Source organism: Henckelia pumila, chromosome 1, assembly GCF_033568475.1.
Source record: "Henckelia pumila isolate YLH828 chromosome 1, ASM3356847v2, whole genome shotgun sequence".
Classification (NCBI taxonomy): Eukaryota; Viridiplantae; Streptophyta; class Magnoliopsida; order Lamiales; family Gesneriaceae; genus Henckelia; species Henckelia pumila.
In genome coordinates, this window is record NC_133120.1 from 106,029,173 (window position 1) to 106,101,261 (window position 72,089).

General features: G+C 36.6%; 4 protein-coding genes and 2 non-coding genes across 12 annotated transcripts; 3 read left to right on the plus strand and 3 right to left on the minus strand.

The window, feature by feature from the left end:
• Positions 1–20,311: 20,311 nt before the first annotated feature.
• LOC140876799 (small nucleolar RNA R71) lies at positions 20,312–20,417 on the plus strand. Its single transcript, XR_012149031.1, has one exon. It is a non-coding gene; the product is annotated as a small nucleolar RNA R71 (small nucleolar RNA).
• A 15,628-nt stretch (positions 20,418–36,045) lies between these two features.
• On the plus strand, positions 36,046–37,991 carry LOC140871541 (uncharacterized). Its single transcript, XM_073274089.1, has 2 exons — positions 36,046–37,320; positions 37,656–37,991. Exons 1-2 carry the CDS (start codon positions 36,046–36,048, stop codon positions 37,989–37,991), a joined length of 1,611 nt encoding a protein of 536 aa, XP_073130190.1.
• LOC140874572 (uncharacterized) lies at positions 37,213–43,904 on the minus strand. Of its 6 annotated transcripts, XR_012148147.1 has the most exons (11): positions 43,745–43,904; positions 41,434–42,701; positions 41,178–41,296; positions 40,593–40,717; positions 40,087–40,186; positions 39,869–39,949; positions 39,706–39,789; positions 39,534–39,619; positions 38,639–38,918; positions 37,675–37,800; positions 37,213–37,343 (listed from the first exon to the last, which is right to left on the minus strand). XR_012148147.1 is itself a non-coding variant. In XM_073277873.1 (9 exons), the coding sequence occupies exons 2-9, from the start codon at positions 42,647–42,649 to the stop codon at positions 38,735–38,737; spliced, it is 1,995 nt and encodes a 664-aa protein (XP_073133974.1). In that variant the 5' UTR covers positions 42,650–42,701; positions 43,745–43,904; the 3' UTR covers positions 38,577–38,734. The 6 variants fall into 6 exon arrangements, 4 of the variants coding, with proteins under 4 accessions (XP_073133974.1, XP_073133977.1, XP_073133976.1 ...); XR_012148148.1 differs by lacking the exons at positions 37,213–37,343; positions 37,675–37,800 and adding an exon at positions 37,874–37,892; XM_073277873.1 differs by lacking the exons at positions 37,213–37,343; positions 37,675–37,800 and having other exon boundaries at positions 38,577–38,918.
• A 3,108-nt stretch (positions 43,905–47,012) lies between these two features.
• TRNAV-CAC (transfer RNA valine (anticodon CAC)) lies at positions 47,013–47,086 on the minus strand. Its single transcript has one exon. It is a non-coding gene; the product is annotated as a tRNA-Val (tRNA).
• Positions 47,087–47,288: 202 nt separating this feature from the next.
• LOC140874888 (uncharacterized) lies at positions 47,289–51,482 on the minus strand. 2 transcript variants are annotated; one of them, XM_073278357.1, is made up of 7 exons: positions 51,383–51,482; positions 50,841–51,027; positions 50,526–50,584; positions 48,704–50,252; positions 48,484–48,626; positions 48,050–48,224; positions 47,289–47,970 (listed from the first exon to the last, which is right to left on the minus strand). In XM_073278357.1, the coding sequence occupies exons 2-7, from the start codon at positions 50,959–50,961 to the stop codon at positions 47,387–47,389; spliced, it is 2,631 nt and encodes an 876-aa protein (XP_073134458.1). In that variant the 5' UTR covers positions 50,962–51,027; positions 51,383–51,482; the 3' UTR covers positions 47,289–47,386. The 2 variants fall into 2 exon arrangements, with proteins under 2 accessions (XP_073134458.1, XP_073134457.1); XM_073278356.1 differs by lacking the exon at positions 51,383–51,482 and adding an exon at positions 51,219–51,373.
• A 15,899-nt stretch (positions 51,483–67,381) lies between these two features.
• Positions 67,382–69,857, plus strand: LOC140875740 (aquaporin PIP1-3). Its single transcript, XM_073279525.1, has 4 exons — positions 67,382–67,867; positions 68,231–68,526; positions 69,292–69,432; positions 69,551–69,857. The coding sequence occupies exons 1-4, from the start codon at positions 67,537–67,539 to the stop codon at positions 69,650–69,652; spliced, it is 870 nt and encodes a 289-aa protein (XP_073135626.1). The 5' UTR covers positions 67,382–67,536; the 3' UTR covers positions 69,653–69,857.
• The last annotated feature ends 2,232 nt before the right edge of the window (positions 69,858–72,089 follow it).

Sequence of the window (72,089 nt, forward strand, 5' to 3'; positions counted from 1 at the left end):
ATTTTCAAAAGGTAGAGCCCAATTGCTTCCAAAGCAACCCCCATGGTTTTTACCTCATGTCCAATAAGGGCCCAATAATATGACGCCGTTTATTGTGACATGTCAAGATGACCCATCAATATTAAGTTGTGATGGACGGTCGCCATGTGGATCCCCAATAATATGAGCCAATCCCATGGGACTTCCACCCAACTTACAACATGTGTCGATCCAATGTACAGCTTTCCGACGAACGAGCCCCCCAATAATATGAGCCAGACCGTGCCCGCGGGTATCATCTCATACATTGATCGTTGATGGAAGGTAGAAATATTTAAACAATATTTAAATTTCCTTTTGTTTATCTTGATATCAATTTTAAATCATATTTAAAATGAGGGATTTTTAATTTTGAAAAATTGTCTCATCATATCATATTTGTATGCTTGCGGAATTCATGCAATTTAGTCTAAACATGCATACAACAATAATATTATATATTATATTTAGGATGATCGACCCCAAAACTAATCGACCCGTGGTTTCCAATCACGATTCTAAGTCCAATCCTAGGTGATATGCAAGTATGCAATGCAATCCTATTACATTGAGTTTCCAATTTACATTTCTTTGGTCTTTATTGTCTGTTGGGACCACCTTTGTCTTCAAATCTTTATCTCCCACTAAGTCTAATAAATTTACAATAAATTTCGATGACAAGTAGGGGATACATATTTAAGGGTGGGAACGGGCCATAAACCAGGCCCACTTTTTATTACAAATGACAAATCAAATTGGGCCATAAACTAAGCCCATTAATAAAACCCAACAACAATAACAAAAACCAAATGTAAATTTCCTAACATACACCTACAAAATTGGTCATGGCAATCGATCATCATTTATCCAATATTTAATTCAATAATTAAATCATTGGATAACATGCAATGACAATTTAATTAAAAAGATAAAATCAAATTTTATCTAATATATTCATAAAATCATATTTTATTATCAATTGTACCAAAATAATTAATTTTATAAAATCTAATTTAACGGATAAAATTTATAAATTTTTCAAAAATTCAAATTTAGCCAAAAATCAATTTTAAAAATTTCGGACTCAAACAATTTGATCCGATGCCTCGTGAACCAATCAAAAACAATTTTCGATCGGACCAAAAACTAAAATTTCAAAAATCTAAAATTCCTTTTTTAAAAAATCAACTTTTTATTTTCCGGGCTGCCCAGGACGTTCCCGGGCAGCCCCGCCTCCACGTGGGACAGGGCTGCCCACGTGGGCAGCGTCGTGCGCTGCCCTGGGCAGCGAATGTCGTTGCCCTTTGGGCAGCGATCACATCGCTGCCCCCGGCAGCGACGATCGCTGCCCGTGTTGCCCTTCAAAAAAAAAATTTTATTTAAAATTTTGTTTTGTTTCAAAAAACCGAGGCTAAAAATTTTGTACAATCTATTAATTTTAATCGTTTGATCTGAGAACAACCTGGCTCTGATACCACTGTTGGAACATGGTTTTCAGATCATAGATCTGATACCCGGTGCAGCAAAAATTTAAAATTTTTATATGGAACGATTCCATATCATGGGTATCAAATCCTAACGATTAAATTATGCAAGTAAAATAATAATCACAATTAAATATTTTACCTCTTCAAGCTAAGGCTTGATTATGGACTCCAACAAAATTTTTTGCTCTTGTTGTAAATCCCAGGAACTGATGACTACTCGATCAATCTCCGGAATTAGGTCCACGAACAGAAAATTGAAACCCTCTGATTGATTGCACTAGAAATCAATCAGATGTTTATCGTAGAGATTAAACAGATTTGATCTGTCAATTCAGAATGTAATTTTTCATAAAAATCACAGACTGAATTCTCTCAAAAAGGAGTGGAGGAATTCGAAAATTCCCCTTGAAATATTATGAGTGATTTTTGAAAAACACAAGGTTGGAATGAATCATATTTTCGAAAATCACATGCATATATATATATATATATATATATATATATAATATATATATATATATATATATATATATATATATAAAATTTCTAGACTGGATTAAGTTATAAGTGTATTAGGACACTAACTCCTTAAGGCCCATAATCCATAACTTAAGCCCAACAAGCCAAGCCTGTTATTATAGAAATTAATATAAAATTCATCATGACTCCGATTGATAAACTGATTTCACCAATGTGCACAGAAACCATTTCTGCACCTTTTAAAGTCAAGATAATTTTTCTGAATCCGAATTCAGTTATTTCCAAAAATGCCCATCCCTATGTCATTTTAGGAAATTCCACTCCCTTTAGTTAAAAAGTCCAACTTCTCTTTCATTAAATTTAACTCTTTAAATTTAACTATCTCAATGGAGATTAGTAATCCATTACTTGTGTGACCCTCAATGGTTCAGGGATACATCTAGCTGTGGGCTCACAACTCCTTGTGACTCGGAACAACAATTTCTGACTTACCCATCGAATCATGGTAAAAGCGCCTAGAAACATCGCCCCATGATTCCCTAGGTATCACTGATAGTGCCTGCAAGAACCAGTAGGTTTTGGTTAGCGTACATACGGTCCCTTCATCCATATATCCCGATCGAATCAACAACCATTGGTACATTGAGAGTCGTTCGAGATTCGATAACTATGCAATGCATCTTGAAGATCAAATAGTGACATCGCATGTGCTACTAGGAAACCAAGTAACCTAAATCACATCGAGTACTCTGGCCAGAGATTTGTCACACTAATATCTCCTCAGATCGCATAGGATATCCACACTCGCAAGCGTGTGGTGAATCCTTGACAACAAAGCATCGACTCCTATATGTGTCTTAACTATACCCAATCCCGACACCTGATGACCCTCATAGAGTCGATAAACGAGTCAAAGTACAGTACTAGCATATAGAGTCTCCATGATGTTTCAAGTAATAAGGACTAATGGTGTACAACCAAAACCGCGGACTTATCCACTCAATTAATAATAACCACTTGGAAAGTCCGAATAGGGTAGTTCGATCATTCATCATATGAATATCCATTTGCATGCTTTGAACATCTCTATGTTCCATACCAATAAAACGTGGTACTCAACATCGCAAATGCTAGTCTCAATCTCGAGCGATCCTTATCCTTATTTGCGGACGGCTCAATTGACTAGGAACTGTTTAGAATATACAGTGACTATAAGATGTGTTTCATAATAGTGATCTCTCTTTATTCACTATCTCATCTTACTTACACTATAGTATATTCAAGGTCTTTATCAAAACAACAATAGTATATCACAATATAATATTATGAAGAAAGATAAAGAAAATGCCATTAATGAATGTAAATTATATTAAACAAAGATTGTTTACAATAAGAGACTCTCAAAGCCCTTAGCCACAACTTGGCTAGCGGGGCATCAACTCTTTCAAGCTCTTCAAGGGAAGCATAATAAACACAAAATAATATCCACCCGAAGGTGAGCTGAGCTCCTCAAGGAAGCATAATAAACACAAAATAATATCAACACCCGAAGGTGATCTGAGCTCCTAAAGGGAAGCATAATTGTTGCGTGTTTTTCGCTCGCAAGCGCACGATGTCAAGTTATAATATAGGAATTAAGTCCAAATCAATCCCACGAAGAATGAATAAATGATAATATATCAAATATTTGCAACTAATAAAATCCTAATCCTATGTAGAGCTACGAAAATGGTTTGATTTTTATAAAACTAAAATTTGCAAGAAACAAAACTAAATAACCACGAGTCACGAGAGAAAAATTCAATAAGCGAAGAATGCTAGAGGTTCGACTTCACTTGACTGTTCACCATAATTTATTTCTAATGATTGTTCAATTCTCAATTCTTCTAGTTTATTAGCCAAGAATCCCTATTATTTTTTACCACCTCTCTCGAGTGTCAAGCAGAAATTCGTATTCAATAACAAACTCAATATCTCTATCAAAGTTCAATTATTAAATCCGATAAATAGCACAAGAATTCTTCTAATGACTTCTATGGAGTTATATGCCTCTCGAACAATATAAACACCAAAGATGTATTTTCCTATGTCGTATTCAAAATCCCCTCTCTCGAGTGATAGATTCTAAATAAATTATCATTAAATATATGACCAGTAAATTGAAAGCATTAAGATCAGGAAAACACAAATAAACTGTGCGAAAAAATTTAAATATATAAATCAAAATACCTCAATCATGGTTTCCAGTCAAGATCCGTCTACCTCTAGACTAAGAAATTAGTTCATAACGCAATTCAAAATCAAATAAGACATGTTTTTCCAAAAATCCATAAACTAAGAAAAATAGAGTTTAAAGAGAAACTAGAACGAATTAGAATGAAACTTCTCCGCCGCCGGATGCCGCCGTCTTCCGTCTTTGTACCGAATTCTCGAGCTCTTGTGCAATCCTAAACTCTCAATCGCCGTCCTTATGCTCTGAATCCTCTCTAAACCCTCGTATCCTCCAAAATAAGTCATAAAATCCTTTTAAAAACTCGATCAAGACTTTCCAAAATTCTGAACACTGCCTAGCGCTGGAGCGCCCGACAATATTCCTCAACAGCGCTGGAGCGCTGGTATGATAGCGCTGGAGCGCTATTTCCTCGACTTTTCACCTTTCGGAAGACTCCGTATAGCGCTGGAGCGCTTAAATGATAGCGCTGGGCCACTATACTGATTAACTCTCAAAATCCATTTTTCAACTCTTTTCTCCAATTCTTTTTGTCCCTTTTTTCTCAAATAAAATAATTAACACTCAAATTCCTGCAAACAACACAAACAACAAAAGAAATGCATAATATCGCTCAAAACACAACAAAAGCCAACCTAATTCATATAAAATATAAGTGCAAAAATTGCACTTATCAAATCCCCCAAACTTAGACTTTTTCTAGTTCCGAGCAAAACAAAACAAACAAAAAACTAAGACGCACAAGGAATTAAAAACACACAAGAAAGCAATAAAACTAGAATAATCCAACTGGCCTCAGTTGTTCAACAATTAATCCATGAGTAGCTAATTTTCTCAAGAGTCCTCGTGTGTGTGTGATTAGCCAATCTCATCTACCCACCTAACTTTCGATCAAATCATGCAACCAGCAAGTCTCAAAAAGTCATTAACCCCGCCCTCTAGATTCAGAATACTCTCAACCAAGTTCAACTTCGACTCGCATAAATCAAAAGGACTTCTTCTTTTTTTTTTTTTTAGCCCCATAAATTACCCGCAGACTTAGCTATAACTAAAGATAGGATTTGAATTTCAATCCCCTCGTCTATAGCCCGGATGGAGCATCAACCCCATTATTTTTTTCCGCAAACTTAGCATGGAACAGTGAATAGGATTTCAAACACTATCCAAGCCCGGATGGAGTTGTAAGAAAATTTAGATTTTTACTTTTGCACCCCATTTAATCCGCATACTTAGTCAAGCATAAGGCGACTAGGATTTCAGTCCCTTATTCCTAACCCGGATGGAGTCATCACTTAAATTTTTGCCTAAACCATTTCTATTCTTGTATCGGTCTACCTCGGTTTTGAGCATAAATCGCTAGAGTTAGAAATCAAATTATCCAATCCACTTACAAAATCCACATGACTTTTTCTACTTATCAGGAGTATCGACAGTCAAGGCTATAGTGCATAAAAAGTGAGAACTCAAGATACAATGTCGCCAACACTAGATTATAAACTATTTTTCTTTTCCAACTTCATCATCATAGGCCATTTTTCTTTTGTTTTTATAATTTCTACTTTTTTTTTTCAAAAACATAAACACACAAACAAACACAAAAACGAACAAACGAACAATAAAACAGACAGAAAACAAAACATGCAGAAACACAATACGAATGCGAAAACTAAAAACATAGATGCAGGAACTAGTGACTAATTTAGCATGCAACAACCCATCAAACTCGCAACTCAAACTTCACTTCAATGTCAACAACAATCAATTCATCCAAAACAACAACACCCCCAAACTTAGATATGTGCATTGTCCTCAATGTGCAATATATCGAGAATAACAAGGAACATACACATACCTACGACAATGACCGTCAGTGGTCATCGTCCATGTCATCACCCTGAGGGGGCCAAATAGGAGGCTGGGGAAACGGCTGATACTCGCTGGATCCAGGAAAATGTTGGGCAAGGCTCGTCGTGAAATCCATCATATAATCCATGAACTGATCAGTCCGACGGCAATGAATGTCTAGCCTCTGCTCCAAACGTGTCAACCGCTCATCATAAAGCGTATCAGCTCCCTGAAGTGGTAGTGGTGGTGGCTGGCTGCTACTAGCAGGGCGATCCTGAGATGCTGCTGCTCTCGAAGGTGGCGGTACATTCTCCCGTGTAGTCCCAGTAATAGGTTCTTGGACCTTAAAAAGCTCTTCATATGCACCCCATGTAACTCCAGCATGTGCACAAAGTGCTGTGATCAGAGTAGGGTGTGGCAATCCACCAGTCGTGGTGCCCTTAACTGCCGCAATAATGGAGTCCTGAATGATGTTCCCCAAGTTCACCGTCTTTCCTGTGACAATACTGTAAGTCAGGACAGCCCATTTCGTTGTCACATCAAAAGTGTGGCTGGTGGGCAGCACACGAGCAGCTATCAGAAAAAACCAAGACCTCGCGTTTTGGTTCATTTTCCCGGAAGGAAAATGCACCACTGATCCATTCTTCATCTTCCACTGTGCCCCTTCTTCACAAAGAGTGACAATAATCTCATCATAGTCCACATCACTTGCCTTGAATGCCGAATACTCATCCTCATCTATAGATGGCATACCATAGAGGGTGTTAATGGTATGCCCATCAAAAGCCACCCGCTGACCTCGCACTAATACATGGTATTGTTCATGCTTGCACTTCAGATTGGCATAAAATTCTTGGACTAAGGAAACCACGGCATCACTGGTAGGTTGGACAAAACCCGTCCATCTTCACTCATGAGCTGCATGTCGTACATCCCACAATGGTAGAGGAGAATTAGGATCAAAACCTTTTTCTCTAACCATGCTCTTGCTCACCATGAGAAGATAATTCTTGGCGGCCTCTTCATCCCAAAATCGATGGGCATCGAAAGTACCTGACGAAGATGCCCCCTGCTTTTGTTTCTTTCTCGGTGCCATTACAATACTCTAATCACAATTCAACCAGCAATAATTCAACACATCAACACAATAGTTCACCACCGCTCACTATTCCACTCAATCTCCAACCACTCTATAAGATTCACGACGCCTCACAACCAACAATAAAAATTCGGCCAACCCGATAAGAATGCACAAAGCACAAATCTTCAACAGAACACAATGTTACTGAAAATAGGAACCGCCAACAACCGAGTAATCACAATTCAAGCAATCAAATCTAATCACTGTTAAACTCCAAAATATGAACTTCAGAAAATCAGTGATTGAACAACATCAATGCGCATAATTCCCACTGACACTTATCACTATCCAACAAATCCTCTAAGCCAAAAATTTCGGACATAAAATTTAACAAGTCCTCAAGTTACCTCGAACCCGGAAAATCGCCGAGTAATATTGCAAGCGAACTAGCAATGCGATTTGGGGAGATGATGAACAACAAAGAGTCCTTTTTTCGCGTTTAATTCAAACCAGATCTGCTACAGCCGAAGATGGGAAGGAATCCCCTTTCTCGTTGAACCCGAGCTGCAGAAATATTGGAACCTGGATGACTAATCGTGGAACTCACGATGCTAGAAACATATGAAAAGGTGCAATTGACGGTGAGGCTGAGATTTTCAGGAGAAAGTTTGTGATCTTTTAGGTCTCGAGTCGTTTGGAGGCGGCGAATTACAAGGCTGGGAATGAAGAAGGGTTTGACTGAATGAAAACTGAGATCCCCTTTTATTTTTCAGATTTTTCTCGATAGCGCTGGAGCGCCCGATGCTTGTCCGAGAGAGCGCTGGAGCGCTTGGAAAACGGCGCTGGAGCGCAAAACCTTCGACTTTTTAATTCACCGAATAGCGCTGGAGCGCTGGATGATCAGCGCTGGAGCGCTTAACCTTCGACTTTTGGCACTTAAAGAATAGCGCTGGAGCGCTGTAAGACTAGCACTGGAGCACTTAACCTTCGAATTTTGTCACTTAAAGAATAGCTCTGGAGCGCTGTAAGACTAGCGCTGGAGTGCTTAACCTTCGACTTTTGTCTCTTAAAGAATAGCGCTGGAGCGCTGTAAGGCTAGCACTGGAGCGCCTGAGCTTCGAATTTTTGCACTCCTAAGAATGATTTTGTGCATAAAAATACCTGCAATAAAACTTCTAATTAGGACCAAAATTAGTAAAATAAATAAAAAGACTGATATTCAATAAAATTAACTAAGAAAATAAAATAAAGTAAAACCAAATTAAAATTTGGGTTGCCTCCCAAAGAGCGCTTGGTTTAACGTCGTCAGCCCGAATTTTCTGGAGTGTTTATGCAGGGTCTATCAAAGCAACTTTCTCCATGTTCCGCACTTCATTGCCAAAGTAATGTTTCAACCTCTGCCCATTGACTTGAAAGGTTTGACCATCTTGACAGCTCAGTTCAATGGCTCCATAGGAATGCACTTTCACCACGGTGAACGGACCAGACCAATGAGATTTCAACTTACCTGGAAATAATCTGAGACGAGAATTAAACAATAATACATGCTGCCCAGGCTTGAACTCTCTCTTCAGTAATATTTTGTCATGCCACTTTTTGGTCTGTTCTTTGTAGAGCTTGGCATTTTCGTATGAATGATTACGAAACTCCTCGATCTCGTGTAACTGCAACAATCGCTCTTCACCGGCAGCTTTCGGATCAAAATTCAGCTTTTTCACTGCCCAATACGCTCGATGCTCCAACTCCACTGGCAGATGACATGCTTTACCAAAGACCAACCTGTATGGCGACATGCCAATAGGAGTTTTGAACGCGGTCCGGTATGTCCATAGTGCATCATCCAACTTGATTGCCCAATCCTTCCGGTTCGTGTTGACATTCTTTTCCAGAATTTGCTTAATTTCCCGGTTGGATATTTCAGCTTGCCCATTTGTTTGCGGATGGTATGCACATGCCACTTTATGCCGAACACCATATTTTGTCAGTAATGAATTAAAGATTTTATTGCAAAAATGCGTACCTTCATCACTGATAATGGCCCTTGGAGTTCCAAACCTCGTGAAAATATGTTTCTACACAAACTGCACCACTACACGAGCATCATTAGTGGAGGTGGTGATTGCTTCCACCCATTTTGAGACATAATCAACAGCCAATAAAATGTAAGATTGCCCAAAAGATATAGGAAATGGTCCCATAAAATCAATTCCCCACACATCAAATAATTCAACTTTTAAAATATTGGTAAGAGGTAATTCATGACGCCTAGATATATTTCCCATCCTTTGACATCTATCACATGATTTTACCAAGGTATAACTGTCTTTGAATAAATTTGGCCAGTAAAAACCAGACTGAAGTACCTTGGCGGCTGTCCGTGTGGCTCCAAAGTGACCACCATACGGTGCAGAATGACATTGTTCCAAAATTTCTTTTGCTTCATCTTCCTCTACACATCTTGTTATCACTTGGTCCGAACACTTCTTGTACACAAACGGATCATCCCACAGATAGAATTTGACATCATGAAAAAATTTCTTCATTTGGTGATGATTAAGATCTGGAGGCAAAACACCACAAGAAATAAAATTAGCAAAATCAGCAAACCAAGAAAGTTTAGAAGTTACCTCAAAAAGATGTTCATCAGGAAATTGCTCCTTGATGAGGCCATGTTCAACTCTTTCTTCCAACTCCAAGCGAGACAGATGATCCACCACTAAATTCTCACTCCCTTTCTTGTCTCTAATTTCAAAGTCAAACTCTTGTAGTAAGAGTATCCACCGAATCAATCTCGGCTTGGCATCCTTCTTGGCAAAGAGATAACGAATAGTTGCATGGTCAGTGTAAAAAATTACTTTAGAGACAATGAGATAGGACCTGAATTTGTCAAAAGAAAACACCACAGCCAACATCTCTTTTTCAGTAGTAGTGTAATTTTGTTGGGCTCCGTCAAGAGTGCGGCTAGCATAGTAAATTGCCCGAAAAATTTTATCTCTTCTTTGTCCCAAAACTGCTCCCACAGCATAATCGCTGGCATCACACATCACTTCAAACGGCTCTTTCCAGTCAGGCACAATCATAATAGGCGCATAAATTAATGCCTCCTTGATCTTTGTGAATGCCTGCAAACACGCATCATCAAAAATAAAAGATGTATCTTTTTCTAATAAATTACACAAAGGCTTAGTAATTTTAGAAAAATCTATGATAAAACGACGATAGAACCAGGCGTGTCCCAAGAAACTTTTAATGGCTTTCACATTATTTGGCGGTGGAAGCTTTTCAATCGCAACCACTTTTGCTCGATCCACCTCAAGCCCATTAGATGAGACTTTATGCCCAAGTACGATGCCTTCTTGCACCATGAAATGACATTTTTCCTAGTTAAGCACTAGATTTTTCTCTTGGTAACGCTGCAAAACAAGGGTCAGATTGTGCAAACAATGATAAAAAAAGACCCAAACACAGAAAAATCATTCATAAAAATTTCCATCACTTCTTCCACCATGTCAGAAAAAATTGCCATCATGCACCGCTGAAAAGTAGCCGGTGCATTACACAAACCAAATAGCATTCTTCTAAAAGCATAAGTACCATAGGGACATGTGAAAGTTGTTTTCTCTTGATCCTCTGGCGCTATAGCAAAAAATAGTAATGTTTATAACCTGCCAACCTGTCAAGCATCTGATCAATAAAAGGAAGAGAAAAATGATCTTTTCTAGTAGCCTTATTCAACCTTCTATAATCAATGCAAACTCTCCAACCAGTAACAGTACGAGTCGAAATCAACTCGTTTTTCTCATTTTTTACCACAGTCATACCTCCTTTTTTTGGCACAACCTGTACTGGCGACACCCAAGAACTGTCAGATATAGCATAAATAATACCAGCATTCAATAATTTCAACACCTCAGCTTTTACTACTTCTTTCATCACAGGATTTAACCTCCTTTGATGATCAACATAAGGACTATACGACTCCTCCATTAAAATCTTATGCATGCAAATATTGGGACTAATTCCCTTGATATCAAAAATAGACCAACCCAAAGCAGATTTAAATTTTCTCAAGACTCTTAATAATTTATCCTTTTCATCATGAGTAAGAGAAGATGAAATAATTACCGGGTTAGTCGAATTTTCTCTCAAAAATGCATAACATAAATGACCAGGCAGTTCTTTCAATTCAAAAGTAGAAACTGGTACCTCTTTTTCGGCTTCCTCAAGCAATGCTTTAATTTTGTCTTGGCCATCTTTTTCCTTTGGCAAACTTTCAAGAGCAAGAAATTGCTCTCTAAGTTCCCAATCATCATCATCCACTTGATTTATGGAATTAATCAAGCACCTAGCCAATGCGTCCTCCAATTCCAATCCTGCACAAAAATTATTCTCATAAGAATTTGATAAATCAATGCGATTACAAGAATGTACCTCATCTTGGTATTTCATGGTTTTATAGATATTAAAAGTGACAGCTTCACCACCAACTCGTAGAGTTAGTTCACCCTCCTGCACATCTATTAACGCTCTGCCAGTCGCCAAGAATGGTCTCCCCAAAATTAGAGGGACATCTTGATCTTCTTCCATATCAAGCACTACAAAGTCAGCAGGAAAAATAAACTTATCTACTTTTACCAAGACATCTTCCACAACTCCTCGAGGATATGTCAAAGAACGATCAGCCAACTGCAGAGTAATCGTGGTTGGTTTCACCTCGCCAAGCTCCAAAGACCTGAAAATAGATAAAGGCATTAAATTAATACTTGCACCTAAATCACATAATGCCCTATTAACAGTCACACCACCAATAATACAAGGAATAGTGAAACTCCTTGGATCTTTCAATTTCTGTGGCAATTTCTTTTGCAGGATGGTGTTGCACTCCTCTGTCAACTTCACTGTTTCGAACTCTTCAAGATTTCTCTTCCTCGCCATCACATCCTTCATGAATTTAGCATAATGCGGCATCTGCTCCAAAGCATCAGCTAATGGAATATTTATATGAATTTTCTTGAAGATGTCAAGAAACTTAGAAAATTTTTGTAGTGACCCTTACCCGGATCACCTACTAAACAGAACTTAGGCATGCAATTAACTTAATAAAACAGATATCAGAATAAAACTGCGGAATCCATAAACATTATAAAATCCCAAGTAAAGGAATCTGTAATTTATTCAATAATATACAACCAAATCGAATAGCTGTATAAAACCCAAACAACAATAATAAAACCTAAGCGAAGCTCCAGCTGGCCAACCACTGACTAGCTCATCCTGGATCCACCCTCCTCGTCCAATCGCAAACCTGCCCCATGGAATAGGGTGTCCAGAAAATACAGAGTACGAGACGTGAGCATAAAACGCTCAGTGCGAGAGTATGAGTATACATGCATGCAAAGTGAACTCCCTATAGACTCGAGGTCAAGGATCAGATAACAGAGACAGACCGGGCCCTGGTATGTAGCACGATGTGCCGTCGCTTCAGGAGGTGGCTCCCATACCGAGATAACCGTGGATACGCCGGACCCAAATCGATGGAAGTCCATCCACTAACAGGATAGGGTACAACCCTACTAACAGACATCTCGAAAGAGATACAGCAAGATGCAAATGAATGCAGCATAATATCATGGCATATAAATCATGCAGTCTCATAATACATGCATACTCAGTCAGGATATCTCGAACAGTACTTTCGTACCTCAAAACAGTGCAAGCTCTACCAACTCTAGGTCCACGCCTATAGTCTGCTCTACACTGCCAAATGATACTACTATCATTAAAGTGCTCTAAAAGCCTTAACTAAGTTATTGCATACTCCTAAATATTTATAGGAAACAAAAGATATACCTTCGTCCGTCGTTAGCCCTTTGATGTCGATGCCTCCAGAACTTGGGCACAACTCCGCTACGACTACTGAACACCTCGCCGACCTCCGGACCAAGCCTAAGAAGACTAGAACAGCTCCAAAAGGACTAGAAAGGAGAGGAGAACTCGGATTTGGCATTTGAAAGTGAAGCCTCGGCCTTCTATTTATAGACAACGATCGGAACTTCCGATCCCTGATCGGAACGTCCGAACCTCGATCGGAATGTCCGATCCTGCCATCGGAGCTTCCGGTCCTGATCGGAGCTTCCGATCCAACCACACGTCATGCCTGACGTAATAACATCGGTGCCTCCGATCGCTCATCGAAGCTTCCGATCCTGTTCGGAGCTTCCGATCGTGCCTTCGAAGCTTTCGATCCGTCCAATACCCAATTCAATTAATTAACATTAATCCTTTAATTACTCAATTAGGGTACGGGCTACTACATTCTCCCCCACTTAAGATATTTCGTCCTCGAAAACAGATCTTAAGTACCGAATGCAAATACAGAAATCAGAAACATTCTTTATTCAAATCAAACGTTACAAAGTTTGCAACTGAATACAACTTAAAGAATGAAATCAAAACAACTCAGGATGGTCTTTACGCATCCTGTCCTCAAGCTCCCAAGTAGCTTCCTCAGTGCCTCGGCGCTGCCACTGAACTAAAACCAAAGGAATGACTTTGTTCCGTAAAACCTTATCCTTATAATCCAGGATACGAAGAGGTTTCTCAACATAAGTCAAATCCTTGTCTACCTGAACCTCAGACCGCTGCAGAATATGAGATTCATCCGCTACATACCGTCGCAACAGAGATACGTGGAAAACGTCGTGAATACTGGATAGATGCGGTGGCAAAGCTAGTCGATAAGCCAAATCGCCAATGCTCTTCAAGATCTCAAACGGACCGATAAATCTGGGAGACAACTTGCCCTTAAGGCCAAATCTGAGAATCTTGCGGAAAGGTGACACTCTCAGAAACACTTTCTTCCCGACCTCGAACTGCAAGGGCCTACGCTTGATATTAGCATAGCTGGCCTGACGATCCTGTGCAGTCTTAATCCGTTTCTTGATTTGATCAACAATATCTATCGTCTGCTGGATAAACTCCGGTCCTTCAGCCTGTCTCTCCCCCACTTCTTCCCAGAAGAGTGAAGTACGACAACGTCGCCCATACAACGCCTCAAAAGGTGCCATCCCAATACTAGTGTGATAGCTGTTGTTGTAAGCGAACTCGATCAACGGCAAATGATCTTGCCAGGCTGAACCAAAATCCAAGACGCACACTCTAAGCATATCCTCTAACGTACGGATAGTGCGTTCTGACTGACCATCAGTCTCCGGATGATAGGCTGTACTCAAATTGAGAGTAGTACCCATCGCACGCTGAACACTCCCCCAGAATCTAGAAGTAAACCTGGGGTCCCGATCACTGACAATGCTCACAGGCACTCCATGAAGTCGGACGATCTCCTGAATGTACATCCGTGCCATGCGATCCACAGAGTACTCTCGGCTATAGGCAATAAAATGCGCTGACTTGGTGAGTCGGTCCACCACAACCCAGATAGCATCACAGTTCCTTGGGGATACCGGCAAATGGGTCACAAAGTCCATAGTGATAAACTCCCATTTCCATTCAGGAATAGGCAGACTGTGAAGCAAACCTCCAGGTCGTCGGTGCTCTGCCTTGACCTGTTGACACACCAAACATCTCGAAACAAACTGATAAACACTGCGTTTCATTCCCTTCCACCAGAAACGAGTACGTAGATCCTTGTACATCTTGTTGCTTCCAGGATGAATACTCAACTTAGTGCGATGTGCCTGAGATAAAATCTCCTCTCGCAACTCTTCATCCTGTGGAATCACAAGCCTACCAGACAAACACAGAAATCCATCTGACTGATAATGAAATCCAGACGAGCTACCCTCGTTAGCTAGACGAGCTAAACGCTGGGTCTTCGAATCAGACATCTGAGCATCTCGGATCCGTGAATACAAGGCTGGCTCAGATAATATCGCAAACATCTGGATACTCTGCATACCTTTCTTATGCTTGAAGGTATAACCTGAAGTACAACAGTCACTGATCGCACTAGACATCGAACAAGCCTGAAGTGTGGATAGTCGCACCTTGCGACTCAAAGCATCAGCGGTGAGATTAGCAGCTCCCGGATGGTACTTAATCTCGCAATCATAGTCTTTAAGCAAGTCCATCCAACGTCTCTGCCTCATGTTCAACTCCGCCTGAGTGAACAAATACTTGAGACTCTTATGGTCGGTGAAGATCTCAAATTTCTCGCCATACAGATAATGACGCCAGATCTTCAAAGCGAACACAATGGCTGCTAACTCCAAATCATGGACTGGGTAGTTGTCCTCGTGAAGCTTCAGCTGTCTAGAAGCATATGCGATCACATGCCCATTCTGAGTAAGGACACAACCTAACCCCTGAAGAGAAGCATCCGTGTATACCACATACCCTCCAGATCCGGACGGTAATGCCAACACCGGCGCAGAAGTCAACCGCCGTCGAAGCTCACGGAAATTCTCCTCACACTCGGAGGACCACTCAAAATCCACACCCTTGCGAGTAAGCTGCGTCAACGGTCGAGCTAACTGAGAGAAGTTCAGAATGAAGCGACGATAATACCCTGCTAGACCCAGAAAACTACGGATCTCAGCAACTGTCGTCGGACGCGACCAATTAAGTACCGCTTCAATCTTGCTTGGATCAACAGAAATCCCCTCCCTGGATATGATATGGCCAAGAAAGACCACTCTATCCATCCAGAACTCACACTTGCTCAGCTTGGCGTACAACTGCTCATCTCGAAGAGTCTGTAGTACCAACCGTAAGTGAGAAACATGATCTTCCGTATTACGCGAATACACCAAGATGTCGTCAATGAAGACCACGACAAACTTGTCCAAATACTCCCTGAAGACACGGTTCATCAAATCCATGAATATAGCCGGCGCATTAGTCAAAACAAATGGCATTACTAGGAACTCGTAATGCCCATAGCGAGTACGGAATGCAGTCTTGGCTACATCCTGATCACGGACTCTCAACTGATGATACCCAGATCTAAAGTCAATCTTGGAGTAAACTGACGTGCCCTGCAGCTGGTCAAACAAGTCATCAATACGAGGCAACAGATACTTGTTCTTCACAGTGACTCGATTCAGCTGCCGATAGTCAATACACAGCCGCATCGACCCATCCTTCTTCTTTACGAAGAGAACAGGAGCTCCCCAAGAAGACACACTAGGACGAATGTACCCCTTGTCTAAAAGATCCTGTAGCTGATTCTTCAACTCACGCATCTCTGACGGAGCCAGACGATACGGTGCTCTAGAAATAGGCGAAGTACCCGGCACCAACTCTATGCCAAACTCGACTTCCCTAGCAGGAGGAAAACCCGGAATCTCATCAGGAAACACATCTGGAAATTCATCTAAAACAGGAATGCTCTCTATCCCAATACTCTCAGCGGACAAATCAACTGCATAGATAAGGTAGCCTTCCCCGCCAGACTCTAGAGCTCGACAGGCTCTCAAAGCTGATACCAAAGGCATTGGGGGTCGCGCTCCCTCACCATAGAAAAACCAACTCTCACTCCCTTCCGGATGAAAGCGTACTAATCTCTGATAGCAGTCCACTAAAGCTCGATAGGTAGTCAACACATCTATTCCCAGAATGCAATCAAAGTCGTCCATCGCCAGGACCATGAGATTCGCTAACAGAATGTTCCCTTCGAACTCTAAAGGGCAACCCATCACTAGACGCTTAGCCAAAGCAGATTGGCCCGTCGGAGTAGAAACAGACATCACTACATCTAGTGCAATGCATGGTAACTTATGCCTCTTAACAAAACGTGCAGAAATGAAGGAATGAGATGCACCAGTGTCAATAAGTACAAGAGCAGGTATACCATAAAGCAGAAATGTACCTGCGATGACTTTCTCATTCTCATCCACAGCCTGATCATGCCTCAGGGCAAACACCTGGCCAGAAGCTCGTGGCCTCAAATGAGAACTCCCAGCAGACTGTCCCTGCGACCTCTGCTGAACGGTGGCCTGAGAACCAGATCCTGAACCAGAACCAGAACCACCTCCCCCAGACAGTGGACAATCCCTCCGGATGTGACCAGTCTCTCCACAACGGAAACAAGCTCCAGAAGCTCTACGGCACTTGTCGGATGGATGGTTCTTTCCACAGTGATCACACTTGTCCTTCTTACCGAAACAGACAACACCTCCAGAACCAGAGGAAGAAGAAGATCCAGACTTCTTGAAAGTTTGGGCACGGGGACCCAAAGAACTAGCAGGCCTCGACTGAGGGAAAGACCTGTTCCGCCGAATGCTGTCCTCCGCCTGGTGACAACGGCTCACCAAACCCTCGTAGGACATGTCGTCGCCAACCGCCACACGGTCATGGATCTCAGGGTTAAGGCCCTGAAGGAACAGATTATACTTCATCTCTGAGCTATCAGCAATCTCGGGGCAATAGGATAGCAGATCAAAGAACCTCTGCTGATACTCATCGATAGACATGACTCCCTGTCGCAGACTCAGTAGCTCGCCTGCCTTCGACTGACGGAGTGCAGGAGGAAAATACCGCTTTTGGAAAGCTGTGCAAAACTCGGCCCAGGTAGCCACTCCTCTCGCCGCAACAAAAGGTGTAGAAGTAAACCTCCACCACCGGCGCGCACGCCCATCCAGAAGATAGCCAAGGGTCTCCACCTTCTGCGGTCTAACCAGTTCTCCGCATCCTCCGGAGACTCACCTCCAACTAAGGGCTTAGGACCCATAGCTAAGAATCGACGCACAGTGAAACGCTCGTCGTCATGGTGACGATGACGCCGTTCTCGACGAGGCTCCCGGTCGGCATCTCCCCAACGCCCACCAACACTGCCATGAGAACTCTGGTCGTCACGATTTGACATCTACAAAAATACCTCAAGATAAGACTAAATCCCAAGAAATCTTTTGCATGCTCTGATACCATAAATGTAGTGACCCTTACCCGGATCACCTACTAAACAGAACTTAGGCATGCAATTAACTTAATAAAACAGATATCAGAATAAAACTGTGGAATCCATAAACATTATACAATCCCAAGTAAAGGAATCTGTAATTTATTCAATAATATACAACCAAATCGAATAGCTGTATAAAACCCAAACAACAGTAATAAAACCTAAGCGAAGCTCCAGCTGGCCAACCACTGACTAGCCCCTCTTGGATCCACCCTCCTCGTCCAATCGCAAACCTGCCCCATGGAATAGGGTGTCCAGAAAATACAGAGTACGAGACGTGAGCATAAAACGCTCAGTGCGAGAGTATGAGTATACATGCATGCAAAGTGAACTCCCTATAGACTCGAGGTCAAGGATCAGATAACAGAGACAGACCGGGCCCTGGTATGTAGCACGTTGTGCCGTCGCTTCAGGAGGTGGCTCCCATACCGAGATAACCGTGGATACGCCGGACCCAAATCGATGGAAGTCCATCCACTAACAGGATAGGGTACAACCCTACTAACAGACATCTCGAAAGAGATACAGCAAGATACAAATGAATGCAGCATAATATCATGGCATATAAATCATGCAGTCACATAATACATGCATACTCAGTCAGGATATCTCGAACAGTACTTTCGTACCTCAAAACAGTGCAAGCTCTACCAACTCTAGGTCCACGCCTATAGTCTGCTCTACACTGCCAAATGATACTACTATCATTAAAGTGCTCTAAAAGCCTTAACTAAGCTATTGCATACTCCTAAATATTTATAGGAAGCAAAAGCTATACCTTCGTCCGTCGTTAGCCCTTTGATGTCGATGCCTCCAGAACTTGGGCACAACTCCGCTACGACTACTGAACACCTCGCCGACCTCCGGACCAAGCCTAAGAAGACTAGAACAGCTCCAAAAGGACTAGAAAGGAGAGGAGAACTCGGATTTGGCATTTGAAAGTGAAGCCTCGGCCTTCTATTTATAGACAACGATCGGAACTTCCGATCCCTGATCGAAACGTCCGAACCTCGATCGGAACGTCCGATCCTGCCATCGGAGCTTGCGAAGATCCTGATCTGCCACGTGTCAAAATATCACTTGTTGACTCCGGATAGGGGTGATCGGAGCTTCCGGTCCTGATCGGAGCTTCCGATCCAACCACACGTCATGCCTGACGTAATAACATCGGTGCCTCCGATCGCTCATCGGAGCTTCCGATCCTGTTCGGAGCTTCCGATCGTGCCTTCGGAGCTTCCGATCCGTCCAATACCCAATTCAATTAATTAGCATTAATCCTTTAATTACTCAATTAGGGTACGGGCTACTACAATTTTTCATCCAACGCTTTCTTCTTGAACTGCTGAGGATATGGCAGAACAGATTTTTGCACATGCGGTTTCTCAGGCACAACTGCAGACTTGCTGGAATTTTTGCTATCAGAATTTTTGGACTCCACCACAATCTCTTCAACTTCCTCATCATCCACTGCCTTCGGCTTATCTGTTCCAAGTTCCTTGCCACTTCTAAGAATAACAGTCTTGCATTGCTCTCTAGGATTAACCTTGGTATTGCTAGGAAACACACCTCTCTGCTGATTATTCAATGCATTCGCCAATTGACCAATTTGTGTTTCAAGATTTTTTATAGAAGCGCTCACATTGGTCAAGTGCGTCTCCATACTATCCAGCTTATTCTCATTCCTCTTAAATCTTGTGGAAGACTCAGAAATAAAATTATGCACCAAATCTTCCAAAGATGTCTTACCCTCACCATTCTGAGTATTGAACCCCGGTGAAGGATTCAACACATTCTTATTGTTTGCATAGGAAAAATTCTCATGATTACGCAAACTAGGATGATACTGATTGGGTATAGGATTACCTCGATAATTGTTGTAATTCCTGTTGTTCACATATTGCGCTTGCTCCACACTCTCAAATCCATCAGCAGAATTTACTGTAGTCGCCAGTGATGTTGTCTCAGTAGAACTTTGATTCCCTTTGGTCAGTGCAGCCAACTGTATAGAAATAGTAGCCATCTGAGCAGTCAAAACAGTGAATGCATCAACCTCATGAATTCCAGCAGGCTTTCTTATTGCAGATCTCTCACTTGGCCACTGATAACTGTTAACAGTCATTTGCTCAAGCATCTCATAAGCATGTTCAAGAAATTTAGAAAATATTGAACCTCCAGCTGCAGCATCCACAGAAATACGAGTTGGCCCATTCAAACCATTGTAGAATAATTCGATCTGTTCCCAATCTGGAAAATTATGGTTTGGACACTTCCTAAGAAACTCCTTGTACCGCTACCAGGCTTCATACAATTGCTCAAAATCTTGCTGTTTGAATGTAGTGATCTCTATTTTCAACTGAGCCGACTTAGCAGGTGGGAAATACTTAGCCAGAAATTTGGAAGCCATATCCTCCCATGTAGTGATACTCCCAAGAGGTAGTTATTGCAACCAACTACGAGCATTGTCCATAAGAGAGAATGGGAACAATCGTAGTTTGATGGTGTCCTCAGTAACACCATGAATTTTTACTGTGTCAGCAATCTCCAAAAAAGTACGCAGGTGCAAATTTGGATCTTCAGTAGCTGCACCCCTGAACTGATTTTGCTGCACCATATTAATCAGAGCTGGCTTCAACTCAAAATTATTTGCTGTGATATTCTGCCTAGCTATCCCAGAATAATGAGTATTGATCACCGGTCGAAAGCGATCTCTGATCGGCACCGGGGCATTATTGACAACTCTTTCTCTTTCTCTTTCTTCAGCCATTTGTTGCAACTCTTCTCTTCTAGCTTTTCTCAAAGCTTTAGCAGTTTCCTCAATTTTCGGATCAAAGAGCAGTGAGTCGTAACTTTGGATTTTTCGCATAAACTGCATAGACAGGAAAGATTTAAAATTAGAACCAACAAAATAAAATAAAATGCTTTAAATCAAAATTAAGACTAATTAGCACAATTTAATATAAATCAAATAAAATTCAATTCCCCGGCAACGGCGCCAAAAACTTGTTGCGTGTTTTTCGCTTGCAAGCGCACGATGTCAAGTTATAATATTGGAATTAAGTCCAAGTCGATCCCACGGAGAATGAATAAATGATATTATATCAAATATTTGCAACTAATAAAATCCTAATCCTATGTAGAGCTACGAAAATGGTTTGATTTTTATAAAACTAAAATTTGCAAGAAACAAAACTAAATAACCACGAGTTCACGAGAGAAAAATTCAATAAGCGAAGAATGCTAGAGGTTCGACTTCACTTGACTGTTTACCACAATTTATTTCTAATGATTGTTTAATTATCAATTCTTCTAGTTTATTAGCCAAGAATCCCTATTATTTTCTACCACCTCTCTCGAGTGTCAAGCAGAAATTCGTATTCAATAACAAACTCAATATCTCTATCAAAGTTCAATTATTAAATCCGGTAAATAACACAAGAATTCTTCTAATGACTTCTATGGAGTTATATGCCTCTCGAACAATATAAACACCAAAGATGTATTTTCCTATGTCGTATTCAAAATCCCCTCTCTCGAGTGATAGATTCTAAATAAATTATCATTAAATATATGGCCAGTAAATTGAAAGCATTAAGATCAGGAAAACACAAATAAACTGTGCGAAGAAATTTAAATATATAAATCAAAATATCTCAATCATGGTTTTCAGTCAAGATCCGTCTACCTCTAGACTAAGAAATTAGTTCATAATGCAATTCAAAATCAAATAAGACATGTTTTTCCAACAACATAAACTAAGAAAAATAGAGTTTAAAGAGAAACTAGAACGAATTAGAATGAAGCTTCTCCGTCGCCGGATGCCGCCGTCTTCCGTCTTTGTACCGAATTCTCGAGCTCTTGTGCAATCCTAAACTCTCAATCGCCGTCTTTATGCTCTGAATCCTCTCTAAACCCTCGTATCCTCCAAAATAAGTCATAAAATCCTTTTAAAAACTCGATCAAGACTTTCCAAAATTCTGAACACTGCCTAGCGCTGGAGCGCTAGAACTCGGCGCTGGAGCGCCCGACAATATTCCTTAACAGCGCTGGAGCGCTGGTATGATAGCGCTGGAGCGCTATTTCCTCGACTTTTCACCTTTCGGAAGACTCCGTATAGCGCTGGAGCGCTTAAATGATAGCGCTGGGGCGCTATACTGATTAACTCTCAAAATCCATTTTTCAACTCTTTTCTCCAATTCTTTTTGCCCCTTTTTCCTCAAATAAAATAATTAACACTCAAATTTCTGCAAAACACAAACAACAAAAGAAATGCATAATATCGCTCAAAACACAACAAAAGCCAACCTAATTCATATAAAATATAAGTGCAAAAATTGGACTTATCAATAATAAAACACAAAATAATATCAACACCCTAAGGTGAGCTGAGCTCCTCAAGGGAAGCATAATAAACACAAAATAATATCCACCCGAAGGTGAGCTGAGCTCCTCAAGGGAAGCATAATAAACACAAAATAATATCAACACTCGAAGGTGATCTGAGCTCCTCAAGGGAAGCACGATAAACATCTGCAAGGTCGGATATGTTCTTAGAACGCCACATGGTCAGAATGGCCGAGCTGAGCTTAAGTGGCCGAGCTGAGCTCCCAAGTTTCCGAGCTGAGCTCTCATGCTGAGCTGGCAAATTCTTCTAGGAACTTAGCCGAGCTCCCGAGCTAGCACAGCCGAGCTCCCGACCCGACCTGCCTTATAAGACCCGAAAGCTTAAATGGGCTCCCGATCTCCCGACCTGACCTGCCTTATAAGCCCCGAGAGCTTAAATGGACTCCCGAGCTCCCGACCTGACCTGCACTTGTTCCAAACTTACCTTGATGAGCCTTGTTTAAGTATGAGCTGTGTTGATATACCAGTACTAGATGTGTTCCAGTTAAAATGAATGTGTTTGGTTGAGATAAGACCCAAGGTCAAAGCAATGTTGCCAAGTAGTGAGCTGAACCAAAGTTAGGGGCTTAGGAGGCATGACCAAGGTGATGAACTGCACCAAAGTCAGGGGCCTAAGAGGCGTCACCAAGGTGATGAGTTGAACCAAATTCAGGGGCCTAAGAAGCGTGACCAAGGTGATGATCTGAACCAAAATCAGAGGCCTAAGAGGCGTGACCAAGGTGATGAGCTGAACCAAAGTCAGGGGCCTAAGAGGCATGACAAGGTGATGAACTGAACCAAAGTCAGAGGCCTAAGAGGCGTGACCAAGGTGATGAATTGAACCAAAGTCAGGGGCCTAAGAAGCGTGACCAACGTGAAGAAATGAACCAAAGTCAGAGGCTTAAGAGGCGTGACCAAGGTGATGAGCTGAACCAAAGTCAGGGGCCTAAGAGGCATGACCAAGGTGATGAACTGCACCAAAGTCAGAGGCCTAAGAGGCGTGACCAAGGTGATGAGCTGAACCAAAGTAAGAGGCCTAAGAGGCGTGACCAAGGTGACGAAATGCACCAAATTTAGGGGCCTAAGAGGCGTGACCAAGGTGATGAGATGAACCAAAGTCAAAGGCCTAAGAGGCGTGACCAAGGTGATGAGCTGAACCAAAGTCAGAGGCCTAAAAGGCGTGACCAAGGTGATGAGCTGCACCAAAGTCAGAGGCCTAAGAGGCGTGACCAAGGTGATGAACTGCACCAAAGTCAGGGGCCTAAGAGGCGTGACCAAGGTGATGAGCTGAACCAAAGTCAGAGGCCTAAGAGGCGTGACCAAGGTAATGAGCTGAAGCCTGTTTACATCAATATTTCTAAAAAAGTAACTGCTTATAGATAGAAATAGAATGTAGCTTGCATGAATTACAACTTAAAGGAAAATTTTTCTTGCAACATCTTAAGAATAATATTTGCGTAAATTATAAGCACTCCAAGGTCTCTTCAGCATCTTCCCTTTTGAATCCTCCAGGTAGTAAGCATCTGAATTGAGCCTCATCACCACTTTTATGGTCCTTCCCATTTAGGATTGAGCTTTCCCACATTCACATCCTGAACTCTTCTGAGCACCAAGTCTCCTATCTGAAATCCCTTCCTGCGCATCCGACGATTATAAGACCGAGCTATCCTGTTCTTGTACGCCTCCATTCAAATGGCAGCAACTTCTCTCTTCTCCTCCATAAAGTCTAAGTCCTCCATTCTCCTTTCTCCATTTTTCTCATCATAGAAAATGATCCGAGCTGACTCCTCCCCTATCTCTGCTGGTAAAACTGCCTCATTTCCATATACCAGACTAAATGGAGTCTCTCCCGTCCCAATTATAGGCGTGGTACGATATGACCATAACACACTACGGAGTTTTTCCACCCAATTTCCTTGGGCTCTTCCCAATCGGGTCTTCAGGCTTTGCACCAAAGACCTGTTAGTTACCTCCACCTGACCATTGCTTTGAGGATAATGGACAGATGTGAAGTGTTGTTGAATTTTCATTTTTTTACACCAAGATTGCACCCGGGCTCCCTGAAATTGCCTCTCATTGTCGGAGATAAGCTTCCGTGGTACTCCAAACCTACACACAATATTCTTCCATAGAAATTTCAGAATTTCTCCTTCGGTGATCCGAGCTAAGGCCTCCGCCTCAACCCATTTAGAAAAGTAATCGACGGCCACCAACAAGAACTTCTTCTGAGCTAGGGCTGGAGGGAAAGGACCCACAATATCAATCCCCCACTGATCAAAGGGACATGCTGCCATGATCCCTTTCATTAAGGCCACCGGCTGGTACTGGAGCTTGCTATGTCGCTGACAACTGTCACAAGAAGTTACCAAGGATAAAGCATCTTTCAGAATAGTAGGCCAGAAATATCCTGCTAAGAGAACCTTGCGGGCTAAAGAATAAGAGCCCAAATGATTGTGACAACACCCCTCATGTATCTCCCTCAGAACATAGCTAGACTCCTTAGGACCCAAGCATTTGAGTAGAGGTCCTGAGAATGACCTCTTGTAAAGAACTCCCTCCATCATCACAAAGCGGAGACTCCTCTGCTTCACCCAATATGCCTTCTTCGGATCCCTAGGTAACTCACTCTTCTCCATGTATTCCAAGAGCTCTTTTTTCCAGTCACTCTTCTCCTGAGCAAATGGTGTGAGCTCAGTAGAAGGTGTCAATTCCACCTGCACAACTACTTCCCTCGTCTTCCAGTTATGAAGCGAGCTAGCCATCTTGGCAAGAGAATCTGCTTTTTCATTGTTTTCCCTTGGAATTTGTTCAAACATTACCTCATCAAAGAGACCCCGAGCTTCCTCTATCGCCCTCATGTATTCCTTAAACTTTTCACTTTTGACTTCATACGATCCATTCACCTGCTGAGCTACCAGCTGTGAATCAGAGTAAAGGTGCACCCGAGCTGCCCCAGCTTGCTTAGCTGCTCGGAGACCGATTATTACAGCCTTATACTTTGACTCATTGTTGGAAGCTCGAAAATCCAACCTAACTGACAATCTGATCTCATCTCCACGGGGGGAAATCAAAAGCACCCCCACTCCACATCCTTCCCTATTAGAAGAACCATTGACATATACTTTCCATAACTCCTCTCCTTCCATATGGTTTGTCTTGGCTAGGAAGTCGGCCAATTCTTGAGCTTTAATAGCTGACCTTGGCTCATATTGGATGTCATACTTGCTGAGCTCCGTAGTACATTTCACCAATCTTCCAGATATATCCATTCGAGTCAATATTCTCCCGATAGGACTGTTGGTTAGCACCACAATAGGATATGATAAAAAGTAAGGCCTGAGCTTCCTTGATGTCATAACCAAAGCCAATGCTAGCTTTTCCACCTCTGAATACCGGAGTTTAGCACCCCTAAGGGCATGTGAGAAGAAATAAACAGGGTACTGAGCTGTTCCTTCTTGTCTTATAAGCACCGAACTGACTGCTCCCTCCAAAGCTGAAAAATAGATGTACAATGGTTCACCCAAAACTGCTTTAGCCAACACAGGGAGTTCAGTTAAGTAATTCTTTAAGTCATCGAAGGCCTTCCCACATTCATCATCCCACTCGAATTTCTTGGCTTTACGAAGCACCTTGAAGAAAGGTAAACTTCTATGAGCTGATCTTGATATGAATCGAGACAAAGCCACTATCCTTTCCGCCAGCCTTTGAACTTCTTGCAAATTGCGAGGAGGAGACATGGATCGGATAGCTTGCACTTTATCTGGGTTAGCCTCAATTCCCCTCTCAGTAACCATGTATCCCAGAAACTTACCTCCCCTGACTCCAAATACACACTTCTCTGGATTGAGTTTTACCCGATAAGTCTGCAAAGTTGAGAAAGTCTCCTCGAGATCAGCCATCAGTCCCACATCATCCTGAGACTTTACAAGGATATCATCTACATAAACTTCTATGTTTCTGCCAATTTGGAGGGCGAACACCCTATCCATGAGCCTCTGATAAGTGGCCCCTGCATTCTTCAAACCAAAAGGCATCACTTTGTAACAAAAAGTTCTATGAGAGGTAGTGACACTTACTTTGTCTTGATCTTCATCCGCCAAAGGAATTTGGTGATACCCTTGATATGCATCCATGAAGCATAAATACTAATGACCTGCTGTAGAGTCAACCAGCTGATCAATTTGAGGCAGTGGATAGCAATCTTTAGGGCATGCTTTATTCAAATCTCTGAAATCAACACACATCCTCCACTTGCATGAGCTCTTAGGGACCAAGACCACATTTGATAACCAAGTAGGGAACTGCACTTCCCTATTGTGTCTTGCCTTAAGGAGCTCATCCACCTCTTTCTTAATGACCTTATCCTTTTTTGGTCCAAAGTATCTTTTCTTTCGTTTTATCGGCCTCACTCCCCCAAGAGTGCTGAGTCGATGAACCATAATTTCTGCACTAACCCCTGTGAGCTCTGATATAGACCAAGCAAAAACGTCTTTGTTCTTCTTCAAGCAATCAACCAAGCTTTGCTTCACCGACGGGTTGAGATCAGCAGCTAATCTAATGACCTGAGCTCCCGGGCTTAATTCCACCTTCTCATGACCTTTTTCAGACATCAGAAGCACTTTCTGACCAAACACCCTCGGTGCCCGGCCTACTGAAACCATTCCTACCTCCATCCTCTTCTTCTTTGCGTCAATCTTTACCTCATTCACATAGCACAACCGAGCTACCTTTTGATCACCCCAAATGACCCCCACTTCTTTCCCACTCGGGAACTTCAACTTATGGTGGTAGTGGATGCGACAGCCCAAAAATCACTTAGGGCAGGCCGACCCAAGATTCCGTTAAAGGAAGATGGTGCATCCACCACCGTAAAACATGCCATTTTTGTGACTCGCTGCTCTCCGCCTCCGAGAGATAATAGGAGCACTATTTGCCCCAAGGGTTGCAAAGCATGACCTGTGAACTAGTACAATTCCGTGGTGATGGGGTCCAGCTCAAAACCTTCTAATTTCATCTGGTCTAGAGTTTCTTTGAAGATAATATTCACTGAGCTCCCAGTGTCCACAAAGATGCGAGCCACGTCATAATTAGCTATGGTCAAGGTGACCAACAAAGGATCGTTATGAGGTACCACTATATCCTTTAGATCTTCCCTTCCAAAACTGATATTTGGATCAACAGGAGAGCTGAGCTGACCTAACTAGAGTAGTGAGGAATACCCGACATTTAATTGAATCCGAATATCTATGCAACAGAGCTGCATTTTCAAATCTCCCCAAATGTTCATCCGGATCTGAGCTCCCATCATACTCCCCTACGGTGGGCTGCTTAAAATTCGCAGGGAGTTCTTCATCTAGAATGGCCTGCGAAAAAGGGATTTCCCTTTGCATAGGCCCAGGTGGCCGGACGCTCAAGTCAGATGCTAGGATAGTGAAATAAAGAGAGTGGTGTGTGCAAACAAGTAAAAATTGAATAGTCAATAATGAAAATGGACCTGGTATTTATAGGAGAAAACTCCACATTCTACGTCTACCTTCCTTACCAAGAACCCCAGAATCTTGGGATCACAATCCCGGATATTTCGGATGAGATCTTGCCCAAATCTAACCATAAATGACTGATCCTAACACCTTAGCTGACTCATTGAAGTTGTTAAACTACCTAAAAGTGAATGCCCTGACCTAGCCAAGGAGGTAATTTGGCTGACCCCCCGGGACCCCGAGCTGAGCTCCCTAGGCTGGGCTCCCGAGCTCCCGACCCGACCTGGGAACTATGGCGAATGAGCTTAGCCGAGCTCCCGAGCTCCTGAGCCCTTGAGCCCGAACTCCTGACCCGACCTGGGAACTATGGCGACTGAGGATTCCTGGGCTTAGGGTTATTAATGAGCTGAGCTAAAACCTTCTCGGGGTATCAGTAGCTTATTTAAAGATAAAAAACTACTTATCACAATAATTTTAATTGTCGTTTCAAGAATTCATATATCTATTTATATTAATTCAATTAAATATAAAAAGTAAAAGTAGAAACGTAATTGCTCTCAAACGAATTTATACTCGCATTCAATTTGTAAAGAAAAAATTCATAATAACTTAATTTTAATATTATAAACACTACCTCAAGACTTTACAAAGATAGCAAGGTAAACCGTAAACCATAAACATTTACGCAACATGAGGATTGAATTCGAAAATTCGTGCTAATATAAGAATAGCATCTTAATGCAAAAAATCAAAGATCCAAAATTAATCTGAAGACATAATGCAAAAATCAACGATGAGACAATAATGGACACCTTACTGTTTGGTTTGAGTAATAAGATAAAGATCCAAAATTAATCTGAAGACATAATGCAAAAATCAACGATGAGACAATAATGGACACCTTACCGTTTGGTTTGAGTGATAAGATAAATAATACAAACATAAGTAAAATAATGTAATAAAAAAATAAATAGTTAATATATTATTTTTTTATTGATAGATTATAGTTTAATTTGATTTGATTGATTAGATTTTAGATAAAATGATAAATTATCATTTTATCTTTGTAACAATTAATAAGGTATGAATAATATTATTTATAAAAGATAATATAATAACTTAAATTCAATGATTTGATTGATGTAAGATAAATAATTAATGATTTGATTGGTATAAGATAAATAATTAGTAGATAGATAAATAATGTGTCAAAAAGAACGTGACATTAGATAAAATAAATTATATATAGATTAATAATATATGTAACAAAACGGTACCTCTAGTCTGATCAAAGAAATAAATATACATGGATCTATAAACCACGGGAGAAGAAAATACGATGGATTAACCAATAAGCAAGAATTCCTAGATTGGACTTTGCATATATATCCAAACCCTATTTTTATTTGATTTTGATTAATTTAAAAAATATATATTCATGAGCTACATAACATTACTGGCATCTTTTTCCAGTAGTCCAAATAAGGAAGAAATCGTGAGATTGAACTTTCATATCCAAACCCTAATTTTTATTTGATTTTGATTTTTTAAAAATAAAAATTAATTCATGAGTCACATAACATTACTAACATCTTTTCCAAAAGAAAAAATGGAAAAATATTTTAATAACAATTGTTCAAAATATGACAAATTCAACCAACTCATAACAAAAAAAGTCAGTATCACGACTCACGAGTAACGTAGTACTACCTAATAGTAAAACTTTAGTCTAATTAATTTCATTATTAATGTAGTGCTGCCTAGTATAATAGATGCTAGCTCTTTTTCTATGAGAAAAAAAATGTGCTAAAAGATGCTAATAAATGACAAGTAATTAGAATTCAAATGTTTTGAATCAAAGGTTTGTAGTTGTTGCAACTATATAAACATCAAACAATACAATTTAAATATTGTGACATATGTCAGATGTGTCTTTTATCTCTATAGAAATATGCAACTTGAATTTTATTGATATCACTTGTTAATTAAATAGAGCATATACAAGATCCTATAAAGATGAGAAGATTTTACAAAATAAATCTAAATCTTAACAATGTTATGTACACGGAAACTAACCAATGAATAAGGAATGAGATAATACAAATATTAAGAATATCTACATAATATTTGCTAACAGGCCCCCTCAAGATGGTGATTCATAAAAAACACCAATCTTGAATAGTAAGTCACGAAGGCGAGTTGAAGAGAGTGGCTTGGTTAGAGCATCTGCGAGTTGATCATGAGACGTGACATGAGAGATGCGCAGTTGGGAGCCTTGAATTAATTCTCGAACAAAATGATAATCTAGGGCTATGTGTTTCATACGAGAGTGGAAAATCGGATTAGCACATAAATAAGTAGCCCCAATATTATCACTATATAGAACAGGAACAGAGGACAAGGTGATACCAAGTTCACGAAGTAGAGAACGAATCCAGGTGAGCTCAGCCGCACCTGATGCAATGGCCCGATATTCGGCTTCAGTGGATGAGCAAGCAACCGACCGTTGCTTTTTGGAGCTCCAGGAGATGGGATTGGAGCCCAGAAAAATCACATAAGCAGCAGTAGAACAACGGTCATCTGGGTTTCCAGCCCAATCAGCATCAGTGAAACCATGAAATGATAAGACAGTATTTCTGAAGATGAAGACCGTAAGCCTGAGTTCCATTAAGATATCGAAGGAGACGCTTGACAGCACCCCAATGATGTTTGGAGGGGGAATGCATGAATTGAGACAGACGATTCACAGCAAAGGCAATATCAGGACGTGTAAGTAGAAGGTACTGAAGACTGCCAACAACTTGGCGATAGAGAGAAGCGTCAGTAGGAGGAGTACCGTCATGAAGAGAGAGTGACGTGCCAATAGCAAGCGGAGTCTGAACTGGTTTGGCAGTTTGCATGTTGAATCGGGCAAGTAGATCAAGAACATACTTGCATTGAGATAGATGAAGACCATGAGGTGTAGGTAGAACTTCAACTCCCAAAAAATAAGACAAAGGCCCCAAGTCCTTGAGAGAGAACCAGGCAGCCAACTGTGCGACAATAGTAGTAACAAGAGAGGGAGAGCTTCCTGTAACAATCAAGTCATCAACATAGACTAAAAAATAGATAGTTCCAGAGCCACGACGTAAAATGAATAATGAGGCATCAGAGATGGAATTGGAGAAACCAAGACCCAGTAGAAAAGTGTGTAGTGCATGATACCAAGCACGAGGCGCTTGCTTAAGACCATAGATTGCCTTCCAAAGTTTGCAGACATGGGTAGGAAAATTGGTGTCACAGAACCCAGGGGGCTGAGCCATAAATACCTCCTCATCTAAGGAGCCCTGTAGAAAAGCATTATTTACGTCGAGTTGTCGCAGAGGCCAGCCCTGCATGACAGCAAGGCTTAAGACGATACGAACAGTAGTTGGCTTGACTACAGGGCTGAAGGTGTCACTGAAATCAATTCCTGGACGTTGATGAAACCCTTTAGCAATGAGACGGGCTTTAAAGCGGTCAACAGAGCCATCCGGAAGGCGTTTAATGCGATACACCCATTTGCAATCAACAAGATTTTGACTAGGATGAGAAGGAACAAGATCCCAAGTACCATTGCAAAGGAGTGCATCAAATTCAAGAGACATAGCTGACCTCCATCTCGGGTCCTTAAGAGCCATAGAAAAACATGTGGGTTCGAGGTCAGAGGAACCAGGGGTGGTGACAAGGGAGTACTTTGGGTTCGGTTTGCGAATGTTATTTTTGGAGCGAGCGAGCATATGGTGGGGAATAGGCGGTGGGAGGGGGTGACAGTGTTTGGTGGCGGTGATGGGGAAGGATCCACGCGAGGAGGCATTGCAGTAGACGGAACATAGTTCGGAGACCGAGCGACAGGGGGAGGGGAAAGGGGAAGAAGTGAAGAGTGAACGTCTATATCACAGGGTGCAGGTGGACGTTTGAGAGTGGAGTAGGGGAAGATAGACTCTTCGAAGTGGACATGACGTGAGACCAGGAGTTTGATAGACACAGGATTAAAGCACAAGTATGCACTTTGGGTGAGTGAGTAGCCGAGGAAGACACAGGGACTTCATTTGGTGTCCAGTTTATGGTTATTATAGGGACGCAACCATGGATAACACAGACACCCAAAGACACGGATTTTGTTTAAATTTGGACAGTGACTGAATAATTTAGTGTACGAGGAGGACATAGAGAGATTGAATTTGGGCATGCGATTTATAGTATAAGTGGCGACAGCAAATGCAAAAGGCCAGAAGGTCGGGGGAAGCGAAGCTTGGTGAAGTAGAGTAAGCCCAGTTTCGACAATATGACGATGTTGACGCTCGGAGTACCCATTATGTTCAGGTGTGTGAGGAGGAGTGGTGAGATGAGATATGCCGTGAGAGGAGATAAAAGATCGGAGAGCGAGAAACTCCCCGCCATTATCCGTGTATAGGGTTGTAATTTTAGTTTGAAATTTGTTTTGAACCAGAGGAGCAAAGCTCGTGAAGACAGAGTGCACATCAGACTTGCGTTTTAAAGGATAGAGCCAAATATATTTAGTGTAGTGATCAACAAAAATGACATAATATTTATAGTCATCCATCGAGAGAACAGGGGAGGTCCTGACATCAGAAAAAATTAATTTGAGGGGATGTGTTGAAGTAAGAGTAGAATGATAAAATGATAACTTGTGGCTTTTATTAATATTGCAAGAATTACAAGAATGATACGACAAACATTTAGACAACAGAGGTAAGACACGTGAGGAAACTAAATGACGCATAATATCATACGATGGATGACCTAGACGAGAGTGCCATAAGGAAAATGAGGGCGACGGGTGAGGTGACAGTGCTCGGCCAAACATAAGTTCCATCCCTACAGTGCCCGGTGAGGAGTAGGGCCCCCGTGCGAAGATCCTTCACCTGAAAGGAAGAAAATAAAAAAGTGACAGAAACATGATTAGTACGACAAAGTTGATTGACCGAGATTAGATTTTTGGTCATAGTGGGAACACACAAAACATCGGTAAGTAATAAGGGTGTAGGGGATGTAAGTAATAAAACGGAGCCAGTGTGAGAAATAGGCAAACCAGCGTCGTTGCCAACAGTCATGGTGTCAGACCCGTCATAAGGTGTGTGTAGGGACAGATTGGCCAAATCCGTGGTGACATGATGGTATGCCTCGGAGTCAAGAAGCCACTCAGTAGAGGAGGGTAGAGCCATGGCATTTAACGCGGAGTGAGCCTGAGGAGGTGTGTAGGCGGGAGCAGGGGGACCCGATGGTGGAGAGGAGGACCAAGGAATATGCTGGAAATTGGGACAGCTCTTGGTGGAGTGTCCCAGAGTACCACACAGTTGACATCGTCCAAGATAAGGTCGCGGGGATGCATTAGATGGTCCCGAGGAGGGACGGGGAGTCCATGGCATGGAACCACGAAGATCACGGTTGCGAGTAGATCCGGAGGAGTGATGCGGGCTGGGAGAGGCAATAGTAGCCGAAGACTTGGTGGACCGAGACGTGGAGAATGATGTGGCAGGACCAGAGGGAGTAGGCGACCGCATGAGAAGTTGTTGCTCAAAGTTCAGCAGCTTCTCATGAAGCTCGTCGAACGATATCGACGAGTCGCGGTCTTGGATGGCGTGAGAGATTTCTTTGTACTCAACATCAAGGCCATTGAGAACCTTAAGAGTAAGGTCTTCTGTGTCATATGAGACATTCATGAGGGCTAGTGCATCGATGGTGGCTTTAATGCCATGCATGAAATCAGTGATTGATTTGGAGCCCTTGACTGGATTAGCAAGCTGGTTCTTAAGCTGGAGTATGCGACCACGGCTCGAGCAGCGTAGGTTTTGGCCAAAATGGACCAAGAATCACGGGAGGTGGTGGACTGGGCAATGAAAGGGATGAGGGTTGGAGTGAGAGAACTGGTGATAGCATTTAGGAGAAGTTGGTCTTGACGGATCCAAAGAGAGTAGGATGGGTTTGGTACAGAGACATCATTTTGAAAGAGAGTGAGTGATGGGCAGGGATGGGTGCCATCAACAAACCCCATTAGATCATAGCCGATTAGAAGAGATCGAAATTGGAGATGCCAAGCCGAGTAATTGGAGGAAGTGAGTTTGAGGGGTAGTTGAGCAAGAGCATTTATGGTGATGAGAGAGAAGAAGTGGCTGGGAAGAAGGAGGGGGGACAGCAACTGCCATGGATGGGGACGACAAGGATGGGTGGCGAGAGCCAAAGTCTGACTGATACCATATAGAAATATGCAACTTGAATTTTATTGATATCACTTGTTAATTAAATAGAGGACATACAGGATCCTATAAAGATGAGAAGATTTTACAAAATAAATCTAAATCTTAAATTCTTAACAATGCTATGTACACGAAAACTAACCAATGAATAAGGAATGAGATAAATACAAATATTAAGAATATCTACATAATATTTGCTAACAATCTCATCTGATCTCATATAAATAAACAAACATATACATATATATATATATATATTATATTAATATACATATATATATACATATATATATATATAATGAAGATTAGATTATTTTAAAATTTATATTAAAATAATTGCTATTTATTCATATACAGATATCTAGAATAACAATCGTGAAATAACACTAATACGACCAAATTAAAACTTCATTTCCCAAATAACATATTAAAAAAAAGGAAAAAAAAAATGATGTAGATAGTTCGCCCGGACATCTTGTGTAAAAAAAAAAAAAAGAAAAAAAAAACCAATTGATTTCACATGATTTATTTTTTATTTAGAAGTTCACACCAATATAACATAAACTTCGTGTGTAGCATAGAATCAGTCTTTTACCATATATGTTTATTTTCTTATTCTTTGGGAGGGCAAAAAAAAAAATTCTGAGTTGTGATTTTCATGTGGGTAATTTTTTTGTTTTATTTGTTTTCGGTCATTGGTTTATTTTAACATTCTTTTCGTCAATAGCTAAATGTGAAATGGACTTTTCTTAGACAAGTTTTTTTTAGACAAGCCTTTGAGTTCAAGAGACGAGCAAATGATTGCATTTACTTGCAATTTGTTGGGTTTTTCTTTGGCTTCACTCTTCTGAGATCTAAAGTGGGATAATATGGTAGTTTTTCATGGAAATTGTACTTTTATTGGCGTGGAATACAAAGTTGTCTAAAAACTTTGTCTATATTTATGTTTTATTTTTCTTAGTTTTCATTTGTCACTATTAGGCATTAGCATTGTATTGCTTGCATGTTGGAAACTTTGAGTTCAAATGTGGTAAAAATAGGACTTTTGTGGTTTCTGTATAATTGCTGTTGGGACAACATGATTAGTGGGGTTTATGTATTCAGTGACATTGTGGTATAAAATCTTCAAACGTGTCTTTGAAATGCATAGGAAATTATTTTCTTGACTCGAAGAGTGTTAGCATAGTACCAATACCAATATATATTTTGGGTTAACAAGAAGATATGGGTACTAGATTCTTTCCATTCTATTTACCAGTTTTATCATTCGAGGGGCAATACAAGAAGTTTCCGGTTTTAGTATATATATTTTTTTTGATGGATTCTATGATGTCTCGACGAATCGGCATGCATATCAATCCATTATGCAGATGCTGAGAAAGCCAACTATTTTTAGTTCATTTCAGTAAAGATTATTTTGTCAACACATTGCTATGGTCATGCTTGGACTTAAGATTCTTGGTAATTTGTTGTGATATTGAGTAGTTGAATTCGAAGTACGATGATTTTCTTCATGATGTGTTCAGAAACATACTTTGGCTTTAAATTTAGAAAAGTTAGTTGATTCATTGTTCAACTTTTCGTGTTTTCTTTAGGTGGAATATCTGTCGATGAGTCCAGACTGAGTAGAACTGGAGCAAAACTTAGAGATATTCGATCTAGAAGACTCACACAAATAGATAACAAAGTGCTGAAAAAAGGGGTCATTCTATTTAAAGTTCCAAAGAAGTGAGGCAGCAGAAGACAGCTGATGCTATTGTTGGAAGGAAAACAATCGAGTTCTCACCGGAAATTGCATCCGCATTTTCATTGAGGTGTTTGCATTAGTTATGTACCTCAGATCACGTAGATAGTTGTCCTGTAGAACAAAGTGCATCCTCAGAAATGTCACCCTCAGAACAAAGTACAACTTGTGACCGTGTTCGGGATCTAACGATCATATCTGAATCTATCATTTATCCTAAAATTGATGGTAGCAGGCTACAAGAAAAACGTCTCGCGTCCAATTTGCATAGGTCCTTATCAGCAAGATTCCCTCTGCCACGTTCACCTGCTCCATCAGAGAGTGATAGCTCAAAAACCAGCAGGGCTCGTTATAATCCTGTAAGGAAGATTTTGGATCCATTTGTTAAATCCAAGTCTCAAAGAAGCTTATTGAGTAGCGCCAGCAATGCAAGCTTGAATGATTTATCAGCCAAGCCACATAATATGGAACATGATCCTCGTTCCAAAAAAAAAGAAAACCACAGTTTCTTTCCCCAGTATTCTCCTGCACATCTTTGCGGTCTTCTCAGGTTCGAATATAAGCAGGGGATGCCATTTTTCGAGTTTACAGTGAAGTCACCAGATGATATCTACGTTGCAAAAACATGGAAGTTCGAAAATAGTGTATCTCAGGTTTACACCTTCCATTCACTTCATCAAAGAAGGAAGAGCAATTCTAGTGGATGGGGATATAAAGACTACATACAAGAATCGCCTATCATGGCACAGATGCATGTCTCTTGTTATCCATGCCAAGTGGCAGAATTCGGGGGAGATTTTAGCTACTCCATGGTGACAGAGTTTGTGTTATACGATGTTTCCCTTTTGAGAAAAAGAGTCACCTCTCAGAATAATCATCTGGTTTCTGATGACATTTTATCCTGGGGTAATTGTGAGCTAAATGAAGCCTCATCCACAAACAAGAATAAAGATCAAACGAATAATGTTCGTGAGAACTTCGACTCCTCGGCTTCTCGGTGCCTGGAGGCAGTGGGAGAGCTGCATCCAGGACTTGAAATTGCCTCCATTGCCATGCAAATCCCTGTCGCGGAGAAAGAGAGTGAAAAAATCAAGAATGGAGATGAAAATACGAATAATCGGCTCCCTAACTTGCTACATAGTTGTCGGATCGAGAGGGAAACAAATGGAAGATTCGAACAGTCAAGTTGTGGGATTATGAATGTTGTGATTCCAGGTGGAATCCATAGTTTACCGAGCAGTAAAAGTCGGGGTCCTTCATCGATACTACATCGATGGAGGTTAGGCGGAGGATGCGACTGTGGTGGCTGGGATATGGCTTGTCCCCTCGACGTTTTTGGCAGTGCTAATATTCATATTGCTGATGGTCGTCCCTTCATAACTGAGGATCAAGTTCTGGTGCAGCTCTTTGCTGAGGTAACTTCACCATTTTCTCTTGTCTGATGCAAAAGAAATAATTTTATATCAGTCGAGCATATCAAATGGTGCTTTTATTATTTTTGTTTTTCTTCAAAAACTTTCAGTTCGAAATATCATATCATGTTAAGTACATAACAGATTTGTGCTTTGCCTCATCTTTTAAGTAACTTTTAGTGCATTGGAAAAGAAAAATCCAGACGTTCTTAGTGGGATTTAGGAGTATTTTCATTTAGAAACTCTGAAACATATATATATCGTTCAAGGTTCAAATCCTTCGCCATGATAACTCTCTCTTGGTCTTTACCGCTTCTGTACTGCCTAATTTTCTACAGGGAAGAAAAGATAGCGTACCGCGATTTACTATGATGTTAATGGAGGATGGAAAATATGCAGTTGATTTCCATGCACAATTAACTTCATTACAAGCATTCTCCATATGTATTGCTATGTTGCATTCCTCCGAAACCGCCACCACCGCTAGTAACAAGAAAAGTAACCAAATGCAGCTTCGTGTTGATTCGATGAGGGTATTTCCCAAGGAGGAAAATGAAAAATTGACAGATGACGTGCTGGACGAAAATAGATTTCAAGTTAACAAGAAGATCATGGAAGAAATCTTGCCATCTCTTGTACTCGATCCTCCATTCTCTCCAATTGCGAGAGCATAGATAGGCATGTGTAATGAACAAAGAGATGATAATTAATGTATAAGAATTAGCAATGGAGACTAATTTTCTAGAAGAAAGTTGTTATTGAGGTATCTGATATCCTTTGAAGGCAAGCACAAGACTGCTTCAGTGTTAGATAATGCAGCCGAGTACGTGACAACAAGTGCAGCAGAAGATTTGACTAGTGTTGTTTGAGGTCAGAAACAAGCTGAAATCTGAGATGGTATGGATGTTGCAACTAGAGTGGTAGATGATTTCAAGTTGAAGGTGGGGAAATATGGAAAAGGAAAGTTAGTCTTATCCGAAAGAGGTGAAGGTTCATTCTAAACCTGAGATGTAATCGATCTTTTTAGCCCCATTTGGGAGAAAAAACAAGAAGTATTGTAGAATTTTCATTTGCAACGGCCCACGGGTATCAAATCATTTTCTGGTGCATCGGCTTAATATGGCAACTTATTACTTATATCGTCTTTCCTGGTAAAATAAATGATCAAACTTTCTAAATTGCACTCTACAATAAATGGTTATATAGTCCATATAAATGCTCATGGAGCATCTATGACGGCCAAGTATTCAATGACAGTATACAACTAGTAATGTGGCATTCAATTGACTTTGCAACTGTAAGTACAAGTTTCAAATCAAACCTCGATTACAAACCAGTGAAACCTCTGAAAATTCGGAACCCCGAACTTCCAAACACTCTGTGACTTGAACAGTCCTCTAATTTTCTTCAATGTTCATCATGCACTTATTAATAGAAGTGAAAGCAACCTTGATGAATCATCTTCCATCCTCTGTTCATGCCGGATTACCTGAATGGTTGTTTGTGGAATCTCCAATGCGAGCAAACTCTTGAAGGATTCATAGGATGCAAAAAAGAGCGCTCCTTGAATCATATACATGACTAGTCTTGGAGTCAAACCCCTGATAGTAAGATCAAGTTTAGTGATATCAAAATCTTTGAACTGGGTTCGTAATAGACAAACCTGCCTCAAATGAAAAACACTTCGAATTCTGTGTGTAATCATTCTAAATATACTTTCAAGCCAAAATATATATTATCCAGTCATTCAGACTAATTTTTTTGGTTGCCAGCGACTTCAGCGCCTTCCCTTTTCCTACTATGCTAGGTTGTTTACATTTCTAAATACCAGAAACAAGGGAAATTTAAAAAATGTCTCTTGTCATTTTAATGCTCTCCGCAATTTTATTTTATTGGAAAATACGAAATTATAAAGCACACAATGCTAGTACCACCCAAGCATCCCCCATGCCTCTGAATGAAATTGTAGAGCCAGGGCATCATAGCAAAAGCCAAAAGGCCATCATGTAGTCCAAGAAAACAAGGCTCTTTTTTTTTTTTTAATCGTACCCTGGGGCTGTATTGCATTGATTGCATTTGACAACTACCATTTTTGAAGGAAAAAACTCCAATAGATATTTCTCCAGAAAGATTTTAGCAAAACACAGAACTAGCTGACACTCTGAGGCAGACACGAAACGAGTCAATGTGCAGTTAAAATTTATTGGATGCCTCACCTGTACAGACCTTTCAAACCTTCATCCTTCCCTATATCCATAAGCGCATTAACTACACCATTATACCGAGCACTCGATCCAGGAATCTGCGTCATAAAAATCTGTCAAATCCCTACGAAGTATCTTCTATTTTAGGCATGATTGACATGACTCGATTTTGGAATTAACAAACCTGAGTTTGCAATCTTGTCTTTACAACGTCAAAAGGAGTTGTAAACAATGAGGCGATGGATCCAGCCAATCCTCCACAAGCTAACTGCAAAACACGAAAATTTCTCAGAAAACCTGAAAAGGAATCTGAAGTTATAAGTTACTCATAAGCATGTTAGACGAACCGTCGTTAATGTATTATTAGCTTGAGCATTTGGATGGACCGATGGTAAGAGGTTTTCTTTCAGGCTTTCATAAGCATAAAACTGCATTATATACAAGATAATCACCAGCAGAAAGAAAGAATCTTGAAAATAAAATAAAAAATATATGTGATGGAATATTGAACTCCATAGTTAAGAACAGACTACCCTTACGAAAATATTTAGGTCTCTATTGTTACCTTGATGGCTGAATGTGGAACATTTCTGCAGATTACAGCTCCCCAACCAGTATATAGTGAAGGCAACCCACCTTTTTGAACAACCTCTATCAAGGCATTCCTGCACAAACGCAGTTTAGAAAAAGGATAACATCCATGCAAGAAAGCTCCAAATTCATCAGGTCAATTGGTTCATATAAAGTTCAAAAGACCTAAAACTTGAAAGACAGCTAGATTGAAAATAAATAAGAAAATTTAACCAGATCAGGACCAATAACTCAGAAACGAAAAGATAAAATAGCAGAAATATTAAGAAAAAAAATTAAGGAAAATATATTTTGTAAACCATAAAAGCAGAATTTTAGCACCATATATGTCCATGCAGGGCCAGTGGACCACCTATTCGCTTTATTTTTTATTGGAACGTATTGTCCTGAAAATCATATATGTGATTTTTTTTAGATCAAGTCCTGGCATGAACTCAACATTAACTAATTCAATGAAGCAATAGAGTCTGAAATGCATACCAGCTGTTCCGATAGTGTGAACCAACTTGCATCTGCTGTTTGACACGCTCACTCGGAGTAAAAATGAATGATGTCGCAATACTCGCACAACCTCCTGCCAAGCAATGAGCCAAAGAGTGATATTCCTACACGGGAAAGAAATAATTCAATACCTGAAGATGTCAATTCATTCCAAATTAAAAAAACTCACACTTTGACAAAAATTGGATTTAACACATCTTTACATCTAATATAAGATTCAATTACCTTTATGTTACATTAAATATATCTAGGTTGTATATTCCTCGGAGTTTGTTGCCTAATACACAACTAACATGCATGTACAAACTTGACTATTAATTTTGGATCTCTGGTCTCCAACTTATACGTGAAAGGCTACGGTAACAAAGATTGGGACATTTCCCATGAACTCGGATTTTTGGTTAAAGAGTATTCTAAAACAATCACAATATCACATTGGTAAATCGCTTGCCATGAAAATTAAACTGCATATAGTACCTCCACAGAAAAAAAAAATGGTGTAAATATCATGCTTCGGTTATTTAAATTATGTTATTATCTTTTTGCAACAACATATTACATCACCTTGGGAAGAATGGGAAGCAAATTTTTCTTCACCGATTCATATGTGAATGTGTAGACTGCAGAGATTGGAGCTGAAGAAATAATATTACTGGAAATGCCACGATAAAGCCCCGTTACACCTGAGGATAACTATTTAGTTTTGAGGTCCTTTAGAAATATATCAGACCATGAAATACAAATCAGTATGGCAGATACAAATTCAAGAAGGAAAATTAGTTTCCCCAAAGCAGCCAGAACTCTAGCATGAAATTCACACCTCTTTCAGAAATAATAGATCTGCCTATGTAGTGAAGGGGTTTCTGATCATCCCGGCATGACTGAACAACTGTCTTTATAGTGTCCATGGGATGTAGACAAAGGCTGACAACTATCCCAGCCATTGCTCCTGCAAAGGCATGTTCTTGCTTAGCAACTGAATAACGAGGTTTCTCCTTTGCTGACAAGTTTGTTTTAAATTCTGAGGAGTCCGCATCAAAAAATATTGCCCCTTGACTTGGTGTATGCTCGTGCAAGCCATCCACAGATTCCCGGACATTAATTTCATGAACACTTGATGTTGAATTGGTTTCTTGGGAGTCAGTATCAGAGATTGAATGAACAATCTTTGGTATGGGTGTTTTGTTATTTTGTGCGTGCACAATATCATTCCCACAGAACAGGGTAGATGCCTTCGAGTCAAAATTGGCAACTACACTATGTGATATATCTGTTGGTTCTATGGCTTCAGGATCACCACGAGAAATACTCAAGTTATTTGATGAACATGTTGTATGAGCAGGCACAGAGCCACTAACTGAATTTGAACGATGAACAGCGTAATGATCATGTGCCACATGGTCATCAATCCTAGCTAAGACCTGATTCTTAGTCTTGTCAAGATTCATTTCACTCATCCATCTGTATGTTCTTCCCAAATTAGGTATTCTTCCTGCACCAGAAACATAACTCCCAGTTGAATAAGTGCTGATCAGAGTGGACCTTATTTGTAATCGTCTCCAGAAAGAATAACTTTCATAACTTGGCAACATCTTGTTCCTTTCAAAAAATTCCAAATTTTCCTGCATCGATTTTGCGGTATTTGTTTTACTAGTTGACTGGTCTAAGAGAGGCTGATCATAAGCCAAAGTAGAAGCACAAAATGCTTCGTCTTCATTAGAATAGCAATCTATGTCGCTTTTCTGATTGGACTTAGTTCTATGGGAATGGGAGTTGGTTTTAGACAAAAGAACCGAAAGGGGATGCGAAGCACGATCCCACACATAGTTTACAGCGGATATTAGATCTCTAGAGCTTAATATCTCGGAAACTTGGGGAACAGAATTCCTAGGGGACCGCTTATCATTTTCTAAGGAACTGAGAGTATCATCTGTATAAACAAAATCAGTAAGATCAAAAGATGCGCTCTTGATAGGATTATGTCTTTGTTTGATTGAATGTCTTTCATTTCTTTGGGATAATCTGTCTTTACTCATCTTCTACAAATGACTGGCATCTATAGAAGAATGGAGAGGGACAGAATGGCACCTGCATTACCAACAATAAGGTTCAATTATTAAATGCACTACACAAGATTATCACACGAAATCACTCTTCAAAAAGTCAAGGTGCACAAAACTGATAGAACTTCACACAATTTTATCTTCCATACTAAGTTCTACAAATTGATTTATCAATGGGAGACTCCGAAGAAATGTGGACTAGTTCCTTTTGAATAATATGAAAGATAATGCAAAAAAAACCTATGAAAATAACTGAAACCGTTAGTCACTTACGGAGCCAGCACAGTTCAAGTAACCGTATGTTGGAGCAAACATGGGCCATGCTCAAGCTATGCGATCTTCACATATATAACTATTACTATTTATCAAGGCATGTTGAAATGTTCTCATTTCCCAAATGCTTAACTCCTATTATAGAACATGCCACAACAGGATCAACAGTCGCTAAATTAGGATGAAAATTCATCAAATGATCCCTCTTAGTCCAAACTAATTGGGCTCCATAACATTTGATACGCCCACACGACAAGAAAATCCCGTTCATACAAACACACAAGGTTTATTCCAGAAATTATGTCGCATATGAACTGGTGATAATAGCTTGCCATCAACTGTTTAGTTCCTCGTTAGCAAATAGCAACAGCATAATAATAGATATGTGCGATGAACAAAGACATGAGGAAATTTTATGTAATCATTATCAATCAACAGCATGTTTTCTCCAAAGGAAACAGCTTGAAATCCCTTCTCAACCATTAATTTCAGAACCATAATTACTCGGAAAATGCCAAAAACAGCCCAGTGAAATCAATGCTAAAGCATTTAAGAAAAATGTGGCATCCACAATGAAACTACGGAAGTATATAAACAGCAGAACCATGACTATTCCTAACAAAAGGGCACCACGCCAATAAAAAAAGTTAGGTTCTTTAAGAGAATCCAACAAGAATTTCCATCTGTCCAATCGCAAGAACATAATTTTTTCACTTTTACTTTTATTTGTCGAGCACCCAGCAACCAAGAACCTACATATATAGATGAATCAGCAGAAAAGGTTTTGAAGTGAACCTGGGACAAGATCGATTGTTCTCCGTTAAAACTTCGACTCCGAGTTTCCAGAACTTTCTAGTTCATGTTTCCAAGTCAAACAAATGGGGGAAATTAAGAGTCTTCAATGGTTCTTCTTCCGAGGTTTAGCTTTTTAAGATTGAAGGTAGGGAATGTGAAATGAAAAACTATGAATTGGGAAGCGAAAATTCGATATTTGATTGTTAGGGTTATTTAAATAAATATAATAAATTTAAATTTTTTTTTAACAAATATAACAAATTTTAAAATTTTAAAAAAATATAATAACATGGGGTTTTAAACCCCGCTTCATTGAGGAGTTGGGGTTTGAGACCCCGACTACTCATTTGTTATTTTCGAGGAGTCGGGGTTTGAAACCCCAACTCTTCATTGTATATACATTTATATTTTATTTATATATTTATATATATATATATATATATATATATATATATTACCCTTATAATTTGTTGGTTTTATATTTGCATCTATAGTTGTTCTACATGTTTGAAAAAAGTTTGTAATATAATCGAACTTTTATAAAAGGAATAATAGTCAAAATAGTCTTGTAAGTTTTTTTGTTTTGTGATTTGGTCATGTAAGTATTCAATTTTGGATTTTGGCCTTGTAAGTTAAGCTATGTTTTGGTATTTAGTCATTTTTCATTTAAACAATATTTTTATAACTAGGTCAGTGATCGAACCGGTCTAACTTAAAAAACGATCCAATCGATCAAATTTTTTTTACCGCACAGTCGGATCAAAAAACCGTTTATATAATTTAATATAATTAATAATACATTTTAAATTATAAAAACCTAACAAATTTATATAAATAGAAAAAAATTTATTTATCGTCGTTTGAAAAATAAATAACTATATAAATATATTAAAAATATTACTTATAATTATATATTTTTTATAAAATAAATTAATTAATTAAAAAACTCTAAATTAATAAATAATATTTTTAACAAAAAAAAATTTCAAATAACCATGTATATATAATAAAATAATAAATTAAGGTTATAAAATAAAAAACTATTTTTTAAAAAAAAATCAAAAAATTGATTTTTTGGTTCTTAGTCGGTTCTTGACCGATTCTGTTCGGTTGAACGGTTAAAACGGTTTTTTGGAGTGTTTTAGACCAGACCGGTGATCGATTCATGGTCGAACCGGTTGAACCGATCGGTCAAATCTGATTTTGAAAACATGATATTCAAGTATTGACGCCACAACAGATACATCATCATTTTTCAATGTCGTGAAAATTTTTTAGTTCGCACGTCATCATTTTCTGATTTCACGTCGATAATCCATGAAGAAAAGACTAAAAACCAAAATATAACTTAACTTATAGGACCAATATCCAAAATTAAATACTTAAATGACCAAAACACAAAATGAGTAAATATACAGAAACATTTTGACTATATTCTCTTTATAAAATAACTAGCATAATCGCACACACACGTTGTGTGTGTATAAAATCATATAATATATTTAATATTATATGTTATGTATAAATATTATTTTTTCGATAATATTTAAATTTATTTTTTATTTATAAAATAATATAAAAAATAAATTTAAAATTTATTTATCAATTTATCTTATCTATAGTGTTTAGTTGAGAAAAATATAAAAATTTGAAATATCAAAATTTTAGAAAAAAACTAATAAAAATAAAAATGTAATATTTATAACACATAAGATCAATCTCGATAAATGAAAATATGGCGTCTACGGAAAAATTCTTTATAATAATAATAATAATAATAATAATAATAATAATAGTAATAATTTAGAAAAATTTTAATTAATCGATGAATTAATAAATTATTATTTTAAAAATATATTTTGTTACTCCTGGAATTGGTAGATAGACAATTGTTTACTTTTTTTTTCAATTTATTAATTACATGTTTGAAAAGTGACGAGTATGGTTAATAGTATTTTTTTAAAAACGAAAGTTAGTAATATTTTAGATGTTTGGAATTTTACAATAATGTAGAACTTCTATAAATTAATAATATTTTGATCAATGATATTCAATTTTAGAAAGATATCAATTAACCGATAAATTAATAAATTATTATTTTAAAAATTATTTTTTGATTGAATGAACATGATTTTGGTTATATATGTTTATTTTCATAGATTTGTATAAGAGTTTTTTTAAAAAAATTATAATTTTATTAATTTATTAAAACTATTAATTTAACATATCAATCCAAGTCGAGAAAAAAATTATCTTTTATAAAAATTATTAATTTATTAAAAATTAAATTTATGAAAGTTTATTTAATCTTTTTATTTCATTCTAAATTTTATAATAGGAAAAACATATATGCATATAAAACCTTAAAAATACTTTTTATAATTATTAATTATGAAAATAATAATTTTTTCAATCTCGATTTAGAAGACTCTTATATAAATCTATGAAAATTAATAAAACACAATTTTCTTATATAATTAATCTCTATATTCATTTTGAATCAACAATACTCTATAAATAATAATTTATTAATTTATCAATTAATTAATGCATTTTTAAATTAGTAAAATATCATCGTCGTTATATTATTAATTTATAAAAGTTCCACTGTATTATAAAAATTTTAAAAAACTAAAATTTTTTTAATCATAATAATCGTTTTTTTAACATGCAAAAACAATTAAATCTGTAAATATAAAACTAAAAAATACTAATGAAAAGAATTAATATTACATATATATATATATATATAATATATAGGCTATGAGGAGTAGGTGTTTCAAACCTCGACTCCTCGAAAATAACAAATGAGGAGTCGGGGTCTCAAACCCCAATTCTTCAAGGAAGTGGGGTTTCAAACCCCACGTTATTATATTTTTTAAAAGTTTTAAAATTTGTTATATTTGTTTAAGTTTTTTAAAAATTTATTATATTTATTTAAAAAACCCTTGATTGTTATGTTCTGAACTTTGTGGAGACTCGCAACTCTATTATTCAAGATTTTTTTTTCGTTTTTCGATCTTATACAAATTCACACAATTAATTTCTTTTTTTTTCTTTTTTTTTTCTTTTTTTTTTAAAGAGACAAAATTTTAATTTCTAAAATTCGGAGCTAAATTATGCGAGTAAAATGTTTATTAGTGGATGTTATTTTGATTGAGTTAAATTATTTTTAGATCAATTCTGTGTAAATGTAATAATAAATATGCTACATAAAATCCTTAATTATTTATATGGACATGGAAAAAAAGAAATAATAAGCAAAAAATGTCTGAGCCCGGGTTCGAACCGGGGACCTCTAGTGTGTGAGACTAGCGTGATAACCAACTACACCACCCAGACGTTGATGACATGTAGATTACAAATATGTTATTTAAGAAAAATTGTTTTACCTTCAGTTCGAACATTCATCATAAATTCTTGATAGAGGAGGGGTGGGGCAATCTCAATCTCTCATTTCTGCAGCAGAATGTATACTTGCTTCATCGATTTATTCACGACGTGATTTTTAAAATGAATGGATGTATTTATTTATTTTTCCACACTTAAAAAAACCAATACACATTCACTAGCTCCACCTGGTACACAATAAACTCAAATTAAAAAATATATATATATATTTAATAGAATGAACAAATATGTTTATGTGTGAAATTCAAGTAGCACATCCAGTATCAACTCCTCTATAAAATCTTCCGACACTTGAATCACAACTTGCTCGGTATCAAGCCGGACATCGAGCCACGTTCTAGAATTCGCAATGTCTTTCGAAACAATGTGGTTCAAGGTTCGTTTCTCTGTCTGAGGCAGCACATAGAAGTCAGCTTCTTTCATGATCTCATCAAGCACAACTTCTTCCAATGGAAAACTCATGATCTTTGGTCTTATGAATGTCAGCCAAGGAGGAGAGGAGAAATTCCATTGATAAATCTCTTGTAAAACTTCATTTATATGATCAAATAAAAGCTTAGGATTGAGATTAGGATCGATAAGAGGGAACTCCAGTTCATCGAATAGTGATGCAAGAATCAGTTCTTCGGGTAGTGGACTAATATCTGATAGATTATCCCAGTTCATATAAGAAGCTTGGAGCACTAAATGGACATAAACTGATATGTGATCTTGTTCATTCTTGCAGGTTTTAATGTCAAGTTGCGGATCTTGTGGGGTTGAGTCGGATGAGCATTCTTCAAAGTAGAGACGACGTGGTTGTAACGATCGTTCAACTGCAAATAATGATCATGTAAAGCCTGTATGAAACAGAATAACAATGGACAAGGTATTGTTTATATAAAAGTTCGTTACCAGTTTGAAACGTGGTGCTTGGCGGACTGCTAATGACATCTGTGAAAAATGGCTCGAGTACAGAAACCGGGCTTCGATGTTCTTCTTGATATTTAGTGCTGTCGCAGCTGCTCAAAGGAGTGAAGGGGATATCATCCAATGTAGATGCCAATGTCTCGTTCTCCGAATGTGTGTCCTGCCAAATCAGAAACTTGTGAGAAAGGTGTGAAGTTACTTACTTAGCTGACATACATCAGTTTTCCATTAAAATTTGCACAGGATACACATGTTTTTATTCAAAGATCATGAATTTTGCATTTGATATAGTGAATTTGGGCACTGCCCTTTCCCTGCTCCTTTGGGTCGGGTATCGGATGCCAGAAAAAGCGTCTTTAAGTTGAACAGAAGTGCTGCATATTGATGACCATTTCTCCACTTAAAAGAGATGGACTCACCACGAAATGAACTGCAATTTCATCGTCCTCCAGTAACTCTGTAGCATCACTTGTTTTTACTGTGCTGGTGGATTCACTTTCCACTTCTGAAGAGCATAATTCATGTTTCTGGATGCTATCTGCTTCCTCGATTTCTTGTTCTCCTGTAGACATGTGCCCAAACGATAAAGCGAAGAATTTTAGAATTGCAAAGAATGGAAATTAAAGGAATAACTCATACCATTATTAAAGGCCACTTCATCTGTTTCAGAAAGAATGGTACAATATTCATGATCATCCGAGGCTCGGATCATAGATGAAGTTTGTTTCGTCTCCAAAGTCTCAATACCTTCATATATCTTAAAATCTTCATCACATATAACTTCTTTATTTGGTCTCAATGGACTTGGGCAAATTCTTTGCCTCTCATTCATTATCAAGCAACTGCTTCGAGCCATACTAAGAGAGTTGCTGTTAGTGCTAAATCTCTTTTGAGCAGAACCAGAACAATATAGGCTGTACCGTTTAGGGCTTACTGGCCAGCTGAAATCATGTTCTGGAGAGGAAAGAATCTGTGCCACGGTTTTTGGGGATCTTTTACTTTTAGTGTTTTCTAATGCACTCCCGTCATTCACTCGAGCGTAAAGTTGCCTCTTCGCCTCAAAAATCACATCACATTCTTGTTTCATGGAGAGGCCAACACTTGGGAAGTCTATCTTTTTGCGCACTGTCTCCTTCATGCAAATATTATGAGTCCCGTCAATGGGTCTAAGGGGTGATTTCTTGCTTAGATGTCCCCTTATCTCAACATTTTTGGAAGAACTGAGAGAATTCACGGTGTCCATTCCGCGACAGATACAGTCTCCGACTCCCAAAATGGGTCTATCATAGGCAAGTTTATTTGAATTTACCTTCATTGAAAGCTGTTCGGTTCCTTTTCTGCTGCCTCCAAATGCATGCTTCAACTTTCTCTTCATCTCTTTGAAAGAGAAGGATGCTGGTTTCGGATGGGGTACTTTACCACCCAATTTCTGATTCGATTGCCCAGACAAGCAATGACAGGTTGTGTTTTCCGAATATCTGGTATCTTGAGGGACTGGCTTCAATATTACTATCTTATCGAGATGGCGCGTGAAATGTGTTTTTGAGGCGTATTGGCACTTATGATCGATCTGTTCCAATAAAGGCTTCTTCAAGTTCCCATTTTCCGAACTAGTATCATATGCGCTCTCAAATTCTGAGAATTTGGCACCTAGCACAGGCTTAATGAATCTTGCTAACATGGGATTTGGCTCAGGCAAGAATTCCATGAACAAATCTTTGTTTGTGCTCAAAATTTCCAATGCATCGGAGAAGGGTTTGCACTCAGAGCTTGTTTCTTGTTTACCAGCAAATCTTCTGTCAATAAACATCTGATCAACAAAGGCTTTAGCCCTTCTTTGCACATGTTTCATCTTCAAGTCTGCATCCTGAGAGCATATTACACCTAATATTTCTGCAATCCTGAGCTTATTTAAAGATGTTCCGGCTGAAAATGAAGAAGGATGATGAATCAAGCTCGCTGAATGGTGACACGAAGAAGACTTGTGAGCCGATTTTTTGCCCTTATCTCTTGCTGTGTATTGAGTTTTCACCAGATGATGAAGGAGGTCCAACTCAGTTTTCTCAAGTTGTGGCCTCTTGACGATCATTTTATTGTTGTGATTCTCGATGGTGATATCTTCTTGAATGAGATTACTGAATCTTGTTTCTCTTGTATCAGCTCTACATATTGCCAAGTCTGCTGCAAGCTGATGAAAATAAAGCATAGATTAGTTCATTTTCTGGACCTCCAAGGCACAGGCAAGGATGAAATCAGGACTTTGAGTCGCGGGGCGAAAACTATAATATGTACTGAAGTTATAAAATCAGGGGTGCCAAATTTTAAAGTTTTAGATAAATTAGGATCAAAATGGTTGTCCTTTTAGTTGATTGGATCCATATATCTTGCCTTTATGTCATTCTTGATCACAAAGAACAAAATTCATACTATTGCTCATTGAAGTTCTTAAGCTGAAACTTACTTGAATTCTGTGACATTCTTCATTAAAACTTCCAACCCGGTCAAGTTTTCTTGGATAATCTGACGCAATATACACGAATTAAAATCTTAAAAATCTGAATGACAGCACAATACATCAACAATGAAGGGCTAAAATCTAAATCTCCCTTAAGACAGAGCTGGTCATCATTACATAGCATCACCTTCTCAGGCTACTCTTAAACCAACGATATCCAAAAGTGTAAATCTTATACTATATCAAAATTTATATGGCACTACAAATACATTACATGTGTGTGTAGTCAAAAATGCTGTGAATTTAATGTTATAGTTATACCAATAATGACTTCATTCATCAGCCCTCCATTCGAAATCTGGTCATTGCAGGCTCGGCCTTGGCCGGATTCAAGGACATCAAGCACTCCCCACATACAGTTGATATTACTTTCCCGCATCATCTCTCGGATTCCTGATGATCTTTATGCTCAATCAGCGTGAAAGAAGTTCTCCATGAACACCATGATCTGCAAAAGGAAGAAAAAAACAGAAAAAGTTCCGGAGAGATGTTAGCAAAACCACCATCAAATACATGGAGTGCAAGATAAAAGGATACCCTTTCGTTTCTTAAAACACAATACAGTATTAGAAGCTCAAATGGCCAATATAAACATTGCAATATCTTATCCATATAACCATGTTATGAAAAGGATCGAACCAAGAAAATTCAATGCACAGAAACTTCAAAAGATCTCCATAAACAAACATTCTCTGCGTTTCCCAAGAAAACAATGCGTACATTTCAAGAAACACAACGCCACAAAATTAGGGAGTGGGGGAAGGAAGTTAGGGGGTAGAGAATACAGGCCAATAGGAACTAACTTTGTCCTATCAACAGTTCTTGAGGGACAGTGGAGAAAGAAAATGACCCGAAAAATAGAAAAGAGTGTCATTTGTTTGTTTGCATACATGCAGTTTTAATATTTTCTTGATTTGTTATTTATCTCCACAAACACCATTAAAATTGTGAACTGTGTGACGTTGACTTTGTCCATCCCATTGGCACCAAAGCTTGGTTTCTTTCGACGACTATTAACTCTTTTAACTCAAGCAAGATCTTGAAATTTTTATGTGATTCATCTGATTTTATTTCTGTTTAGGACGAAAACTTGCAATTATTTTATTTACATGTGGCTTAATCTGTAAGGAATGGACAGGTACGGGTGATTCTATACTATATACGGAGTTATTCTTCCAATGCATTTTTCACACGAGATGTTTGACGCTTGAAGATAAATATGTGGATTTATCAGTAATTTTTTTTTTTTGGTTTCCATGTGAGATGTTAGTTGAAACATCTCGATATGTTTGAGTCTTTGACGCTTGAAGATAAACATCACTCACATCGAAAAATATGGGCTGCGGGTTTCCATGTCACCAGTGGCGAAGCCACATATAGCCGCACCCGGGCTTTAGCCCAGGTGGCCCGAAAAAATTTTAAAATTTTATATATATTAATTTTGGGAAAATTTTAAATTAATTTGATAGTAGATCGAGTGGTTCGATTCAAAAGTTTAAACAATTCTCGAGTTTAAAATTTTAGCCCGAGTAGTTTAAGAATTCCTATTCCGCCATTGCATGTCACAAAAAAATAATTAAAAATACAAATTATAGGACAAAAATATAAATATTCTATTCATGTAAATCGTATATAATGTATCAAATTAATATTTAAAAAAAAATCGTTCAAACACACAACACGGGTACATACACCGAATAGTCAAAGTTTCGGCCACGACCATAATACTATAATATTGTGTTAAGAAGTTAATGTACTAAATGCTGCTTTGTTTATGCACTTGTTGAACTGCAAGATCCTTCTTGATGGCAGCAAATTTTACGGAATATTTTTTATTATTTAATTTAATTGGTTTTTTTGGTGCTATCAAATGTGTATTCTCATAAAATTGTAGCTGATCACTTCTATATGATCATATTTATGTAAATTCTATATATTTTTTGTTTCGATCGATAATAATCAATGGATGAATTCTATTCCATATAAAAACAAAAATGTGCCAAATATTTAATTGCATTAACTCCAGTCTTCCCGTGAAATGAAGTCTCCTGTATCTATTAAAAAATTTGCCTTCAATTATTATGACATTAAATTTACGCTACATTGGACCTCATTTATCCACATGACCCTTCCGGTATTTAAGAATCCCAATTGAAAAATTATTTCATCACTCCCAAATTTAGTGCCAAAAATATGTTCACTTACCCTCGATTTTTAGATTACATATCCACGAAGTCGTACTACACAAATTACCTTTTTTTTATGCATAAAAAATTATGATTGCATGTCTTCGTAGCACAAACATGACTTTGCGATTTTGTAAAATTTAATAATAGAATATTCATTTCTTTATCCAAAAAATGTGGCACCTCCTCATTCTCGGATCTTGACTCCATCATATCCTTAATTATATGTATATAGTTAGTGGTGCCTAGTTATATAAAAAAAACATCAAATTGAAGAACTGTAGATCAAATTGAAGAACTGTAGAAACATAAAATCGAAAAAATCTTGCAAAATTGACTTTGACTATTCAGGCATTATGAGTCGGTGGGTTACTGCAAATTTTTGGTAATACACTGTGAATTCCGAAGAGGTGCATTGATCCTCAGTTATTTCCTTGTCTGTGGCTACCCAGCAACAAAATCTTGAATAGTTCTTAATCGGACAGCTTCATTTATTCCTACTCTCTCCTCACTCCGTCTACTTATTTAGGGTAGAGTTCAACCTAATTTGCGGGTATTACGTATCTTAATTGTAAATCTAATGGTTAAATGATTTGTCACGTCGGCTTTTCAACATTAATTAGGCTTATGTGATAAAATATTAATCATTAAATCCATGATTTGGGCAATATCCTAAAGATAAGATATCATTAACCTTTATTTAGAGTCTTTTTTTTTCATTCGTCTCAATTATGTAGTTAGTTTTCATATTTAGTATTAATTAACTTCTCCTTTTTTTTTTTTACCAATTTAGTTATATTAAATTAATATCATTAACTATTTGTGCATTTTTTTTTTTATCTTAACAAGTTATTAATTTGTGTGAAAATACACACATCTAAACAAGCGACACGCAGGGATATTTGGTGGAAGTTATTTTTTCAAATTCACGTGTTCAAGTGTATAAACCAGAGATGACATAAAATAGATAGCCTTTTTCGCACCTACCAGATAAATGGCCACGGAGTGGCACTCCAAATTAAATTCTAGTGCAATTGGGGTGAAGAGTGCACGTGATGAGCCATTAAAATAGACTTTTTTTTTAAAAAAAAAAAAAAATACAATCTCATATTTTAAAAAATTATATGCGATATTATTTGGTTTTTTTTTTTTTGGTACATTAATCATTATAGACGATTATGGACAATGTGGATGTATGAGAGAAAAAATAATGTAGCAATTAATTATATATGTATATATATATATATATTTCGTGGTTTATTACAATGATTTTATTTGTAGTTTAAGTAGTGTTTGCACTTTATACAAATAAGTGATTATAAATTTTTTTTCACAAATTTATTAGAAAAAAATCATAATTACTTACATTTAAAGATTACAAATACTCACTTATCGTGATTTCCTACATAAAAATACAATCAAGATGTCATACACGACTATACGGAATTATGTACATTAATTTCAACATAAATTTGGTGGTGAAAAAAAAATACATGTCAAATCCACAACTTTAATTGTTATTAGATTGGCGGACTTCTAATGGCGGAATTTCCGTGTTACTCTGACACTTCTTTGGGAGTTTTGTTTCTCATGTCGTCAAATTTTAGTTTTTCGTTATCTTTGTTTTGTTTTTAAAATAATTTTAGTTTTTTTTTTTCCAGACGTAGTACTGATACGAAGTTGATTTATGTATCGTTACATCAGCACTCTCATAAAAACGACTAAAATTGTCACAAATTGAAAAATACGAGACCAACATAAAAGACTAAAATTATAAAGAGACAACAAACACAACGAAAAATAAATACATTTTTCCCGAATTTTTTTTGCTCGGAATTTATTACGTTTGGATTCCTTACCCCTAAAGGCAAGAAAAAAAGGATTGAAGAAGACGACACAGTATGATGAGGGTGTATTTTGTAGGTAGTGGGAATGCAATTTGTATTTGGCGTCCTTGTTATGGGGCAATGTTACCCCCAACTTGGCTTCTCTTCTTCGGGACCATATACTTCTCCGATCCATGCATTAATTACTATTTCATCGGTTCTTCTTTATATATGCATACGTATGTACATTCTCCATTGCTCAAATTGCTAGAACATGTGCTATTAAGACCACCTATTTTAGCTAAGATCGTTGTAAAATGATATTGTTTGATAATTAATGGCTAATGTTTTTTTGTGCAAGCATATGATGATTTCCGACAATATATAGTTATATACACATCGCATTATTGAAATTCTGGAAAATCGAATGTGTGTATAAAATTTTATCATTTTTAATCGTGTATCCTTCGATTGAATCCATTATAGTACTCTTGCATGTGATTATGTTTGGATGATCGGCGTAGAATAAAATGATTTTTCATTTTAATTTTCCTTTTTTTTTTTGTTTGGGTGATTGCATGGTCATTAAAATTTGTGAATATGTATGCGGATTTTGAGTACCAAATATATAAAACTTTATTTTCCATTGGGAAAATTGTTGGGTGTGGATTCGTTGTAATGAGCTATGATGTTGAAGTGGTCCATTACGGGATAATAAAACTTCATAATTTCTTTTATCCAACGTTATTGATTGATTTTGGCTTGTGGAAGGTACAAAGACAAAAACTCTTTATGATGTGGTGACAAATTGGTACAATATCGAATTTTAGAAAATAGCTTTTTTCATTAATTTCATTTAAATACCCAGTGTCACGGACTCACGGGTGATACAAATGCTAGGAATTAGAGACGAGTAGTTATAAGTTTTCTTTTCTGAATCGGCCGTTATTCTTTCAAAAGGGTTGATCCTGAAGGGGACCTCATCCCACATGAGTCAGAGGTTAATTGGCTTATGCGGAGGTTAAATCGAGGGATGTGCATGAGTAGGCAGGGACCTGAGGGAGGGAACAACATGGTCCAACCCCCAGAGCATACCCCCAAATATTTCAATGAGGAATATGCTCCACACGAGAATCGAACCCGCAACGCTGAGAAATTTCTTCCCACGTCACCTCAAGCCTTACCAACTCGCCTATGCCCCTGTGGGCGGCCGTTATTCTTCCATGTTAATTAAACACGGTACGTAATTTGTAAACTACATTAGCCTAATGAACAAAACTTTATCATACAACAAGCTCGTTCAAAAAAATATTAATAGAAAAACTCGAAATACATGTTATAATTTTTGTATTGGACAAAGGCATGTAAATGCCAAATAGTGTAGTTTTTTTTTTTTTTAAGAAAAACTAATTTCATTAACTATGGATCAAAATAGGGGTAGAATCGGATCGGGACCCGTCTCGTAACCCCCTTACCCGATTCCCGTTCCGATAGAAATTGGGATATTTTTTTTCTCCCGATCCCGCACCCGAGAAATGTCGGAACCCGAATGTTCGGGATCCCGTCGGGTCGGGAGAGGGTAATCTCGAATAATATTTTTTTAAAAAAAAAAATTCTATGAAAATATTTTTAAAAAAAAATTATGAAAAAAATCAAACAATTTTTTTAATACATTACAAATAAATTAAAATTTCTTTATATATAACCATTAAAAAACTAAAACATTTTTTTAGTACATTACAAATAAACTAAAACATCTATTTAATTAATAAAAAATCATATAATTATTTATAATAATAAAACAAACAAAAAAAAAATTTATAACTCAATGTTAATATTAAAAAAGATAAATATAAAAAAAATTATATGATATATAATTATAAAAAAATTAATATTAAAACATAAAATTTTAAAAAATATATTTTTTTAATTAAAAAATATTATTAAAAAATATTATTTTTATATTCGGATCGGATCGGAAATTCCGTCGGGAAGACTTGCCTATCCCGATCCCGATCACGAAATTAATCGGATCGGAAAAAATCCCGACCACTCGAGTCGAAAAAATTTCAAGACGATATCGGGTTGGGAATCGAGATGAGTCGGGATTTATATAAAATTTATCGTCCCTGGATCAAAATATCTGATATAATAGAATACATAAACCAGGGAATTGCATCCAAATACTCTAGTTACGGGGAAGGTGAATCATGAATGTGTCGTAGGCCTACAAAAGTAATTGGGCCACTCTTTGGGCTCATTTCAAGGGCCTGGTTGGTTGGTTGGTTGGTTGGGATTTCTAATATATAGTTTGCTCTGCTCTCGGCTTCTACGTCATAATTTTTATTGCATAATATAATATTTAAACTTTTCTATATTGTTTTTAGGTAACAACGATCGATAATTTAAAAAATGGGAATGGATAATCGAGTAAAAATAGTTAGCAATAATGGATATATTTAGCTTTTCATATTTCTAATTAATTTGAGGATACCAATAAATTTCGTTTTACTTGACTTAATTACTAAGATTACTATAAATTAATTATTCATTTTTTTTTGTTACCACTAGTAGATCAGTAAATCTCATGTGAGATAGTCTCACGGATTTATATTTATCCTATCGATATGAAACACAATTAATATACCAACTGTGTTAGTTTTCTCTCAAAAATATTACGCTCTCTCTATTATTATTAAGGCTAATTGCATTAATCTCCCCTGTGGAAAGTCTAAAAATCATAAAACCCCCTAAAAAATATTAATAGGCTAATGCATCCCTCAGTTTTTTATAATGTAGCACATTTCATCCCTATGTTATACAAACTCGGGCACATTTATATCCTCTCATAGGGGTTTTTATGCTAATTTTTTTAAAACATAAGGTCTAACATGCTATTAATTTTACACATGGTGTTTTATGCCTTTTAGACTTTTCACGGCGGTGTGGATGCAATTAGCGCATTATTATTATAATAGTAGAGAGACATCGGTTGTCTCACTTTTTTGTTAATGTTTTCATAAATAAAATAAATATTAATCATGAGGTGGTAATAAATTGTGTAGATGCTTTTTTCTACCACCGAAAGTAACTTGGTGCATGCACGAGTGAATGTGACGAGAGACAAGCCGTAAATATGAAATTAATAAACGAAAGTAAATGGAAAATGATGATGTTAAAATCAATCAAACATAGAAGAGGAACTTTGAAAGATTGACAACTCTTGACTTAAAAATTTGGGGAATGCATTTGTTGTATAGGGAATTTTGAAAGATTAATAACCGATTATTCTTTAAAAAAATCTATTTTTAATTTCATCCAAAAATTCCAGTTGCCCATGGCCCAATGCAATGCCATAGTTCACTGCACTAGGGACAAAGCAGATACCCAAATGACCATTTTTTAAAAATATATATATATTTTTTGGACTAACAATTTTATTACCATCCATATCAAATCCGAGACTTCGTTCAAAAGCTAGTCATTGTTATCAGATAAATTACAAAGTAATTGAATTTCATTTTAATGGATTTAGAAAAAAACATTGGCCCATTTAAAAGATTTAGAAGTCAATAAGTCCACGTTTTTGTTTACTCGTCTTTTCACATAATATTATAATTTATTTTAATATGCGTTTGTTTTTTAGGAAAAACAGAAGGAAAAAAAAAAACCTAAAGCAAAAAATAGTAAAAAATGTATTTTTCCCTCCACAATTTACTAAAATTCCGCTATTTTAAATCTATATTTTATTTATTGCACAATTTTATTTATTTAAGTGATATTTACTTACTTTGATAATATTATAATCCAAAGCACTAATATCTAGGTTCGCATTATTTTTATAAATTATAGTAATATTTTTGTAAACGTTTCATCGACCTATTAGACATTATTAAAATAATTATTTTTCGACTAAAAAATCGTTATTTTTAATTTATATTTTATATATTTCAATTGAAATTTTGTAAATGTGGTTTTCCCACTTTAGTTGCTAAATAAATCATTAAAGTTTTTAGGTAAAATTAATTTTTTGGTCTTGTATGTTTGTCACTTTGAGATTTCGATCATCTTTGTTTTCACATTTCAGTTTTAGTCATTTATCATTTTATTTTTTGGCAATTTTTTTCGATGTGCCGCTGATATGACACCGATGTAATGCTGATGTGGAGCTGACGTGTATGATGTCACGTAAACATTTTCGAAGAAAAAAGATTGAAATTACCAAATATCGAAACATGCAAAACTAAAATTAAATCTGAAAACATAGAGGACCAAAATCTCAAAGTGACAAACATATATGTCCAAAATTACAATTTTTTTTCAAAGTTTTTATTTGATTTAAAAAATATGATATTATAGTAAAAACAGTAATTAATTATATTGGTTTCAGTTAACTAACAATCGATCCGAAACAGATATGGTCTCATATTTGTAATTAAAAATTTTATTGACACCCAAGTAAATACTAAAGTATCCATTTAGTTTTTAAATAGGTTTCTTGTCAAATGGTCTGGGATTTTATCACAAAATTTATTGGGAGACTATATCATATAAGTTTTTAATTTGTTTGCATAAAAATAAGAAAATAAACACATGTTCCGTAAACACAAGTAGGAGTAAATAATAACATAAGCCATAAAAACCCAACAACATTTTAATTTGTTGAATTGATATAATCCTACCCAAAAAAATAAACAAACAAACAAACGTGAAATAATTTTATACAAAATTAAATTACAAAACCGAATCTTGCACACGCTATTCTATTTATTTGATATATTCATATATATATATATATATATATATATATATATATATATATATATATATATAATATTTTCAAAATCTTGATTTCTTCGATCTATTTGGTTTTGAAAAGAAATAAAAAAAAAATAACAATGCAAGATAATTTACCTTATATATCAATAACTGGTGTGTTAAAATTCGATGAAATTGTTGGTTGAATTTAACTAGGTCGTTTAGTTTATTTTGGCTTTTATAGTAATGATGCCCCGGGAAATTCTGGGGTCATTTTTGGACTTTCGCTGGGAAGTGAGAGCTCAGGAGAGACCGGGTGGAAAGGGTGTCTGGCCGGGTAAAAAGAACCCAGGAGAAAATGGTGGAATTGTATTGCCCGGTGGAAAGGTTGACTGGCTGACTGGCCAAGAAAGGAAGCATTGGTATCTCGGACACTTTCAGTGCATTGAAGTTTTTCCCTGTCAAACAAGACAGGTAGATTAAGTCAATCCATCATGGACCACGTCCAATAATCAATGGACATGTTCCCTCCACGTTTTCAAGTCGTGACCAGACCAAAACGTTGCTCACGTCCCTAGATTATGGCAACTACCCGAGAATCCCGATATGGCCACCAACTTGGTGCCTTATAAATACCCTCAGCAGAGGTAAAAACAGAGGAGATCAATTCATTCTCTCCAACACTTTATAAACTTATTTTCTTAAGTATTTTTATTTCTTTTGTGTTAATATGTTACTGACTTAAGCATGGAGTGGCCACGCCAAAAATCTTTTCAGCGGTCCTTTAACCTTTCTTGTTGAGTGTGTGCATAGGATCCAACCCGAACTCATCCTACCCTGTCAAAAGTACTCGGAATCATCCTATCCTGTCAAAGGTACTCGGGCTCATTCCACTTTATCAAAGGTACCCGGGCCCATCCTACTCTGTCAAAGATACCCGGGCTCATCCTACCCAGTCAAGGGTACTCATGCTCAGACTACTTGCGTCAAGGGTACCCTGCATGCTCAGACTACCTCGTCAAGAATACCCATGTCATTCTTGGGAGAGTCTATGCTGGCAGGCGGGTAGTACCCGTTAGGGGTGGACATAATTTGGTTAAAACCGAAAAAAAAACGGCCGAACCGAAAAATTCGGTTTTTTTTGTTCGGTTTTTTCGGTTTTTCGGCCGGTTTCGATTTTAAAATGTATGAAAACCGGTTTTTCGGTTCGATTTTCGGTTTTATGCCCCGAAAAAACCAAAAAAACCGAACCGATCGAATTTTGATTAAAATGAGAATTTTATGGATATTGACAATTGGGCCTTACAAATGGGTTTTTTTTTATCACTTCTATGATTTTTTTCTTACAAGATGTAAGCCTATTTTAATTAAATATGATTTTTATGAAACTTAATAGTCGCTTTATTGTTTTAATTGAAGCTCATATTGTAAATTCTAATTGAATAATTTATGTTTTATTGTTATTAGTTCTCTATTATGTATTACATGCATCAAGTGAGATATCATTTTAGTTCTTAAATTTTTTTTAGTATTAACCTTTTTGTATTTTGGTTTTCATTTTAGTTTTAAATCCATAATTATTTTAAACAATTCATAATTTTCTTTGTCCCTAAACTAATATTTGCAGTCGTGCAAAATAAATTTAATTTATTACATAAACCGTATAAAACACCAAAAAAATCGGACCGTATCACAAAAAAACTCGGACCGAACCGTAATAAAATGGTTCGGTTTCGGACCAAAAATTTTGAAAACCGAACTATAATAGAGTAAAACCGAATGAAACTGACCGATGCCCAACCCTAGTACCTGTCTACCTAGATCAACGATCCAATTTGATCTGTATCTGCATATCATCCCCATCCGAGCACTGCCCAGATGGGGTAGCATAGACTCTTCCGTCATTCCTATCCAGTCAAAGGTACTCATACTCGCACTACCCCATCAAAAGTACCAATGCTCATCCTACCCAAGATAACTATACAAAATCAAGATTACTCGTGACACACATTTTACCCTGAAGGTTGCCACCTAACCTACCCAATTTTTTCGGATGACATCAAGTAATTTTGCCTAAACTCATGAAACCTGAAATTTGCAAAACCCAAAAACCTGTCATGTGTTGTACCATATTTAATCGTGAATCAAGAATGTTTTCTCAGGTGAATTTTGTGTTCTTATAAATTAGTTTTCTCCATGTCTTTCTTCTTTCGCTATTCATGGCAAATATATGATTACAATGGACCACCTGGCCCTTTTGTATGTCTCGTAACTATACTTTGCTACCAATCACGATCATGCCATGTTCCAATACATGTTTTCTTTATAAATTACAAATTTGACATCATCAAATTTCAATTAAGTAAATTATCTTTGATTTTTAATGTTTTTGCAACTACATTAATTTTTTATATACGAATACATCACTTATTTGTAGCACCTTTTATAGTGATGGTAACATATGCAGAGTCACATCAATATTTTTGGTACAAAACGACTAAAATTGCCAAATTTTGAAAAGAAAAAAAAAATTATATGTATAAGATTGAGACACAACGGCTTAAAAACTCAAAATGTGAAACTAATAATAATAAAAAACAAATTCAAAAAAGAAAGAAATACAACATAATCATTAACATCACGGTTGGCATTGTGGGGCTAAAGTTGGAAGGTAGGGCCTTAGATTGCATGTGAGTGTCCATTAAATATGAGTTGTCCATCACCCTAAACGTGAGTTGTCTCTTGTATAACTACAACGTGATCTCACATGAAAAATCCCCTATTCCTAAGATTTCCCCACTAATTTCAACTTAATTATACCTACTCGATCAAATATGTCCTTTTATTTAGCGGGATTCTTGATTAATTTAAGGGCACCGGTATCTTTTCCTGACCACATAATTTAGCTGGACAAATACAAGTTAGTTTCTTTTTGTTGCTCGAATTTTAAATTAGATATTATATATTTGGATCGATGTATTTGAAATGACAAAATTGATTTCAAATTATTTTGCTTGTTTGGAATTTGGATAGATAAAAGTGAAATGGATTTCAAATACATTTCATATCAAGTCATGGACTTCGACAATAATTATGATAGATTTGAAACTCAGTTGTGTAATTTATTAAATCATATCTTCCAATCAAATTTAATTTGCCTTGTCCAGTAGTAGCTTAGGTATCAAACGGGATAAATTTTGGACAGTGGGGTTCTCTGGAGCCGTTGGCCGTGGCTACATGTGCAGAAAGTCGCTTTCCGCAACAGTCGAGTTAACGGCTACTTTTCAATTTTCGCCGTTGGATCACCCTATTACATGATGATATTTAATTTGAGAGTATATATTACAATCAAGGATTTTAATTATATTAATTTATACTCAATTAAATAGTTAGTTAAATAGATAAATTTTAATATATTTTACGATCATTTTGAGGATATATCACGGTGATATAATATTATAAGATATTATAAATTCATAATTATAAACTTTTTTCTAGTTTAATGTAAAACAGATTGGCATGGATTTTAATATGAATTTACATTAATGTAAAATTTACATTAAACTAGAAAAAATTTATATTCATAATTTATTAAATATTATTTTGGGCTAATAATCCAGCATAAATTTTAACATAAAAATAACTTTTTTTTAAAATCAAAATAATATTAAACAATGGGTTGTTCGTATAATTTGTTTTTGACCAAAAAATAATATGAATAAGAAAAATTAGCAAGATATATAACTTTTAAAATTGTAATAAGAAAATGAAAAAAATATATATATCCTTTTCCTAGTTTTAAAGTAAAGATGAAGGAGTAGGTTAATTGTTTATAGTCTAAAAATAGCAGACTCTACCTAACATTGGACATGACCTTTTACCTCGCGATAGAACTTGTTGATTGAACGAGATAATCTCAATTTGAGAATCCCCGTGTTTTATGGTAAATGACATATGTGTTGATGATCCAATGGTTGACATTTGACCACATCATTTGGGAAAAGTACTCCAGGTATAGCATAAAATAATCCGCTAGGCTAATTACTAGATAAATTTGTCCCTTCGCTAAATAATATGATGGGAAATTCATAGTTTATTTTCGTCTAGACAACTTTAAATTAAATGGTTTCTTACAATTGTTTTAAGGGCTAACAATACTGGTATTTTTCCAAAAAGAAATTTAGCCAATTTTGTTTTTTTTTTTTTAAATCCTACTCTTTTTTTTTTTTGTTGCTAGATAATATTTGAGTTTAGATGAGTAACTTATTTACTGGTTACAAGAGTCCGGTTTCATGTGAAGGATTAGACGCAACAACATCGTTACATAATCTCATAATTGGCTTGATAATTTAAACAGTGACATTATATACATATAAAAAAAAAAATCATAAATTGAATATAAAATTCCACAATATCTATACTAATTATAAAAGTGTGAACCAATGTCAAAATTTTTTATTATGTATTTTCAACTTTGTCTTTGGTTTGTACACAATTGATAAATTCTGTGATGATGTTTTTGTAAAATCAATTATTATGATAATGTCAAAATTGACATATTGTATTTATAATAGATAAAGTTTCAGTTTTCAAAAATATTGAAATATCAAAATCATTTAGTTTTTATTTTATTGTACATAAGGTGAACATATTTTTTCAAAAAATAATTTAATTAAATACTCATTCAGTTTCCTAAAAGATTGAAACACAAAAATACTGATTTTTATTTGTTTGTAGATGGAATAAACAGATTTTTTCAACAAAAAATATTATGTATTTTAATTTTTGTAATGATCTATTGAGCTAAATAATTATATCATGGGTTCATAAATATAAAAAAATATCAGATATTTATGGGATGATCTTGCAATTGACGATAGAATATTTTTACAAGCGTTGGAGATGATTAAATCGGTTATAGCTTTCTGTAACTTAAAGTTAAATGTTTAGAAGGTAAATTTTTTAATTTTTTATAAATAAATCTTTATAAAAGTTATTCATTATCATTCTTAACTACTCCTTATTTCTAATAATAATAAAAAAGTTCAGCTCAAAACAACGACGTTTGCAAAATTTGTGTAAGCACCTATTGAGCTACATATATATTAAATCATGAGTTTATGTTATATATCAGAAATATCATATTTTCAAATGTTACTAAAATATATATTTAAATAAAATACACACCGGTATTGAAATAAATCAATTCAAATTGAGTTAAATTTTAATTCAAAATAATAAATAAAAAATACACCAACACACTCATACCATATATGTGGACGTTGAAATTTAAAAGGTTGACTATTTTCTCCTCATTATAAAGGCTAAAACTATAACAAATTATTTATGGGATGATCTTGCAATTAACATATTAATATTTTATAAGAGATGAAGATGAATAAACCGGTTATGACTTTCTATAACTTAAAAATACATGTTTTGAAAGTAAATTTTTTAATCTTTTGTAAATAAATATAATCTTTAACAAAATTAGTTATTAACATTACTCACTACTTATTAATATGATTAATAGTAGAAAAAGTTCAACTCAAAATAACAATGACGTTTACAAACCCGTCTTGCATATAAAAAACATAACAAATATATGGTATGTATATCTTCAATTGTGTTTTAAAAAACTATAAGATTTATATTATTTTTTTAATTATTGAAGTTTGAAAATATATCTATGTTAATAAATCTACTACGGGTTAGGTAATAAATTCGAAAAAATATATGACACGTCCCACATCAAATTAAAGATCCTGGAAAATTTTTTTAACTTGATGCAAAATTTTAATCAGATGAATAATCTACAAAATATACAATATTATTTATTATTTAAATTTGTTTTTATGATCATTTCACAAGAATTTTTTTGAATATTTTATCATTGAAACAAATATATTATAAATGACATTTATAGAACATGAGATAGGAAATTACAAAATCGAGATTTAATTTGATTTAACGTATATTAATTATTAATAAATATATAATAAATTATATTGTTTCGAGACATACATACATGAAATAAAAAAAATAAGGCAAATCCATGACATGAAGCATATAGTGCTCAAAATCAATCAGCAAAACAGTGAAAAACTCGAGCTGTAATAACTGTATAAGATTCGATATTAATATTGTGTCAAGATAAAACTACACTTAAACAGTATATTTATAAGTTTACATTAGTTATCAAATGTCTTATCTTAAACGATTAATGTAAATATAAAACAAATATGATTATAAATTAATAATGACACTGAAACTGCAACAGTTACATTGTGGTTGCATCGTTGAATATTATATCGGTTCGATCCATCATCAAGATATATAAATAAAAAAAATTTATTACAAATACTATGATTAGCAATTATTAATAAAATCTGTTTTATATATATAGGACGACGACACTTCAATATACCATAAGTATTTAATACTTAAAATAAATAAGAATATGTATTTACTCTCAACATAGACTAAATGGTTGAAATAAAAGATAGAATATTAACATTTGTAAATAAAAACATTCAAATAAAAAAATTTCAGCACGAAATCATTGTAAGTAAGTAGAAATCATGAGTAGATTTCAAAAAATAAGAAAATAAGAAGAAAAGATGATGTCCAATAAATATATTGACCGTTAAAGATATTGACATACAAGTACGTAATAGAATGCAGTTAGGATTGTAAGTAAATATTTTTAACATAAAAAAGATATCGTTTAACAAAATAATAAAATAATAACAATAGAAAATGCAATGGTTGATGTAGATAACATCACACGAATTGTTATTAAAGATGATGATATTGATTCTTTCATAGAGAATAAAAAACGCATGGTATGAAAAACTCGTGAAAGAAAGAAAAATCTAAAATATAAAAGAAAAAAATACTTGACACAATAATTTAAATTAAGGTTTAGAATGTATTATCTATATCATTTTTTTTCCATAAATAAATAGTCACAAAATAAATAATCAACACATAATATAGGAAATTACAAAATCGATATTTAATTTAATTTGATTAACGTATCATACTTATTAACAAATAAAAAATAAATCATATTGCTTCAGCCACACATACATGAGATATAAAATAAGACGAATTCATGATACGAAGCATGTCATAATCGCTCAAGATTAATCAACAAAACAATAGAAAATCCGAGCTGTAATAATTGCATCAGTTTCAATATCAATATAGTGTCAATGTAAATCTACATTAAATACTATATTTTATAAGCTTACCTTAGTTATTGATTATGTCTTATTTTAAAATGTTAATTTAGATATAAAATAATAATGACCGTAAATGATATAAACATTGAAACTGCAAAAGTTTCATTATTCGACAATGTTGTAAATATTTTTATTAGTTGCAATGTTGAAAATTATATTGATTTCATCACATGTAATAGTTTTTTCTTTCACATATTATATATTAGTACAATAAAAATCATTAATTAACTGCATGTTAATATCTTCTCATTTCAGTTAATTTATTTAGCAATGCTTATCAACAATAAAAGGTTTCACACGTACGTATCGCACATGACTTTTACTAGTATAATAAAATATCATGATATAATATATATAATATCGATATAGCCTTTTTAAACATCATTAATAATGAAATAAAAAAATAACTATGTTATTCTTATTGTTTATTTTTTTCATCATATCTTTTATTCATCTCGAGCTACATAATATATCATTTGTTATGTGATGATTATGTGAAATAAAATAAAGCAAACCAGCTAACCAAATGCATTAGGATTAATTAGTTAATTATTAAATCGACTTAAAAATAGTTATGACACTCTGTTGCAGATAAGAACAAAACAAAAAACATTATTCAGAATCCGTCAGTATCCATCTGTTCCTTTTCTGTGAGACTCCACTATCGCACCTCTTCCCTAGAATTCTAACCCCAATAATCCTTCTTTTAACGAAATAGTTAATTTAATAAACTTAAAAGATTAGCTCAAATAATTGTGTCAGCACAAGTAACAAACTTTATGGAAAGATAAAGCAAGACCCTTTACTTAATTATTCCAAATAATAAATGATTTCTCAGCTATAAAAGAAACATTGCGGATATCATTCAGCCACTGCACCACCACCTTGCTCGAGTATTATTTCGGAAAGGGAGCAATTTTAGCTTTGTATTCTTGAATCAATGGCAGAGGGAAAGGAGGAAGATGTTAGGCTTGGAGCCAACAAATACACCGAGAGGCAGCCATTAGGCACGGCAGCTCAGACGGATAAAGATTACAAGGAGCCACCGCCAGCCCCTTTGTTTGAGCCTGGGGAGCTGAAATCTTGGTCCTTTTACAGGGCTGGAATTGCGGAGTTCGTGGCCACTTTCTTGTTTTTGTACATCACGATCCTGACTGTCATGGGGGTCAATAGAGCTCCGAACAAATGCGCTTCTGTTGGTATTCAGGGCATCGCTTGGGCCTTTGGTGGCATGATCTTTGCCCTTGTTTACTGCACTGCTGGTATTTCAGGTCAGTTTTTGTGTTCTTTCCGTTTTACTTTCTGGGTTTACTAATTTTGGCTTAGATCCAGTCTAATGGTTGAAGGAAGTCATTTTTTATGTCAAAAGTTTAAATATTTACTGCTTTCTTTGTATCTGCGAGTTTGGAATCTTTCTTGTTATGTGACTCTGGATCTTGGCTCATAGGCTGTAAATAGTCCTATCTGCACCATTAGCGAAATAAAGGTAGAATATTGACGATAGTTTCAACAATTCTAGCCTAAAAACTTTTCACCGCTACTTAAATAATGTAATTTAAGATTACAACGACTAAATCTTCAATATTTATTCGAATAAAGGATTAAATTCTTGGTCTCTTTGTGTGGAAACACAGGAGGGCACATCAATCCAGCTGTGACCTTTGGCTTGTTCCTGGCAAGGAAGCTTTCCTTGACCAGAGCTCTGTTCTACATTGTGATGCAGTGCCTTGGTGCCATCTGTGGTGCTGGTGTGGTGAAGGGCTTCATGGTGGGACCTTACGAAAGACTGAAAGGTGGGGCAAACATGGTGAGCCATGGCTACACCAAAGGTGATGGGCTTGGTGCTGAGATTATTGGGACTTTTGTTCTTGTTTACACTGTGTTTTCTGCAACAGATGCCAAGAGAAACGCCAGAGACTCGCATGTCCCTGTACGTCATACTTTCATTTCTAAACTTTTTTTAACTACCTTGTTTTACTGGATGATTTCTCTGAAACTCTCCCCTTGCCACTTGATTCAGTTCGTGATAATTTGGTAGATTCTAGAACATGCATACATGCTAGACCTAAAAATGAAAAAAATTGTGTGCTTGGAGTTGAGCCTCTAAATGGAAGAAGATACTGATAGTAATTGATATGTTCAGAAAAATAAGTACAAGGATGGGGCTTAAAGAAATGCATTTAAAAAAAAAAAACTAACACCAGAGAGACCTATTTCTTTTGAATAGAAGTTTGACCAAGCCTGCAGTTTAAATAGTCCTTTTACCTGCGTTTATTTTATCGATCCAACGTGCCTAGGATATTTTATCGATCCTGCGTGCCTTGTTATTGCTTATGTTATGTTAGTTTCCATCGAGCTAACAATATCCATTAATTGACAATGATATCAATTCAAGGGCAATCATATTGATGATTATTGGAGCAGCGTTTGTTCTATAATACATCTGGAACTAGGCAACATATAATCCATCTTGTAAAATCTGACTTGTAAAACAAAGCAGCAATGATCATATACATGCTGGGTGTCTTGGTGTTTATGGATAAAACCCCCTTCTACTTCCACCTGAATAATGAAGAATATGGTAAAGATAATTTAAAACCCCCGCCCTAGTAGTTTCTCTCAGTTTGCGAGTTGAAGCTAAATATATATTATCAGATTTTAGATCACTTCTTGACTTTTGTGATCATCTATGCAGCTTCTGGCTCCTCTTCCTATCGGATTCGCCGTATTCCTTGTTCATCTGGCTACCATTCCCATCACTGGAACCGGCATCAACCCTGCTAGGAGCCTCGGAGCCGCCATCATCTACAACAAATCCCAAGCATGGGACGACCACGTAAGAATAACGTCTCATCTTCTGTGTGAATCAGTTTGATATATACTGTATAAAATCATTCGTTTCTTGATATTTTTTTTGATGGAGCCGTTGTTTATGATGGATTCTTGTTTCTCAGTGGATCTACTGGGTTGGTCCCTTCATTGGAGCTGCTCTCGCCGCAGTTTACCACCAAATCGTGATCAGAGCCATTCCCTTCAAAAGCAGCAGGGCTTGCTAAATGTAGAAGCCGCGGTTGTTGTGCTAATTATGGTTGATTATGTAATTTGTGTAGTCTGATTCTCTCTCATTTGTGTTTTTGTGTGTGTAAATTGCGACTTATGAGGCTATCGATTATGGGGTTTGCTGCAAACTAGATCTTGAACGAACAGTACTATTATATATGTATGTGGATTTTTTGAATGTCTGAATCTTTATTTTTTATATGTATGCTTTATTTTTTGTGCATGAAAAGTTTGCAGAATCCCTGCCCAAATTACTGATATTTCCCAAGGTTGTTTAACTTTCGTGATATTCGTGGCGACTAAAAACAACCCCAAGCGGCCAAGCCCAAAAGGTTTATGTTTTTAAAAACCTTTTTATACAGACATATATTATAACAAATCAGCCCATTTTTTGCCTAGGTCGTCACATTTTTTTTAAGAGAAAACTAAATCTTCATTACGAAGAAGATAACAAAACAAATCATGTTTTACAATATAAAGAGTATAAACAACCAAGAATGTTTTCAACGAGTTATACGACCCCAATGGGCAAATCTTATAATATAAGCCTTCAAACTGCAGAGAAGAGGAGATATCACCCCCCTCTCTAGGGTCGAAAGACCCCTCAACGAACGCATATATGTATGTATATATATATAACAAGTTTTTTATTTTCTCAATAATAATAATAATAATAATAATAATCAGTGCCGGACCTGAGTTTTGTGAGGCCTGAGGCGAGCATAAAAAAATTGGTGCCCTTAAAGCTTAACATTCATATATTTTTTTTATCGATAAATATGATAATATAAATAACATGACTTCTACAAATAAAATTAAAAATAGATAAAAATATAAACAAATACTATAAAGCCAAAGATCATCCAAACAAAATATAAAATTCATGTTTTGAACCGGTAAATATTCACTTGCATATTGATCGTCTCTTAGTTTTGGAAGCGAAATATTGATTAATTTTGCATAATAAGTGTTATCAAACACATTTTTTCTTGATTGATGTATAACCAAGTCATTTATCTTTCTTATAACATAGTTGATCGGAGATGAGTTTCGCACAACTTCAACTTGAAAACCCCTCTTTCGGTAAATACAACTTCTGATGGATCACAAAAATTGTTCCGTCAAGTTTTGGAAAATATTCTGAAAAGAATCGATAAATAGAGATCGAGTGATAGCGAGCTTGATTATCATAGAATAGTGTGGATTTGATTTTTAGCGGGAACTTGGTAGATAGATATTTCGTATTGCTTATCAATTCTTGCTGAATGTTTACGAGAGATAAAAAAAGATAAATGGACAGTGGGAGCTCAAGTCTTCATCACAGACTATTATATATTAATTATTATTCATGGGATGAGATCATAAATTAATTATATACTATATCGATAATATTTTAAAATTTTGGTGCTCCAAAAATTTTGGGGCCCTTGCAATTGCCTCAAATTTAGAACTACATGTCCGGGCCCGATAATAATAATAATAATAATAATAATAATAATAATAATAATAATAATAATAATAATAATAATAATAATAAAAATAATAATAATAATAATTGTTCTAAAAAAGTAAAAATTTATGGTAAAAAGTAAAAACTCCAAAACTCAAAATATATCAAACTCTATACTTTATAATATTTTTCTCTCAACTCAATTGTATTTTTCTTCACAAATGAAGACCTATTTATAGATCCACATTTGAGATTAGTCCAAAAATTAATACATCATCATCTACATCATCACACACTAATTTTCCACATTTTACAACTCAATATTCAACATTCAATATTCAATATTTAACATAATAATAATAATATATTTTTCAACACTCCCCATTGTGATAATGATCGTGATATGATGATTGTCTTCATTACGTGTTTTATACTGCCTCGTTAAAAACCTTACTAGGAAAAACCCAGTGGGATAAAAACCATAGTAAGGAAAAAAGAGTGTAGCCACGTAAACTCCCCCTCATGTTAACATGAGTGATTCTTCACATATTTCGCAGATTGCGCATCCCAATATTGTATATATGCTTTCTGAATATCGTCGTGGGAAGTGCCTTTGTGAAGAGATCTGATGAGTTCTCACTTGATTGAATGTAACAGATATCAATATCTTTATTCTTCTCAAGCTCTTGAGTGTAGGCAAAGAACTTTGGGGGTATATGTTTTGTTCTGTCACTTTTGATGTATCATTCTTTCATTTGAGCAATAAATGCAGCATTGTCTTCATACAACGTCACAGGCTTCTTGTCTACTGATAATCCACAAGAAGTTTGGATATGTTGTGTCATTGATTTTAGCCAAACACATTCACGGCTTACTTCATGTAGCGCAATAATCTCAGCGTGATTTGATAAAGTTGTTACGAGTATTTATTTCTGTGAACGCCAAGAAATTGCGGTGCCTCCACGAGTAAATACATATCCGGT

Coding starts and splice junctions, on each gene's coding strand:
- LOC140871541 (XM_073274089.1), top strand. CDS start 36,046: ATGTCACCCTCAGAACAAAGTACAACTTGTGACCGTGTTCGGGATCTA. Junction 37,321..37,655: donor TGGTGCAGCTCTTTGCTGAG/GTAACTTCACCA, acceptor AATTTTCTACAG/GGAAGAAAAGATAGCGTACC.
- LOC140874572 (XM_073277873.1), bottom strand. CDS start 42,649: ATGAGTAAAGACAGATTATCCCAAAGAAATGAAAGACATTCAATCAAA. Junction 40,187..40,592: donor TCACACTATCGGAACAGCTG/GTATGCATTTCA, acceptor GCGTTTGTGCAG/GAATGCCTTGATAGAGGTTG. Junction 39,950..40,086: donor TTCCACATTCAGCCATCAAG/GTAACAATAGAG, acceptor TATATAATGCAG/TTTTATGCTTATGAAAGCCT.
- LOC140874888 (XM_073278357.1), bottom strand. CDS start 50,961: ATGATGCGGGAAAGTAATATCAACTGTATGTGGGGAGTGCTTGATGTC. Junction 48,627..48,703: donor TGAAGTGGCCTTTAATAATG/GTATGAGTTATT, acceptor ACATGTCTACAG/GAGAACAAGAAATCGAGGAA. Junction 48,225..48,483: donor AAATTGCAGTTCATTTCGTG/GTGAGTCCATCT, acceptor CTGATTTGGCAG/GACACACATTCGGAGAACGA.
- LOC140875740 (XM_073279525.1), top strand. CDS start 67,537: ATGGCAGAGGGAAAGGAGGAAGATGTTAGGCTTGGAGCCAACAAATAC. Junction 67,868..68,230: donor CTGCACTGCTGGTATTTCAG/GTCAGTTTTTGT, acceptor GTGGAAACACAG/GAGGGCACATCAATCCAGCT. Junction 68,527..69,291: donor CCAGAGACTCGCATGTCCCT/GTACGTCATACT, acceptor TCATCTATGCAG/CTTCTGGCTCCTCTTCCTAT.